The following is a 72,089-nucleotide window of genomic DNA, read 5'->3' as shown; positions in this document are numbered from 1 at the left end:
CACCTTCGGATTTCCATTTATTTAGGTCTTTACAAAATTCTCTTAAAATGGAAAAAATTTCAATTCCCTGGAAGACTGTAAAAGGCACCTGGAAAGGTTCTTTGCTCAAAAGATAAGAAGTTTTGGGAAGATGGAATTATGATGTTGCCTGAAAAATGACAGAAGGTAGTGGAACAAAATGGTGAATACATTCATTGTTCAATAAAGTTCTTGGTGAAAATGAAAAATGTGTCTTTTATTTTTACTTAAAAACTGAAGGAACCTTTTGGCCAACCCAATACTACAAGTTCCCCCAAATGTTGGGGTCTGTTTGAGCTCTCCTTGGTTAAATAAGAAAACATATGGGAAATATCTAGCACTGTACCCAACACACGAAAGAATATTCAATAAAAGTTAACAGATTATGAAGAAAACCATACAACAGGGAAAATTCCTATCTATGTTAAGAACCAAGCAACAGATAAATAAATGGAGCCCAGGGTGCAAAAAATGAGTAAGAAGGGCATAGAAAGGGACTTCACCAATGAAGTCGTTGATTTTCCAGATTTGCCTAGAGCGCCCTCTGCAGAGCAGATGGGTTGTGGAGGAATCTCAGATTTTGCTCTATTTATGCCTTTTATCCAGGAGCTGCACACAAGAGCCAGAGAAGATGAACTCAGAACCTGAGCTGAGCAAATGAATGATTTCAGAGAAGATGTGTGGGCTTCTCTTTGCTCCCTGGCTGAAAATGGGAGTCCTACTGAACCCAGCTGGCCTGAGTTTGGTTTCAGGTTCTGTCCTTCACTCTATGCAATCTTGAGCAACTTGATCTCTAGAAATCTCCATCTCTCTGTCACTAAAGTGAGGAGAATAATAGCAGCTACCTCATAGGATGTTCAGTCACTCAGCGCATACTTTTTGAGTGTTTTGTGCTGGGTAATGTTTGAGGTCCTAGAAATACAGTAAAATAGGCAGTAAAATAGACAAAATCTCTCCCCGTGTAGAACACAACATGGAATTTATGTCCTAGCTGGTGGGACAATGGCAGGGCAGCTTACACAGAAGCCTGGACCCGTTGGAGAACCCTTTCTTGTTCTGGGCCCCGCTCGATGCTAGCAGCTTTCTCGGCTGATGTAGCACACTCAAATGAGGTATATATTGCCTCCATTAATCCAAAGAGGCCCGTGATAAGTCATTTTTTGGTTGCAGGAATGGAGACTTTAACCTTAGAAGGGATACATTTGACATAGCTCAGACCAGTGCTTGCCTAGAAACTTCACTGAGGTGGAAGGCCCCTGAATTTTTGTGGGATTCATCTCCTAGCAGACAAGTGTCTTACCAAGTGGCTGGAATAGTTTCTACTTCCTCCTTACCAAGTCCAGTCAGCATAACACCATCAATATACTGAACGAGTGTGAGGTCCCGTGGAAGAGATCCAGACTGTATTGGGACAGTGGCGTGAGTATTCAGTGATACATGTGCAAACGCTCCTTAATGCAGTTCTAGGCCAGAGCAGATCCTTGGCAAATGATACCTATTGTGCTCTGCTCAAAATCGATCCTTTACATCAGGATGCTAGGCAGGAGCCAGTGGCAAGACGCCCAGGAAAGCTGCTCATAGAATAGGCTTCTTTTCTACTAACCGCTCTGGTTTTTCTTCTCCTTAATTACCATCAAATTGTTTTTCACAAAGATATGAATGAACGTTGTACGCTACACCCTGATAAATATTTTTCAAATTAAAGCACCACTTAATTGCATCTCAGCAATGCTCCCTTGTGACCGCGCCATTAGGCTTAATGAATAATTCATCGGCTTCCTGGGGTGCGTTCCGCGGATCTTAGGAACAAGATGAAATAATTCTTAGGTGTTTTTGCCTTTTCGACCCCCACTTTTTCCTCTTGGCAAATGCAGGCGCGCAGCTGCCTAGCAGGGGAGAGATGCCGTAGGCAAGCAGGCGGTGGCAGGGTTAGCCTGAGCCCAGACCCGCCTCCCAAGCCCACCTGGTCCTGGCACAGGAAGGCTGTTTGGGGGCCTCTGCCCTCCCCAGACGCTGGAACAGCAGCTGCCAGGAGTCGAGGTTTAACCCGCACCAGGCAGAGGGCAAAAGAGACCTCGGGCAGCAGGTCAGCTTCAGGCGGCAGGGACTTTGCTCAACGAACCGGAGGCAAAGGGAGGACAGCTTGGGATACACAAGCTGCAACGGCCCGGCGCCAGAGGATCCGGCGATCACAGTGGCAACCAGAAACCTCCTTTCTCCCAGTGTATCTGTGGGGGATGGAGAGGTGGGGGATGATGAAAGAACTTTCTATCTTTCCTCCATCCCAGGGCATCACCTGTTTGGCAGCAAGGCAAATTGGACGTATATGCATTTGATTTTTTTTTTTTTTTCCTTTTTTTACTATTTCCGTTAAAGGCCAAGAAATTCCTTCTGTGACTTCCTTCCCTTCCAGAAAGGACACCCTTAGAACTTGCCTATAAGACCCGAAATGTACCTAGATGGAGAAGAGGGCATGGATTCTGGCTCTTCACACCAGACCCTGCATGCTCCTTCATATAAAAATCATAATAGCTATCATTTATACAAAGTCAACTTTATGTCTACAAGGATTATTTCATCTAATACCCCTGAGGTAAATACTATTGTTATCACCATTTAACAGATGAGAACACCAAGGCTTATAGACGTGAACCAACTTGCCTAATGACATATTGTTAGAAAGCAATGAGACTGGGTTTGAAACTCAGGTAATCTGATTCCAGGACCAGAATTCTCTAATGTCTGCATTCTCCCCACCGCATCCCACCCCATCTTGACTTGTATCTTCTCTGTTCAATTCCTTTCTTTTTCTTTTAAATTTCAACCACCATTTGTGATTTGACCTGCACGAATGACAAGCCCGATGTCTTTATTTGCTCTGTTTGGTGATAAGAATAGTGAATGCATGGGAATCTGTAAGCTTAGTTCTTTTACCCTTTTAAGTTTTCCTTGTTTCTTGAAATTTTCTTGGAGCTATTTGAAATATAAGCGGCATAAAAGCCAATATGGTCTAGATTGCCAAGAAACTTCGTAAAATCATATGCAGGAGCTGGTGCCTCCAGGTGATAGACTGGAAAACTCTGGGCTTGCAGTCAGATACTTGGGTTTTAGTGCTGCCTCTGTTCCTTACCACCTGAGTGACCCCAGGTATGTCATTTAAGTCTCTGAGCTTCGTTTCCTTATCAAGACAATGGGGGAAAGGTGTCATAGCCCAGAGCATTGTTTTGAGGATTACAAAAGATATGTGCAGGTGCTCTTTGCTATCTACAGAACCTTCCTTCTGTTATCTTTTATCAGTGCTGTGTCACCAAGGGAAGGAGGAGGATGTGGCAATATGAGGGGCCAGGGGACTAAGATAAAGCTGCTGCTCAGAAGAAAAACAGAATGACTTTTCTCTCTTCTGCTGGGCCCCTTCTGGGAGGCACCCTCTCTTCCCAGGACCGGCTGGCCCTCCCTCCTCAGCTCTCCTGAAGGGCTCAGCTTTGGGGGAAGGTCACATCCTGGTTACCACAGTTTCAAAACACAGCTCTAAATCATAACCGACCTGCCTTATTTCAGTGGCACAGGCAGCCTCCAAATGAGCAACAGAAAATACCCCTTGTCAGTTCATCGGTGACATGAAAAGAAATGTGCTCCCTGATATAGCAGTAAAGCCAGATTGGAGGGTCCCCATGCATCCCGGTAGTACTCTAGTATATAATTAGAAATAAAGGCACACAATGAAATTATGCCTTCACGGGTTAGTTTGTTGTAGATTGGTTGAGAAAAGAAAGGGAAGAAAAAAAAGACAAGACTTCTGGAAATGATTATAGCCAAAGAGGATGGATGGTTTTCTTCTTGGTTTGTCTCGGGGGAACAACTTTGACCTTTGTTTCTTTTTTTTTTAATTCTGGCCCTTTAAATTTTTACTTATTTATTTATTTATGGCTGTGTTGGGTCTTCGTTTCTGTGCGAGGGCTTTCTCTATTTGCGGCAAGCGGGGGCCACTCTTCATCGCGGTGTGCGGGCCTCTCGTTATCACGGCCTCTCTTGTTGCGGAGCACAGGCTCCAGAGGCGCAGGCTCAGTAGTTGTGGCTCACGGGCCCAGTTGCTCCGCAGCATGTGGGATCTTCCCAGACCAGGGCTCGAACCCGTGTCCCCTGCATTGGCAGGCAGATTCTCAACCACTGCGCCACCAGGGAAGCCTCCTGACCTTTGTTTCTTCACTGTGCTTCTTATTCTCTGCAGAAGGGTCATTGCACTGTCCTGAAAATCACTACTGAACAGACAGCCATCTTTCCCTGTCCATCCCTCGGGCGTGAACAGCTTGTGTAGCAGCCCCTCAGATGCATCGGTCTCCCTGTCACTGTCACTCTTTTCCCTCTCTCTATATTTCATTTTTCTCGCCATTGCAAATCTCCCCCATGTTATGATTACACTGTTTTGGTCTGTCACAGTTAAGAGCTTTCAAGGCTTAGCAGTACCCACCACACCTACCATAGGATTTTTTCAGGTCCTTTCTTTTTGGGACATGGATATCTTTTTAAATGGAAGAAAGAAGAGAAAGAAGCCAGACGATTTGTGACAATAAACACAGACTGGAGCAGGACAGGGCGGGGTAGGGATGTGGGAGAGAAAGCCTAAGGCCACCTGCTTGGAATAGATTAGTGAGGTTTAAAGAAAAACATCCCCCAGTCTCCATTCAATCCCTAGAAAAATGGTGCATTTTCTCATTTCTTACTCCCACGCTTTACCCTGAGAAGGGAGAAATAACAGGAGAGAAACGTGAGAGCAGATAGGGGAAGACTGCCTCAGAGAAGGATGGGAGCCTTGATTGGGGCTCACCGGGTGGTCCACGCTCTGACGCGGAGAGTGGGAGACGAAGCAGCAGCTGCAGGAGCCTGCCTCCTTCAAAAACTGCTGATGGTTCAGAACTAGAGATTTCATTTTATGGGGGATGCCCAGCCTTCCTGAGATAGGACGTTATCTACTCTCTGAGGACAGCAGCCATAGCACAATGATAGTATGTCCTGAGTTAAAAGGCAAAACAAATAAGCTGATAAAAAAAACTTTATAAATTGGTAAATGCAGTTATATAAAGAGATTATAAAATACATCTTATGTAAATACATTTATTGAGAATTAAATGATTTCCTAAGGAGATAATAAAATTAAGACTGTTCCAGAAAAAGCTTGAACATATATATACTGTACCCATACTTGTGATCACTGCTGGTCCCTTTAAGCATGTGTCTGCCTGCACACACACACACACACACACACACACACACACACTTAGACACACACAGGCTTGCTATATGAGTGTTCTGAAACCACTTATTCTGATCACAGATGCATTCCTATCATGTTCTCCTGGAAAAAAACTCTAATTTCTAAGAAGGTCCTTATGAGTGAACTTGTAATGCCTGGCTGATGGGGGAAGGTGACCATACTCGGTTATGGTTATGCTGACATTTAGACAGACTGGCTTGGCCTTCAAATCCCACTGTGTGGACCATGACATTGGCACTCATTGTTGCCTCAAGTCTAAACTGATAAACTATTTGGAGGCAGTTTGGTGATAAACTGTCCATTCCTTTGACCCAGATATTCCACTTTTAGAATGTTTGAGGATTTTTGCAACAACACTGTTTCAGCATGAAAATTGAAAACAACCTAAATGTTTGTCAATAGGAGATTGGTTAAGTAATTTGTTATTTCTATAAAAAACCTGTTATAGATCCACATGTGTTGACGTGTAAAAATGTTCATAATATATAGTTTAAGGGGAAATGAGGGTTGCAGACAATACATACAATATGATTGGATTTTGTTTTGTATAAATATGTGTTATGTTTCTGTATATGTACGAACATACATACATCCTGGGTATGCATAGGAAAAAATCTACAACAAAATATTAACAGAGTTATATCTGAATGGTATGATTACACCTAATACTCTTTTTTTATCCAAACACTTATCTGCATTTTCCGATTATTTTTTTGCAATGAGAAAATATTATTCTATACCCAGAAAACGTAACAAAACTGTTTTAACAAAATCACACTGGGATTTACCTACTCTGTGCACAGCCAGTCCTGCCCCTAAGTACATGACACTTAGTTTCACAAAGATAGCCAGTCCTTCTTCCTGGGCCAACTGAGAACGACGTAGAGGGGATTCACACTGGAGCTGCAATCAGGCTGGCCTCTAAGATCTGTTTTAAATTGTGACTCTTCAGGGGACTTCTCTGGTGATCCAGTGGTTAGGACTCTGCGCTTCCATTGCAGGGGACGTGGGTTCGGTCCCTGGTAGGGGAACTAAGATCCCACAAGCCGCAGGGCATGGCTAAATAAATAAATAAACTGTGACTCTTCGGCATTTTGGCAATACTGCATGCCAAGCACCAAGATGGTGATCAGGTAATTAACTCCACAAATTCATCTATGACTGATTTGTAATAGTTGGGTTGGTTTTTCAACTGGAGGGTTTGGGAAACATAAAGGGTAATTCACCAAGAATTGACCTGGGATCGTTTGCTATGATATTTAGGTGTGCATGTACACACATGCATGCCTAAGTAACATGATAGCATTTGGCATATTCATGGTTGTGTTGTTTACTCTCAGCAGTTTCTGTTGTTGCATATCAGGCAACAGTTGGAGAATTCCACACATCTGTGTGGATGATGATTCAACAAAACTAAGCTGTCAATTCTTTTTTTTTTATTGAAGTATAGTTGATTTACAATATTGTGTTAGTTTCAGGTGTACAGCATACTGATTTAGTTGGTTTTTTCTGATTATATTCCATTACAGGTTATTACAGATATTGAATATAATTCCCTGTGCTATACAGTAAATTCTTATTGCTTAAAAGCAGTCAATTCTTGACTTTTGGATTTCAAAAAAAATTGACACTCATAACAGAGACGATAGTATGAAAGGGAAAAAAAAAAAAACAAGGTGCTGAAGGACTCCTGGCATATTATTTTTAGCTCTTAACAAAAAGATGTGCATGAATGATTCTAATTATAAGAGGAAATCATCCATCCCAACCTCTACCCCATCCCACTGAGAGATAACATCCTACAGAGTGAGGAAAATAAGAGAGAAGAATCAAAGAAAAAGTAAGAAGTTTTTATGCTGTTCAGTGCCTCTGAGAAAAAGCTGTGTATGAAAAAAAGCTGTGTATCTGGCCCCTCCCCTCAACCTAAGTCAGGGCAGTGAGACAACAGTATAAAAACCCTAGGTCCCTTTGGGATTCTGAGAGCAGAAGAGCACGGGCTTTGTTTCCCAGGTGAGGGGCAACCCCCAGCGCAGCATGACCACAGCAGACTTCAGGGGCTGTGAGGGAATCTAAGCAGAAGGGCCCACAGCAGCTTCATAGAGGCCCCAGTGACATGGCGAGTATCCAAGAACCACATGGATGTGGCATTGAGTTGCAATGGGCTATGGGAAACCCCGAAGCGGGGATAAGGGCACATGATAACTGTTCCCTGGTGCTTTGAGGTTACATGTGACTCCAAAATGTAAGTGCAAAATCGAGAAGAAAACAGGAAGGAAAAACGTAACATTTACTGAGTTTACTTGGAATTGACTAAGCTTAAGTTGCCACCACTTGGGAGATTTTGTTAGAAATAAGTTTAATTGTAGGAACCTGAAAAAAAAAAAAAATCAATATACAACCTAGGTTTTGCCTGAATATTTTACCTGACTCACACTGGCTAAAGCCCCCAAATGAGGGATTCTTCTCCACTCAAGGATTCCTTGGCATCAGCCTGGGCTGTCTCATTGTCAATATCTCTGGCTAATCTTGCTGACCAGCCCCTGCTATACTACACTGATCACCTGGCTGGCTACATACTTATCAGTCTAGCTTCATAGTCGAAACAGGCCTCACACTGGCCACTAAATTTTTCTGAGTCCCTCTTTTTAGTACATGTGTCTTTGGGTAGGCCCTCTAATAATTGCAAGGACTTTTCCATTTGCCCTTTATTTGAAATGAGAGGAAATGGTTTGAGAATAGAATGTCACTATTCTGAAAGACTTTTCTATTTTCCTTTTAAAAACTCTTTCCAATCCTCTTCCAAAGACACACACACACACACACACACACACACACACATTTCTTTCAACATGTGTCCCTCCAACAACTAGATGAAATCATCCTGATCTTTGCTATCCAGCTAAAACCAGGAAAGGCAAAAACCAGTCATCTCTGCATGCCAGCATAAATCTTGCAGTATTCTTAATATCCTCTAATCCTGCCATCACCTTTACATGCACACTCTAAGTAAAAAAAGGATATTCTCTAGCCCATTTCTGTGGACCATGACAAAGAGGGCTGGCAGAGGCCACACTAGTGCTCAAGTTAAAAGAGAGCATGTAGGGATGGCCAGTGATTCCTTCCTAAAAATGTTTGGCTCAAAGAGATTAGCTTCAGCTGGTCCAGTGAGAAAAGATGTGGTACAGAAAGCAGAAAGGACTACTGCATACAGTGAAAACTTCAGGTGAAATCGTAGGAAGCAGCCAATGATTTGCATATCTTTTATATTTGACTATTAGTTTCACCCTGAGACAGAGGAAACAGGCACCAAGGAGTCACATTATATGAAAGATACATCATTTTTATTCTCTTCCTTACTCCTGGAGGGGTCCCTTGATAGTCTGCTGAAGACTTACACTAATGTCCCGCTGGCTTCCAGTGTAGCTGCAGAGTTCTACAGTCACCCTAGAACAGGAGTAAAATTTCAATATTGATTCTATAGGAAATTTCCAAGCAACATGGGAATCTGGGGCTGCACATCTCATTGATGGAGCACTAGTGTTTTATTAATTTTGCAGTTATGTGCCAGATGACTTGAGCCAGGAGGGACCACTAAAGATCCTCCAGGGCTGGTCATTCTGCAGCACAAGTGCTTGTTTACTTAGCTGCCCGAACACTAGAATGTATTCTCTATTTGGCCAAGGACTCTGTTGTTTTTCTATTCTATCCTCAGCCCTCAATTGTCATTAGTATTTGAGGAATAAGTGAATGCATTTCTTAGAGTTTCTACAATCCAAGGTGATGAGAAACTGCACTCGGGGGATATAAGTGGCAAAATATAAATATTTCCCATGAGGGAACCTCCGAGAGGATCAGAATGGGATCATACTCGGGCATGATGGCTTTGTAAAAAGGTCTGTGATTCCAGTGCGCCTGGCATAGATGAGGACCAGGATCTGCCAACATTTTAGCCATCAGGTATAAAGCGAGAGAGAATTTTTTTAAAGGAAACAAGCCGTAGAATGTACAACAGCAAGAGTGAACCCCAATGTAAACTGTGGACTTTGAGTGATTGCGATGTGTCAGTGTACCTTCATTGATTGTAACAAATGGACCACTCTGGTGGGGGATGTTGATAATGGGGGAGGCTATGCATGGGGGGCGTAGGGAGTATGTGGGAACTCTGGACCTTCTGCCGAATTTTACTGTGAACCTGAAAAATAAAGTCTATTTAAGAAAAAAACAAAAGGAAAGGAAACAAGCAGGAAAAGGTAAAGAGAGGAGGGAAAACATAAGGGAGGAAGAAGAAAGAACATGGGAAGAAATGTGCAAATCAGGTCCTGTCATTCCACCTCAGTGGCCCTCAGATCACAGGCTGGCAAACCTGACCCAAAGATACATGGACTCCACCATGTACACATACAGGCGAAGAGCCCTGACCTCTGTTTCCAGTAGTGTTATAGCTCACACAGAGAGAGTGTCTGGGCACTAATGAGCATTTTCTTATGCACAGAGAAGAGGCAATTTGGAAAAATCTAGTTAATTTAGCTATTTCCATGCCTATCATGATGAGATTTTCTGGCCCAAAACTCAGGGCACGTTGTCTGATATCCATCCTAATGTAGGACAGACATTGGATACAAGAAATATTCCAGAGCTTCCCTAGTGGTGCAGTGGTATAGAATCCGCCTGCCAATGCAGGGGACACAGGTTCGAGCCCTGGTCCAGGAAGATCCCACATGCCACGGAGCAACTAAGCCCGTGTGCCACAACTACTGATCCTGTGCTCTAAAGTCCACGAGCCACAACTACTGAGCCTGTGTGCCACAACTACTGAAGCCCACGCACCTAGAGCCTGTGCTCCGCAACAAGAGAAGCCACCGCAATGAGAAGCCCGGGCACCGCAATCAGGAGTAGCCCCCGCTTGCCACAACTAGAGAAAGCCCGCGCACAGCAACAAAGACCCAACTCAGCCAATAAATAAATAAATAAACTTATAAATTTATTTTTAAAAAAGGAAATATTCAAGATTTAAATGTATGTTTAAAATCCATTTTACTGCAACTCCAGACAATAAAAGATAAAAGCCATCCTAATATTGTTCCTAACCCTCACCCTAATTCTCCAATTCAGATGCAAGGTGGTTTAGAGAACTTACAGCCAACCCTCAAATATAAACCATAATTAAAGTTCACAGATGCAAAAACTGTAAATATACATTCTATTATCTCTAAAGTTATTTTATTAAAAAGCAGCCTTTTGTGAAATTTACATATGCTGGTTTGATAACGTAAAAATAATTTTTCTCTGAATTTTAACTTAAAAAAAAAGAAATATTGAAAGAGGTGTTTTCACTTAATCAGTTCTTTCAATGCTGACTACCAGCTGCATAAACAGAAAGCCAGAGCAGAGAAGATTGTTTTTTTTCTACCTATCTCCAAGGTCGAATGAGAACTGGCTATGACGGGGGTTACCTCCTATGACAGATTAAGTAACATGTTATAATGAAAATATGCCTAGCTTATATCTTGGGACCTATATCTATATCAGGACCAAGACAAAGTCAGCACATGGAATGGAGTGATGAGAAAATACCTAAGAAATAGATTGTACTCTGAGGAGTTAATGTGTTCCAGGTATAACATTTTGTGTCAGTGGTTGTAGGTAAGGTGATGAGCATTTAATAGCAGAAAGGATTCAGAAATCCTCAGTCTACGTGTTTATGTTACATAGCATTTTCTCACTTTTGTATTAGAAAAAAGTACATACTAGGAGGAAGGTGAGATCCCTTTAACCACTAAGCACATTCTCTCTCTTTACCTCTCTCTCCCAAACCCCTCCATAAGTAACTTGTTAGGAATTTGATTTTTATCATTCCAGATCTTTCTATAATTTTCATGACTTGGTATTATTTCATTACTATATATTATTTTATCATTACTTTTGGGGTTTTTGTTTTGCTTTGTTTTACAACTGAAGTATATTTTACATGCAGTAAGGTATATAAAATCTTAAGAATTCAGCTCAGTGAATTTTTACATATGTGTAGCCACTATACCAATTAATATTTTGAAGCTTTCCACAGCCCAGGAGACTCCCTCATGTTCTTTCCAAGTCAACATCCCCTGACCCCACAGGTAGCCCCAATTCTCACTTCTATTACCACAGGTTAGTTTTGCCTCAGGTCAGATCCAACTCTTAGGCCTAAAGAACCCCCTCATCACTGCTGTTTGTGATTATGGATTTTCAAAAAATTAGAGTATAAGCAGTATAATAGACTGGTTGCAAGATGATATAGAACACTTTAGATGGTTCAGAGAACCTTTCAGTAGCTTCTTTTGCTTCAAAGTGGTGAGGAGCCTGGCATGTGTGAGGACAGCAGAGATTTCCTGTATTATTAATTCCCTCACTCTCTGACCCACAGATGGGAGGCCAGGTTGGCCTAAACCCAAAGAGAGGAAAAGCCTTTGTAGGTTTCCTGAGGATTGGAAGAGCTGGGCCCCACAGAGAAAGGCCTGGGATGGGGCAGGAGGGGGTACTGTCTAGGAGCCTTTCATCACTGTGAAAGGTGTGTATCCTGAATTGAAAAGAGGCTGCTTTGGGTTACCTGGACCGTCCTATTCGCTGTGTATTATCAGAGCCTGGGAATAGGTCTTCCCACAAACTCTAGCAGAAAGCAAAAGAGATACACCATCTGTATGATGGTGGATAATAATAGTGTCTATCTCATGAGGTTTTTCTAAAAATTTTAGAACTTTTTTATGAAGTTTAAATTATATAAAATATGTTCCACAAATCTTTAGTGCACATGTTGATGGATTTTTACATATACTTACATATGTAGGTATACGCTCACATCAGAATATTTCTAGATCTCCAAAATGCCCCCTGTCGCCTCCTAATCAATAACTTCTCAAAAGGAACCACTAGTCTGACTTCTGTCATCATAGATTAGTGTGGCCTGGTTTTGAAATTCATATAAATGGAATCATCAATACGCACACTTTGTGCTTACGTTCTTTTGCTTAATAGATCCATGAGACCGTCCGTATTTTTGCACATGGTAGTTATTTGTTCTCTGTCATTGCTATATATTTTGTTGTACAAATATACCACAATTTATTCTCTGGTCTACTACTGTTGGTGAACATTTGAGATGATTCCCATTTGGAGCTTTTAAAGCATTATAAATGTTCTTGTTCTATAAGATCCCATTTGTGTTCTACTCATACAACCAAGAGTGGAACCACTGGGTCATAAGTGCACATATGTTTAATTTTATGGATTCTGCCAAAAGAGTTTCCAAAGTGTCATACCAATTTGCAATTCCACTAGCAATGTATGAGAGTTTCAGTTAATTTACTTTCTTGCTAACGTTAAGAGAGTGAATAGTCAAGTCATATAACGGGAGAAGTTTCTGTAATTACATATCATTGACAAAAGACTTTCTGGAGAAAGAATTATGAATAAATCCTACAATCAAAAACTTCTACAAAAGAAATAGACAACCCAATTCAAAATAAGCAAATGACCTGATCGGCTTTTCAAAAAGATGTTCAAGTGACCTATAAGCAGGTGTTCATCATCGTTAGTTATCAGAGAAATGCAAATTCAACCACAGTGTGGCAACATCACCTCTAAGAATGCTAAAATCAAAAGGATTGACAATGCCAAGTGTTTTGTTTTTAATAAATGGCATCTACTGTACTCTACTCATCATTCAGCAACTTGGGTCATTCACTTAACAAATGAGCTTAGAGATCTGAACATGTTGCTACAAATATAACTAACTCATCCCTTTTAACTTCTTAGAATTCCATAGTATGAAAATACTACAGTTCAACTTTTTTTGTTTTTTGTTTTTTTTGGCTGTGTTGGGTCTTCATTGCTGCAGGCGGGCTTTCTCTAGTTGTGGCGAGCGGGGGCTACTCTTTGTTGTGGTGTGCGGGCTTCTCATTGCGGTGGCTTCTCTTGTTGCGGAGCAAGGGCTCTAGGCGCGCGGGCTTCAGTAGTTGTGGTACGCGGGCTCAGTAGTTGTGGCTCGCGGTCTCTAGAGCACAGGCTCAGTATTTGTGGTGCACAGGCTTAGTTGCTCTGTGGCATGTGGGATCTTCCCGGAACAGGGCTTGAACCCGTGTCCCCTGCACTGGCAGGCGGATTCTTAACCACTCTGCCACCAGGGAAGCCCCTCAACTTTTTTAATTAAATAGAAATTTAGATTTTTTTTTCTGATGTTTTCACTATTACAAACAACACAATAGTGAACATTCTTATATGCTCCTCTTTCTGTACATTTGCAAATGTTTCTCCAGGGTAGAAAACAGGGGGTGATATTAGGGTGTCATGGGGAATGTGCTTGTTTAGCTTTGATAAGTGTCAATAAATCACCTTTCTTATCAGCTGTGATAATTATCACTCCAAACAATAGTGTATGAGAATATGTCAAACTACTGCCTTACAAGTATTGGACATCATCAATTTTTTTCAATTTCTCCAAATTGATTTTTTAAATGACACATTATCTTAATTTTTACCTCTTGATTACTAGTGAGATCAGACATCTATTCATGACTTTATTGGCATTTGTATGTCTACTTCTATGAATTGTCTTTTCATAGCTTCTCCCATCCCCTTTTCTGTCACTTATTTTTCTTACAAGCATATATTTCTAATATGAACCCTCAGTCTGTTATATGTGTTGCAAATATTTTCTTCCAATCTATTAGTTATTTTCTAACTTTTTATTGAACTTTGTGGTACAGGGGTTTATAGGTTATTATTAATGAAATTTATAAGTATTTTCCTTTATGGTTTTTGCTTTTATGAATGTTTTCCCTACACTTAAGAATTTTCTTTTGTTACATAGTTTAAGTACTTATGTCTTTAATCCAACTGAGTTTATCTTGTGAGACAGACGTCTGATCATTTTTTTCCAAATGGAGAGCTGATTTATTGAATAACCTACCCTTTCAACTCTGACCTAAACACCAGAGCCATAATGTACCAAATTTGTATATAATATATGTTTCTAACCTCTATTCTGTTTCATTGACTTATCTATTCCTGCACCAGCAACACACCGTTTCAATGAATACAACTTTATTTTATTTTCTAACAGGTGCTATTGGCAAGCCCTTGTTCTGTAATTCCTTTTCAAAATTGCCTTAGTTATTCTTGCACATTTTCCCTCATAAAACTTTTAGAATCATCCTGTTAAATTTCATTTTTAAATCCTTCTTGTATTTTGATTAGGTTTACATTGAATTTGTAGATTATTTGGAGGAGAATTGACATTTAAAAACACCGAGTTTTCCTCAATCCTTCAATGGTCAAATCTACTATTTAGTTGGGCCTTTTTTTATATCTTTCAGTAAAGGTTTGCAGTTTTCTCCACAAAAGTCTTATGGAGACTTTTTATGTTATTTTAATTTTTGAATGAGATTTTTTTTTCTATTATATTTTCTAATGGAATATTACTGGTGTATAGGTAAGTTCCTTTTTTAACATAGTATTTTCTAATAAATATCTTAGTATACTTTTTCTATTTTCTTGATATTGCCAATATTGGTGAGAAAGAGGAAGGGAATATACCAATTAATAATATTCCACAAAATTAACTACCTGTGGAGAATTCATGAAAACATCTTAAAATATGTGTTACATAACGAAGGCAGTATAAAACAAGTCTCTATTAAACCCTGCTTAGGAAGTTTGGTTCCCTGATGTAGATGATAATGTAGATGTCATCACCTATAAAATTATCCAACACCACATTCCATCCGCAGCACCACTGCCAGCTCCTCTAAGTTCCTAAAACAAGGTGTTACTATCAATGTTTCCCTACTCTTTCCTAGTCAGCTTCCCTTCCCCCCAAAAGTCTTATCTTTCATTCCTACCTCTTGTCTGTCCCTTCTATTCATCAACTCTTCTCTCCTGGATCAGTGATCCCATTAATCCAGTAAGAAACTGTCATTTTTTCAGATGGGCAAAACAAGACAGAAAGGTTACCTTGGCCTTTCCCATCTTAAAAATGTCGAAGTCCTAACTGCATCTTGAGTAGAATTTTTAAAAGAGAGAAGAGAGCCAGAGATATGATGAAGTTTAAAGATTCTTTCCTCCCTGATTTCCTCTGTTTTCATCTTCAGAATAATAAAAACCAACCATAATAACTGGCGCGTACTGAGCACTTAGTGTTGGGTCCTGTGCAAAGCATTTAGTATGCATCGTGTTTAAGGCCACCAAAAAGCCTGTAAGATCGGGACTATTATTATCCCCACTGTGCAGAAAATGAAACACCAGCTCCTTGTAGGATAAATAACTTTCCAAGTTGCATCACTAGTAAGTTTGGCTAGGAATTAACCCCAGCCCCTGTTCTTAACCCCTACTCTAACCCAGTAACAGTGTGGGAAGAAAGTTTGGAGCAAAATAATAGCAGCGATCATTCTATCTGACACATATGTATCTTCATGTATGACACTAAAGCTTAAAAGGTTTACAAAATTTCACTACTCAGCATAGTCATCATTATTTTAGCCATGAAGTATGCACGTATTTTAGGCTAACTGCAGGACACAAAATAGAGCCTCTTAGCTACATGGAAGCACAAATTTGGAGTTATCATCAAAAATGCCCCTGGCTCCTGGCATGACTGCTGAGAAAGAAGAGCGCAAATGGGATTACATTTTACCACATCCGTCTTTTGAAGGATTCTATGAACTGTATGATCTTGGCCATGTCATTTAACTTCTCTGTATTTCAATTACCTCAAAGGTAAAATATTGATAATAATAGGACTTATAGGGTTGCTGAAAGGATTAAATGAACACATATATGTTGCTCAGGGGAGTGGCTGGCACATTTTTAATCACCATATGAGGGTTCCCATCATCCTTAGTTCTTTCATAATTCAGGGTAATTAGCTCAAATCTACTTTTATCCCAGCATCTCAAACTGGTTTCCAGTTGGGGGCATGGCATAGAAATCCAAATATTTGGGTTTTTCAAAAGAAAAGTTTTGGCCCTTTTTTTTCAGACCTATGTACTTTTCAAAGACAGTGCGATGTATATGTTTCTGATTCACTGGAAAGGATATTTGTTTCACTTCATCCCCCTTCCCCCCACTGAAAGCCACTTACTATTCATTTACTATGCACCTTTTTGAAAAATAAACACTTTTTAAAGGTGCTTCATTTGAAGTGAAATGACGATGTTTTGGCCAAATACAAATCTTCCACAGTATATGCATGCTTCCGAGGCTGGTGTCCCGTGTGGCTGAAGGGGTTTTGCTACCGTATCCTGTCTCTCTGTAATTGACTCACCAGAGCTGGGCTAACCCTCCTCCTAGCCCGCCTCATTTCAGCCAGTGAACTGTAGCTCCTTCTCACCTGTGCAGTCTAGACCAGCCCTGCTGTGACAGAGTCCCACCAAACCATTGTTGAAGAAAGCCTCAGAAGTAGGAACAGGAAACCCATTCAGGGATTGAGTTTCCCTGATACAGATCGGTCCTTCTGCGTTGCCCTGCCTGATCCCTCACCCACCTTTTATTCTCTCACTCCCTGTGGCCTTATCTGACTCTTTGACTTTGGGTGCCCTTGAACTGATCCTCTCTCACGGCAGTAGATTTCTCTTCTCCACTGCCCAGCCTGTTCTGTGACTAACCCCAGCCTGCCCTACTGCCTGCCACCTGAGCTTGCCTTTGGATTTGGACAGTTGTCCTTGGCTCCAAACCCTAACTAGTGACTTCAGCCGCCCTGCCCCAGGGCTGACATATCCCAACCTTTTCCCTTTACGTCCCTGTGAAATGCCTTGGCATCCTAGTTGAGGAAGCTCACTGAACAAGGAGACTCAGAAGGATTGTTTGTTTTACTCTACCAGGATGTGAGTGATATGTTTTGGCATTGCAAAGCCAGAGAAAACACATTCAGAGAGTGCTGTTTATTCTTTTTCTGCATAATGTTGATATGTTGGAGTTTCTAAAACCAAAGTATGCAATTTTCTAATATTATTTTGAGGAAAAGACCTTAAATATTCTGTGCCCATTACGGATGATTTCATCTCGCTTCAGGACCACCATATATGTAATAAAAGGACTAAAAACCATACATAATCAGAGACTGGAGTTCATGTCGTTCTTGTAGCACAAGTTGTGTGACTTTGGCAAGTCCTTTAGTTCCAAACTTCAATTTCTATTTATGTAAATCTGGAACCCAAAAATCCACTAAACTTTATGCTTTGAGATTATAAAACGTGTGTTATCTTTATGAGACTCCTCTCCCACAACTAACCCGAAGAATGTGCTCCAAAATATCGATTTCATAAGGCTGATAAAAGATTCAAATAAATTAAGATACACAGTCACTTTGAAAATCGCAAAGCACAAAGTAAATGCGTTTTTGTAATTGTGAATGAGCTGTATGCCAAAAGTTCTTACGGAATTCAGAACACATTTTCCCCAAATCCATGCTTCAATCCTCCTCATCCTTCAGGGCTCAAATCAGATGGGACTTAAATCCCTTTGCTTCCCCTCCTTTGTGTCTTCATCAGGCTTGTCCTGCTTCCATTCTAGTATCTTCTTGTCTCAACGTCCCACTAGACTGTGAACTCCTTAAGGACAGAATCATGTGGTCCATGCCTGGGTCTTTATCTGTACTAATAATGTATAAACCACTTAGTATAATCCAGGCTTCATCCTAAATGCTTTACATATATTAACTCATTTAATTCTCACAAAATCCTATGAGATAGAAATTACTATTGCATCCACTTTATAATATGGAAACTGAAGCGTGGAGAGCTTGTGACCTTCCCAAGCACACAGAGCCAGTGAATGACAGAGCTGGGGTTTGAACCCAGATAGACTAATTATCTGGGTCCATGCTGTTCACTACTACATTATATTGCCTTGGTTAGTTGGATAGATGGGTGGGTGGATGGATAGGTTTTTACATTTATTATTGTCCTTTATTATCTCGAGTCACAGGCAATAATATAAAAAGCATGAAGATCATAATTAAATATTCATGAGGTATCAGAATAGAGTTCTGTAATATACAAATGTTTTCAGTGGGATTCAAACCTGGATGATTATCTAACCAACACTTTTTTCCCACTGCAATCAACAGAAAATATTTAATTTTCTATATCTAAACAACAATTATTGGCTACATTTAAATATACTTTTCCTTCCTGCTTTTAAATAAAGTGGTAAATTTGCTATGGAAAATGTGGGTTTTTGTTGTTGTTGTTTTTGTTTTTGTTTTTTTCTTGGGCCCCGCAGCAAGGCATGCAGGATCTTAGTCCGCCGAGCAGGGATCGCCCCATGCCCCCTGCAGTGGAAGCACAGAGTCTTAACCACTAGACCGCTAGGGAAGTCCCTGGAAAATGTATTGTATTGTATTGTATTGCACTGAACTGTATTGTATTGTATTTTTATTTATTTATTTTTTTGACCTAACCACATGGCTTGCAGGATCTCAGTTCCCCAACCAGGGATGGAACCCGGAGCCCTGGCAGTGAGAGCACCAAGTCCTAACCACTAGACTGCCAGGGAATTCCCTGGAAAATGTATTTTAAAGATATGCAAACACTTATGTGATACATACAGTGATGGGGAAGGGGAATAGGAAAGGATTATATTTCCCTTCCCCCAACTTATCTGAGAACTAACTGTGCCCGAGGTCTGGTTCCTTTAAGGATGAGTTTTTGAACCCCACCCTAAATAAGCTACCCAAGGGATTCTGGTGAGCTTAGAAACTACACCTTTAAAGCAAAAATGGCTTCTGCCAACAAAGACACATTCACCCATCCTCCCTGTCCAATTACACAGCCTCCATCTTCACCCCTTCTCCTCGTACACAAGTAACTATGCTCTGCTCTGGATACACCATCATTCTGGTCTAGCTGGTTTGCTGTGTACTTCTCCCCGGGGTATCTCATTTACTCCTATGTTTCAATATCCTTTAAAAAACATCAACTCTCATACTTTTTGTCCAGTTCCGATCTATAGCTTGAACTTCTTGCTCATCAGACATCTTTATGTGGATGTTTTATAGGCAGCTCAATGTCAACATATCCAAGCCAGAACACATGAACTTCCCCTTCAGCGTGCTCCTTCTAAGAGTAAGTGGCACCACCACAGCCAAGTACTCTGAGCAGACAACTGGAAATTGCATTAATCAGCCTCATCTTCACATCTTATACCTACTTGATTCACAAAATCTAAGTCTATCTGTTAAGTGTCTTAAAGCTCCATTCCCACTCCCTCCCACCTCTGTAATTCAAGCCACTCTATCTCATCTAGACAACCCTAGAAGCCTCCTAACAGATATCCCTCTTCCATTCTTACATTTCTCCAATCTATTCTAACCCAGCAGATTCAAGAGGAAAATCTGACTATATTATTTCCCAGCTTAAATCCTTTCAAAGTCTACCAGGTGCTTTTGGGAGAAAGGAAAAAATCCTTCCTGTGGCCCGTAAGATCCCAGATGGTTCTGCTCCCACCCACTTCTGCAACTTTATCTCATGACCCTTTTCTCCCTGGCTTTCATGGGCTTTTCTTATGGGCTTTTCATGACTTCCTTGAATGTGCCAGGTTCTTTCCAGCAGCTTCTAGGCCTCTGCACATGCTATTCCCTCTGTCTGTAACTCTCTCTTCCCCATTTACTATGTAGTCAATCCCGCATTCATCTTTTGGACCTGAGCTTAAATGTCACTTCAGTGGAGAAGCCATGCCTGGCCAGTTCAGGTCCCTCCACTATACACTTTCATGGCACAATGTCCTTTTCCTTCACTGCACATTTTGCTCAGTGCATTTTCCTTTGCTGTGCTTATTACAGTTTATTATTTTTACAATTATTTGTTTTGTTCTATCTCTTCTGATAGACTATAAGCTCCATGAGATCAAAGACCAGTCTTGTTCATTGTTCTGTTTACAGTGACTAGCACACATCCTTGAATGAATGAATGAATGGGCTAATGCTATTCTGGTAGTTTGGAGGATAATAATAATAGACAGTTGAGGCATACTTTTATTTTATCCCCATAACAACTCTGTGAGAATATATTATTATCACCCTTTCACAGGTGAAGAAGCTAAAATTCGTAGATGTAAGGTGACTTGTCCAGGTTGCACAGGGCAGTTCTTCCATGAAAGGGGACCATGGGGATCATTCTGTATTTTAAAAAATAAGTAATTGTTTAACTAATAATTTCTCCAGCTTCTTTGTCCTTTGTAAATGCTAAGTAGTATTAACATCTCTTTGGCATTTCCAGGGAGTTCTTTAGGGTGAACAAAGCCAGTTACCGCCACCTCCCATTTAGGGCAAAACCCACTAAAACCTCTAGGGAAAGTCCTGATAAATGAAGAAACATCTTACATTCACTGAAGTGGAAAACACACAGAGAACGGAGCTGGGTGGGTTAAAGCAAATTAGGTAGAAAAAAGAAGTTGGTGTGATAAAGGCAGGAACAAAGAAAATGGATGAGATAAAGGAAGAAAGAGAAGGAGAGATAAGTACAAGGACACAGGGAAACAAAGAAAGAAAAACAGACCTCTTAAGTCCTTGGGAGAGTCCAGAAGAGCACAGCAAAGAAGATACTGTCGGTGCTTCTAACAATGTCTGAATACCTAAGTGTTTAGAAGTAAATAGACAGAGCATCTGATGACTACCTGGAATGTTCATGCCAAAATTTTAGAGTTTTTTTACTGAATCAAGATGGAAATAACATTTTACATTTGTTCCTAATATATTTGTTTGAATATGGGTGAGAGTGAGAGGAAGTTAGAGGAAAAGCATTTCCTCCTCTATCCTGGCCCAAAACATATACTGTGTTCCCATCTCCTATGCTCTGTTCCCCCTCTGGCACCACCCTGAGGTTTGCCCTGACTCCTGTTAAATTAAGCAAGGAGGTCAATAGACTGAGGTGGCTCTAATGCCATGGTAGGTTATGTAAGCAAACCAAAATCCAAGCCTGCAAATGCCTCAAGGTTATGAAATCAAAATGCTAAGGACAACCAATCAGAAACATCCAACCAGGCTTTAAGCTGTAGCCGATCAAATAATTTCCTTTCTTGCTTCTGCATGTGGTCTATAAAAGACTTTCCCCTGGTTCCTCTAGGCAGAGCACTCCTAACCACTGGTAGGCTGGTGCTGCCAGGCTGGAATCAATTTTTGTTCAAATAAATTTCACATTTTTAATATACCTCAGTTTCCTTTGCTGTGCAGAAGCTTTTGAGCTTAATTAGGTCTCATTTGTTTATTTTTATTTCCATTACTCTAGGAGGTGGGACAAAAAAGATCTTGCTGGGATTTATATCAAGAGTGTTTTTCTTATGCTTTCCTCTGAGTTTTATAGCGTCCTGTCTTACATTTAGGTCTTTAATCCACTTTGAGTTTATTTTTGTGTATGGTGTTAAGGAGTGTTCTAATTTCATTCTTTTACATGTAGCTGTCCAGTTTTCCCAGCACCACTTACTGAAGAGACTGTCTTTTCTCTATTGTATATTCTTGCCTCCTTCATCATAGATTAGGTGACCAAAGCTTCTACACAGCAAAGGAAACTGTAAACATGACACAAAGACAACCCTCAGATTTGGAGAAATTATTTGCAGACGAAGCAACTGACAAGGGATTAATCTCCAAAATATACAAACAGCTCATGCAACTCGATATAAAAACAACAAACAAACAATCAAAAAATGGGTGGAAGACCTAAATAGACATTTCTCCAAAGAAGACATACAGATAGCCAAGAGGCACAGGAAAAGATGCTCAACATCACTAATTATTAGAGAAATGCAAATCAAAACTACAATGAGGTATCACCTCACACCAGTCAGAATGGCCATCCTCAAAAAATCTACAAACAAAAAATGCTGGAGAGGGTGTGGAGAAAAGGGAACCCTCTTGCACTGTTGGTGGGAATGTAAATCGATACAGCCACTACGGAGAACAATATGGAGGTTTCTTAAAAAACTAAAAATAGAACTACCATATGACCCAGCAATCCCACTACTGGGCATATACCCTGAGAAAACCATAATTCAAAAAGACACATGCACCCCAATGTTCATTGCAGCACTATTTACAACAGCCAGGACATGGAAGCAACCTAAATGTCCATCGAAAGAGGAATGGATAAAGAAGATGTGGTACAGATATACAATGGAATATTACTCAGCCATAAAAAGGAATGAAATTGGGTTCTTTTGCAGAAATGTGGATGGACCTAGAGTCTGTCATACAGAGTAAAGTAAGTCAGAAAGAGAAAAACAAATATCTTATATTAACATATATGTGGAATCTAGAAAAATGGTACAGTTGAACCTATTTGCAGAGCAGGAATAGAGATGGAGATGTAGAGAATGGATGTGTGGACACCGGGCTGGGGGGAAGGGGGGATGGGATGAATTGGGAAATTGGGATTGACATAAATACACTACCATGTGTAAAATAGATAGCTAGTGGGAACCTGCCATAGAGCACAGGGAGCTCAGTTTGGTGCTCTGTGATGACCCAGCTGGGTGGGATAGGGGGTTGTCTCAACAACAAAGTACAAGAGGGAAGTACAAGAGGGAGGGGATATATGTATACATATAGCTGATGTACTTCATTGTACAGCAGAAACTAATACAATATTGTAAAGCAATTATACTCCAATAAAAAAATATATACCTCAGTTTATCTTTTAACATCCCCAACTGGGTTCTTCCATGGACCAGCCATGGGAAAACCATTTTACTCTTCTGAATTTGTTTCCTTATCTGTAAAGTAGAGATAATCATTCCCGGCTGGTTTTTCTCAGTGGTTTTTGGCTCATAGAATCTCAGCAGTGGCAAGGACTTGAAGGATAACTTCTAGTATAAACTCAGACTGGATGTGTGAATCTCCACTGCATTGTCTCACCCCCCCAAATTTTATTTGTTCTCTTGCCCTTCCCTCAACTTCCAACACTTTAAATTTTAGACTTTTAGTATCACTTAATCTATTGAAATAGTTTTTCTGGAATTATGTTCGTATATATGGAAAAATTTTGTGGTCTTTAAAAACTAAGGTGATACAGTTTCTGTTTTATGCATTATATACAAGGAAAAATAAATTGAGGGTAAGTGAAAATGATAACATCAGGTATGGAAAATATGTTTAAAGGAAATCTAGATTTCTAATGTTGTTTTGGAGCCCAAAGCGGGGGCAGTGGGCAGGAGTAGGTCTTAAAGGTGCATCTTTGAGGATGTCATTCCTCTATAGCAGTAGTTCCCAAGGTGAGATCCTGGACCGGAAGCAGCAGCATCCCCTGGGTATTTGTTAGAAATTCAGTATCTCTGGTCCCTTCCCAGACGTACTGAGAGTCTCTGAGGTTGGAGACAGGCAATCTGTTTTCTACCAAGCCCTGTCCTTTGAAGTTTGAGAACAATTGCTTTCTTGCTATGAAGTGGGAAGCTTGGATGGGGGGCTGGAGGGAGGAGATAGGGAACAGAACAGGTGTGTGTTGGTGTGTTTTTATGATTAAAAATAAGGATGATAATAGATTGAAGCATGTGAAATTGCCAATAGTCAACCATTTTGACCTATATAAAAGGCAAAATATGATTCAATCTAAAAATGTGTATTTTTAGGTATTATTATGAGGATAAGATAATTAATGGGAAAAAATCTTGCACAGAGCCTGGATATGAAAGTTTCATAGACATTAGTTTCTCTTCCTTTTCCCTAATGCTCTAAAACATACTGATCAGGGCCTCTATTCTCAGAAACAAGCTCTAAAGTAATTGTCAGATATGCTTTCCAGTGCCCAACGAAGATCAGTGGTGGGCAGCTCACCCCTATACTCCCACCAGCTCACATTCCTTCTAAGAAAATAGGTAGCTACTACTCTCCAATAATTAAAACAATCAGAGCAATACAATGTCTAGATGTTGCCTACATATACCTCCGGGCCAAAATAGCAACTAGATTTACTCTCATCTCCTGCTTCTTTCAGGTATATATATACGTCTAACCCTTCCAAAATGTTCTTTCCTTGCAGCTACTTATTTGCAGTTACATTCTTGTAAAATAACTGGCTTCTAGGAAGAGATGGAAATGAGCACAGGGCTCAAAAACAATTCTGAAGCAAGCCATAAACACAAAATTCAGACTCTTGGTTGATTTCTTTTGTCATGCTGGGTTTGTCAGTAAATGTGGTGCAGTAGACTGTGTTATCAGAAATGGCGTAGAAAGAAAAAGAGAACACCTTCTAATCAATCTATGTTAACTAGATGAGTAATGTTGAACTGGATGATTAAGCTAAATGCACCTTACAATCTTTGATAGCTTCAAAGGAAAAAGGTGGAGCTGAAGTTGGAGGAGGAGGAGGAGGAAAAAAGGAGAGGAATGGGAAAGAGACCAAAATGCTTTGCTTGGGTGTATATGCCCTTTCCCCAGGTTAAAGTTAAAATGCTTAAAGGATCAGAATTCTGTCATATCCATCTTTAAATAATGCTCCCTCCCATGGGGGAAGGATAGACAGTCACTAAGTAGTCAATACTTATGAATGGCTGCAGAGACAGAGAAGAGAAAGGGATCTGTAGATTTCCATTTAGTAGATGGTTGACAGGATAGACACTTTATCAGTTGCCCCAGTTAGTGAAGACTTTCTATGGACTGAATGTTTGTGTCCACGCCCCCCCCCCCAATTCATATGTTGAAACCCTAAACTCTAATGTGATGGCATTTACAGATGAGGCCTTTGGGAAGCAATGAGGTCATAAAGATGGAGCCCTCATAAATGGAATTAGTGTCCTTAGAGTGAGAGACCAGAGCTCTTCCTCCTCTCTGCCATATGAGGATACAATGGGAAGATGGCTGTCTGTAAATCAGGAAGAGGGTCTTCATGAGAACCTGATCATACTGCACCTTGATCTTGGACTTCCAGTCTCTAAAACTGTGAGAAATAGTTTGTTATTTAAGCCACCCAGCCCAAACTAAGATAAGACTCTTTAGCCATTCAGATTTTAAAATAATAATACCCATTCTTACCATCTGCCCCTTACTTCAAATAGATGTATTATTATCAACGCACCTGTCCATGTTGGAAATAATCCAGATGCTCAAGAGATCACATTCTATGTGGAATGTTAATACCCTGCCTCTCTATTGGCTCTCACTGACTTGTTTGAGAAAACAAATCTGTCCTTTTCAGTTCATTCCCCAAGCACACAGTCAGATGTATAATAACCTTCCAGCTCAAATGTGAGGTTACAGTACACCTGCAGAGTTTGTAGTTATGTATTTTCTTCCTAATGACAATCTCTACCTTGCCTCCTAGTCGAAGCCATTTGACCTCAATCTTTCAGATCCACCACCTGATAGATGAGGGCAGGGCCACTTTGCAACCAAATTGGGGTGCGGTATGAGTACTATGACTTATAAAGAGCCTGGCAATCTTGAGATAATTGGATCTAGGTAAAGGCAATATATTATGTATTCTGTTCTTTCTCAAGTTTTCTTGCACATCCTCTATTGCACAGGTAATTTTGTTCTGAATATACATGTGGATCTGATCATAAGAGGGAAAAAAGAGCTAGTTGTCATTTACTATGAACTGAAGACACCTTCATCTGCTCAGGTGTCTCTGTCACCTAAGTGTGAAGTTTATATTCTACTCTTAATAAGACAAAAATATTTCTTTCTGTTAACTATAAAAGCTGAAAGTATTTAAATTTTTTCCCTTTCAACCAGGCCTTTCTGACCTACTCAAATACAATGTTAAAAAGGATGAAATGTACTTAACTTACAGTAATATAATGTTAGCATAATACTTACACACACACACACACACACACACACACACGAGTCTTTATTTCTCCCGAGAGGACTCAGTGGCATCTTTCTTTCACTTTACCTCACTCTTCACTCCCTTGTAGTGGCCCCTACAGAATTGCCAGGCCAAAACACAGCATAAGAAGATCTTCTCAGAGAGGATCTTCTCTCTGCCAGCTCTCACAAGCACACACTTCATTCTCTCTGCTTATATAAAATTCATTCACACATAAGTACCCTCAGCTCTTCCCTAGTCCTCCCCCGTGTTAGTCTGCTAAGGCTACCATAAAAATGTATCTCAGACTGGGTGGCTCAAATAACAGTAGTTTTTTTCCTCACAGTTTTAAGTTTTGGAGCGTGGAAGTCCAAGATCGAGGGTCAGCATGATTGGTGTCGTTTCTTCTCAGGGTCTCTCTCCTTACCTGTCTTCACATGGTCTTCCTCTCTGTGTGTCTGTGCTCATCTTGAAAGGACACCAGTCATACTGGATTAGAGCCCATCCTAATACCTCATTTAAACATAATTACTTCTTTAAAGACTGATCTCCAAATACAGTCACTTTCTGAGGTACTGGGTGGGGGTTAGGACCGCAAGCTATGAAATTTGGGGGGACACAAATCAGCTCATAGCACCCCCTTATGGAAATGAAGAGGGTAACCGGCAAGGTGGAGAACACCTAACTGATCTTCTTCAGTAAAGCAGAGTGGGAACAGAGAAAGGGATCCTCCTATTTGTGTCCACAGAGGACCCAAAAAAAAGGGATAATTAAGTTTCAAGAAATGATTTGCTTTTATTTGCAATGATGTGGAGGTGGTCTAATGAAGAAGGTGAATAGACAGGTTGTGTTGGCAATGAAGCAATAATAAAACTACTGGCTCCTGGGCATCTCCACTTAGATATTCAATCAACACCTTGAACTCAACATTTCAAGGCTGAACTCAACTCTAAATTTTCTCAACTCTACCCAGTTGTATTCCTTATTTTTATTTCCCTACCCACCACCCCACCTGGTAATCAAATGGCATCCCCTCCCTCTTTTCCACTACCTATATTTAATTAAGTAAAAAGTCCACTTCCTCAATATCTCTTGAATCCATCTCTTTATCTCCATTGCTTCTTAATTCAGTCCTCAGCATGTCTCATTCATAGCGACTGAATGAACTGGTTATTTTGCCTCTCCTCTTACTTATCATTTCATCTTCCACACTGTCATTTATTATCTTTCTAAAACACAGATCTAATAAGGACATTGTCTTGGGTAAAACAATGTTTCTTCATTATTGTAATGGTTCCTCATTACTTGTAGGATAAGAATTTTAGTTTTCAGCAGGATATAAAAGGTCAAGTTTTATTTTTCATCTACACGTGCACCCAGCACTCCAGTCATGCCATCCTTTTGCTGTTCTCCAAACACACCATGCTTTCTCTTGCCTCTGTACTTTTTGGTCACGGTGTTTCTACCAGGTAAGCCCTTTACCCTTTTGAGTCATCAGTGAAAATCCTTCATCTTTCAAATCTCAGCTTCAATGTCATCTCTGTAGAAAAATTTTTACTCTAAGTCCATGTTAATTACTTTTCTGTTTTCCATAGCATCTTGTACTCATTTTTTAATAGTTCTTACTATATTATTTCATAAGTAACAATTTCCATACCCCTACGCCATGAAACCTGTAAGTTCATTAAGCAGACAAAACATTACCTTGTGCATCTTTGTATCTTACCTGTGTCTGTCACATAAAATACAGTCAATAAATATATATTAAAGTAATTAATGAATGAATTAGAATTAGTATTTTTTAAGCTTGCACAAACTTTACACTTGCTCAAGAGTTTGATCTATACAGTGATCATTTATAATAGAAGAGAGAAGGAACAAACAATTCTTGTTGGATCATTAGATAAAACATGGAAGGGCCAGATCTCAACAAGCTTAGGACATCCAAAAAAAAAAAAAAAATCAGTCCTTTTGAAAAGAAATGAGAGAGAAATAAATATAGGTGATGAATGAATGGATGGATGGATGGATATAGTACCAGATAACTTAAGCTATAAATAAATGATTCTGCTCAAAAAAAGATAACTTCTCTACCTGAGACTTGCCTAGGAAGGTAAGCCATGGGAAATATGTAGCAGCCCTTCCAACCACAAAGATTCACAGAAAAGAAAAGTGGTCAATAACTTAGAAATGACCAGTACCAATAACCTGCTCATCGACACTCTGTCAAAAAACAGCCAGTTCCTTTCATAACAAAGTGACTGTAGAATTTAACAATTCTGGCTAACAATGGAACCACTAAAAAATGTACAGAATTTACCAGAGCTTAAGTATTAGATTTTCAGATAAATGCCTTATTTTTATCTCATGAAATGGGACCAGTTTTTGTTGTAGCTACTTTTCGTGCTACATGCTTATGCAAGGTAACATTTTTAAAGTTGTAGACCGAGAAGAGTGTGGATAGAGTCCCTCAGCTCCCTTCCTGTTATCCAAAAGGAGAAGAAGTGAGCAGTCATAAATACCAAGGTTTAGTAACATGGAAAGAAAGTTTTTGAAGATCTGAGCAGAGAGTCATAGCCACTCAAGCCAGAGGGTCAAACAGAGAACTGCACCTCCATGTGTTTCTCATTGCAACACTGATGGAAGGGACCAAATTGGCATATAAGAGACATTTTGCTTTTAATTTTCTATTTTTTAATTTTCTTTCCCTCCTTTTCCTTTACACATCTTTCTTTTCTCATTTTTTCCTCTTCATCTCTTCCTTTGTTATTCTTTTCTTCCTCCTTTCTCTTTCCTCTTTCTTTAAAGTGTCACCAGCAATTTTCTTTACTCACCTGTCATTTCTGCCTTTAAAAGGGGCACTCCTATCTCCATGTGATGTGGAAATTCAAAAAATTATAAGTGTGCCAAATAATGGGGAAAAATCTGACAAGTCCTGATTCCACAAGTGGTAAAGAGTGCAACTTTCTCTGGGAAAAGAGGCACTTAAATCTTCCCCAAGTCATCATTACCTGTGATGACCTTCAATCAGTGGCAACACTATCTTATTACATTGGTGACTGGCTTCTCAAAGAATATCTAAGTGAATTAGGAGGAACAATCTTGGGTTGAGTTTCCCCCCTACCTCTCAAAATAATGTGTAATTAACAATTATTGCTTTCCATTAACTGAATGGAAAATTTCATGTCTGAAGATGTTCAAGCAAAAACAGACAACCACTAATGAAAGATGTTCTAAAGGGGATCTTACTTTAGAGATTGAGATAAAGTACCCCTTAAGGCTCTTCCAAATCTGGGCCTGAATCACCTCATGTAACCTACACCATAATGGGAGTAGAGAAGGCAAAGCAAACCCCACTTAAACTGAAACATAAAGAGGGTATTTGTATACTGACTTATGGGGCTACATTCCAGATCTCCAAATGTCTTGTCATATGTTCTTTCTATTGCAAAAGAATAATACCTTCATACAATATTTTCCAATTACTTCAGAAGATATAAAATAATAATGGCAAAGAAAACGTGAACCAGAAGTGCAAATAGAAATCAAAGCTTTCCAGTTCAGTGGAGCCAAAGAATTTTACTGCAGGACCTAGTGATCATTTACCCCAGTCAGGAGGAAAACTGTTGGACTGAAACAAGTGAAAGAGATTGTGAAATCCTCTGTTGAAATTGATGACATTTCATCCTATCCAAAGATTAACTCAGTTAATGGTGTAACTGAAAGGATGTGATTTGGAGACATGCCTTGCAAATACTGAAGCTCAGTGTTTTTCAAAGAGATTAATCCTAATAGCATAAGGGTAAAACATGCTTCTGATTAACAGGAAAAAAGCTAATCTGGGAGATCCTTTTGATTAGATAGCCCATTGCCACAATGGCAATCAGAAAAGGCATCCCTGAAATGCACTATGAAGAAGGACTTTAAAAACAAAATGGTTTACCTGCAGAGAATAGGGAACAATTCAACCTAGTCCTTGTGTAAAAAGGCTCAGCCAGAGGAAATGATGCAGTGTCTTTGAGGGGTTCCAGAAAATTGAACAAAGAATAAGAAACAGACTATATTGCTGCTTCATTCAATTTCCATCACCTAAATGGCTACTCATCCCTCTTCCTATTCCTCACAGTCATGAACAATCCGGAACCAATGACAGAAGAGGAAACAGAGTCATCGCCCCAAAGACTGCACCAGTCAAGTGCCTGATCTGGTGTTAATTTGAGATAAATAGGCATGTAATGGGAGGAAGTGGATATATTTCCATAACATATAAAAATTAGTAGTCATCACTTAAAATAGAAATTATTTTATCAGTAAAATTAGAAAGTACTTAATGTACATCAATGGGGGTGGGTATGAGGTCAGACAAAGACCAATGAAAAGGAAAATAATAAAAATTTAAAAACCTGATAACAAAAATATTAATAGTATATTATATTAAAATTCAAAGAAATCTTTTGTTTGTATTAGAAATATGAATGATGACTATAAAGGATATTTGATCAAATGGAAAGATATAAAGGATGATAAAAATGTATATTCTTCTCTGCATTGGAACAACAGGCAGTTTCCAGATTAAAAGTGGATGAGGTTCCAAAGGTAATTTGAAAGACACTTATTTGGAGTTCAGAGTATATGTTCCTATAGAAACATTGTTGAAAAGTGTGCATTAGGTTCCTAGGTTACCTGTGAATTCTATTTAAACCAAATATGTAGAAAAATAATATTAATTTATATTTTGAATCAGTAGAAAATAAAACCGTTATGTTGGAATAAGAATTAGTTATAAGAAGATGAAAAAATGAGGAAATAATTGCAGAAGCTCATTACTTAGGCTCACTTTCACCTCTTCTCTAAGCTGCAACCTCTCCCTAGTGATCACAGGTAGTTTGTGGTTTTAAATATCACCTATATACTGAGATTTCACAAATTTCAAACTCCAGCTCAGACCTCTCTGCTAAACTCCAGTCAGATAACCCAATGCCTTCTTGTATGATAGGCATCTCAAACTTAACATCCCTCAAACTGGATTTCTGATCTCCCCACCTCCCACCAAGCCCGATCCACCCTCCCTCTTCCCCATCTCAATTAATGGCAATTCTATTCTTCCATTTCTGACTCCTCTTTCCTCTCATACCCTAAATCCAATCCTTTAGTATATCCTGTCAGCTCTACCTTTAACATGCATCCCGAATCCTACTTCCATTTCTCATTTTCTCTGATCCAAAACACCAATACCTCTTAGCTATATCATTGCTGTTTCCTCCTAACTGATCTCCCTGACTTACTCTTGCCCCCCAAAATCTATTCTGAGCACAGCAGCTAGAAAGATCCTGTGAAATCATACGTTAGATCATGTCTCTCCTCCACTCAAAACCCTCTGACAACCTCCAGCTCACTCAGAGTAAAGCCAAAATGCTTCCACTGCTGTGTACCCCTTCCCCAACTTCTCTGAGCTCATCTCCTACCCCTTTGCCCCTTGCATCTGCAACTCCAGCCTTACTGACCTCTTTGCCCTTCCTTGAGCACTCCAGTGCTGAAGTTCTCTTGGAGTCTGTGATCCTGCTGTTCCCACTGCCTGAAATGGTCTCTATATAATCACACAATCAACTCTCCATCTCACCTCTACTGGGTCTTTGCTGAAATTTCACCTTCTTAGGCCTTCAGTGACCATGATAACCTTTTAAAAAATTCCAGCCTCCCCACCCTTTGCATGCTCCATCTCTCCTTTTCTTTTCAGTCAATATCACCATCTAACATACTGTACATTTAACTTATTTGTTTCCTGTCTGTCTCCTCCATTCTAGAATACAAGCTCCCCGAGGTCAATAGCTTTTGTCCCCAATACCTAGAAAAATGCCAGACATACAGTAGGTATCAAATATTTGTTGAATAAATTGAGTAAATAAATGAATAGCTGAATGAATAAATAACTTTCTTTCACAAGTGCTCTGTTGGCACTATTCTTACTTACCCTTACCATCCATCATAGAGATAACATTTTTTTAATTAAAAATGGAGAGAAAAGAAAAAGTCACTAGCATCATATTTGGTCTCTCCATCTCCATTCTTGCTGTTCTTCAATTAATTGTCCACCCAGCAGCCACAATAATCTCCCCAAAACTCAAACCTGCTGAAACTGCACCTATGGAACTTTATGACTTTGAAGATAAACTCCATCCTTTTAACCTGGTTTGTAAGCCCTCTCATTGTCTACCTCTTGCCTATCTTTCCAGTTTCATGTGAGTTACTCAAGTTTCTGATAGGGAAGAATTGAAGCAGTAAAGAGATTTTGAATCAGAGAATGGCTATTGATGCTGGGTCAGGGCATTGGTGACTGTTAAGAATATTTTATGAGTTGGCCCCTGGCCATTCTTACATATGAGGCAATCCCCAGGTCACTATGCAACACTCACAGAGTCCCTACACCTTTTAAGGTTATAGTGAAGTTGGTTTATCTACTTGTTTCCTTGACTTAAATGTTACATAAAATCCCAGCATAATAAAATATATTTCAAATGAAGCTGTTCTACTGAAGATAATGAGAATTTGAGGGGGTAGAAGTCAAGCCCTGACCATTCAGCTCCCATACATCTGACATGGCCCCTGAAGCCCTTTTGAACAACCACAGCTGAGAGGCTGCAAGTCATAAGAGTGTCAGGCAGCCTCAGGATGCAGTGACACAGAAGAAGAAAGCCTTTCAAAACAGCCATGTCTATTGGTTATTTACAAAAAGTGTCCAAGTAACTGAAATGCACTTTGCTGTCCTCTCCTCCTCTGCTCAGTGTGTGACAAATAGCAACCTCTCCAAATGGCAGGAAACAACAAAACAAGAAATATATCAGCATCTGCATCGTTCAGGAGATAGAACATTATGCAGGTTTTCGCCTAATGATTGGCTCCGGAGGGAGTAATTAGGATTTGGTGCACTGCTAACTGAAGCTACCTCAGCTTCTCTGCCAGAGGATTCTGAGAAAAGGTTTGCTGTTTCAGTTTCAAAATTATATTTTAGACCGACTCTTCGAATAGAGTGCATGTAGGGACAAATGGCACGAATGTTTAGCAAGCGGTGTTTGTCTTCACATTCTGTCTCTGCGCCTCAGATCCATGACAGCTTTATTTTTCAGAAGCCTAATAAAAAAAATGATCTTAAGAAATGGAAATTGGAGTTTTTAACTGCCAGAGGTAGGATTTTTATTTTTAGATATTAAGATGAGGGAGCTTAAAAGGAGGCTGTCGGGAGTTCCTTGCTATGCCACTTGCGGGCGGACAAGTTTATTTCCAGGTTGGGAAATATGACCCTAGCCAATTTTGAAGGCCCAATTTGAGCCAAACAAAATCAACTTCGAAGCATCAGTCCACTTGGAAGAAGGGCTATTGCCAATGCAAATCTAATGCTGTCTCCGACTTGCAATGAAACACATATACAAATCAATGAGTAACTCTGTGAATTTTTTTTAACACTTCTAAAGTGGCCTCCCCTCTCCCCACTTCCTTCCAACATAAACCAGCTCCAGAGGATGGGTGGAGTGAGGGTGTGGGGGAAGGAGGCCTACTGGTCAGACCTTCCTGCCCAAAACCTATCATGACTTTGGAAGAGCCAAGAAAAAGGAGCTTTTATTTCTTGGCTATGACCTTACTTAACTTATTTCAAGACAGAATCCATTGCAACAATGGTTTTGAATAGCCCTTCAGTGAACTTGGGACAACTAAAGTATAAAAGGCTACCTGTGGCTCTACTACATACTCCCTCTCTCACAAACGCACACACACATACAGCTACAATGTGTGCATGCCACCACACACATACACATACATCATACACTCAATGCACACACCACACACACCACATACAAACATACCACACATACACATACACACCAAGAGACACCACATATGTATGCAAACACCCACATATATTCCACACACATCATATACACATACCCCCTCACACACACACACGGCACATGCATACACAGGCTACATATAAATACATTATACACACACGTACTATATACAAATGCATACACATATACATTATACACACCATCCTTTCCACACACCTGTTCACATAATAAACATGAACATACAACACCTGCAAACACACACCACACACCACAGACATATACACACACTGCATATAAATTCACCACACGCATATACACACCACCTCAAATGCAAATGCACACCCCAAATGCAAATGTAAACACATAACACACATAAGCATACCCACAGTGCACATAGACATACCTCGCACACCCCTTACAAGTACACAACCCCCCACCTACACCACACACCACAAGCATACGTACACCACATACAAATTGACCACACATGCACACATACACACCACACACAGCCACACAACACACACACATGCACAAACCCCACATACAAATATATATATATACACATCACAAGCATATACATACTGTGCACAAATATTAATACATCACACACACACACACACACAGTCATGTGTCCCATGTACAAATACACAAACACCAGACATACAATGCATGCAAATATACTATACAAACACACACCACATACACACACAACAAACATACATATACATATGACACACATAACCACACACCACATACAAATATATACAGCATGGCACACATTCACACACACAACACACATATATACACCCCAAACCACTTACAAATGCATATACATACCACATCACACACAGCATACATGCACACATCACATACAAATTCATCGTCATCTTCCAACAGAGATTCTGGGGGAAATCCAGGAGAGAAAATTCAGAAAAGAGAATTAAGACTATGGGGCACAGTGTGGAAGTGGGATTCAGCTTTAATTTCAGCAATCTGACATAAGAACCATATTAAACTGCTGCCTACAAATCATCGCTGTTTCTTTCCCCCATGTAGGTAATAGTTCAGAAATCAGATCTTTTAGCATTTTCTATGTTATCATAGAACATAGAAACTAGTACAGCAACTGGTAGTCTCATACTTCTTGATTTATCAGCTCATATAATATATGCATTAGCAGAGAAAATTTAGAAAAGGGATTTACCTCCTTGGGAGACATTTTAATTTTTCTTATAAATACTAAATCTTGCAGTTCAAAAAAAGAAAGTAGCCCTTAGTTTCCAAACCATTTTTTCAATCTGCAATAAATAAAGTTACTTCCAAGTTGTCCATATCATCCTCTGACTTTCACAGACTTGAAAGTTACCTTGAGGCATCAACCCATGAAAAAATTTCTCCAGGTGCCTGGGTCTGGGCACCAACCAGCTTTCACATAGCAGCACCAGCGATCACGCCTTCCACCTGTGATGACTGATCCCACAACCGGCAGAAAGTGAGTCTAAGCTGAGAACAACTCCTTCAAGTACAGAGCACGTGGTCAACTCAATAGCAGACCGTGATGAAACATTAACTTCTTCACATTGATCACAACAGAGCTATTTTAATTCTTATGTCTGTGTGAAAGCTACGGCTGTCCCATTTGGCTCTCTGCTTTTAGGTACCAAAGGAAATGCTTGCCCCAAATATGCTGCAGCAGGCAGTGCGCCTGGTGGCTCAGCATGGGAGTTCTGGGATCAGCCTGCCACAGGGAAGCGGAGTCCAGCTCTCCTGTTGAGCTGCTTCCCAGCTGGGTATCCTCAAGCAACTTATTTAACCGCCCAAAAGTCACAGCTTTTTACCAGTCACTTGAAAGTATAGCTAGCTCATGGGATTGCTATGAGAATTAAATTAGACAAAATGCTCAGAACAGTGGGGCAAAAAGCAAGCCTTTAATAAGTAGCAGATGCAATTAATACGAAAAAAGGTGACAAGAGAATTAAGAGGGAGAACTGAGGTGTTCACATTGATTAGGCATCTTCTCAAGGCAGGGTTTGGGCCTTTAACAATCCTATGATATTAGTTATCGTTGCCTCGATTTTTCAGATAAGGAAATCAATGCTCAGAGAAGTTACAGTAACCTTCCCAGTGTCACAGCAAGTGACAAACTTGAGATGTGAACCCAGGGTGGAATAATCCCAAAGCTCTCTTTCTTTCTGTCCCACTACTACATTATGCATATTCTGAAAGCCTTTCCTTCTTCCTCTACGTAATTGTCATCCTACTTACCTCCTAAATGTCAGGCTAATATCAGTCCTTTCCTGACAATATGGACCAAGTCTAGTATGGAACCATACAGTTTTAGAGTGATCTGGGAAAAGGACCCAAAGCCATCTTGATTATGGAATTTATGGTCCATTCTGGAGGAGGGAAGGCCTTGCAGACAGCTCAAGTTCCCAAGTTGCCCCACAAAAACACAGCTTCCCAAGATTGTTCTGAAATGTAGAAGGAACTCAATAAGGCAATCAAGACTTTTTCCCAGTGGCATGTGCGAGAGAAAGACAAAGAAAAATCTGTGACAAAAAGATGCACAGCAAGAGAGGAAGGAAGAAAGAGAGGGAGGGAGGCAAGGAGGAAGAGCATGAGAGAGAGGGTTCATTTCATCTCAAAAGAATTGCAAGGGAAACACAAGACCCCACCTACCTACATGGTACATTCAAAGGATATTGGGAAAGGAGGAGATAGGTCCAGGAAGCCTGGATGTGAACAAGGCCAGATACCCTGGTATCACAGTAACAAGTGTCCCATCTTTCTCCTGTACTCTTCATCCAGACCCGAGTGAAAAAGCCTCAGAAAATCAGGCCTATTAGTAGAGAAACTGAGAGGCTATTTTCTAGATGTTCTAGAAGAAAGATCTATAAAGTGCTGCCAGAGATCATGGTAGAATTTTGCCTCTTTTTCTTTGTCCAATACAAAGGTTCCACTTCTTCCACAGGCTGCAGAAGCACAGGCCTGGTAAGAGCCTTGGGAAAGGGGTAGGGGTGGATTGCTACCCTGAGGACCACTGAGGATTGCTAGGAAGGCCAGAAGATGAGCTGGGTTGACAAGGGCTCCATCTCCCAGGAGCAACGCCCTAATCAGTGGGATTCTGGGACGTGAGCACTGTCCCCAGCACTGCAAATCATCTGGCCTTTAATGCTGTTATAGCATAGAAGAATGCTTGTTTTCAGTTCCAAAAAAGCCAGTGCTATTCATATGTCCATCTTCCACGTGTAAATAAGATGAGATGGTGATGATAGTTCCATGTTCATGGAAGAGAGGCACTGCTTTTTCAGGAGCCAGGAAAAAAATACCACAGAGGAAACACTATTTACAAATGATTAAAATGGGTGCATGCACACATGCCTACAGAAGAGCAGAGAACAGACTCAACCCTGTGGTCAGGAACCATCAATGAACAAGACAGCTGAAAGCCAGGAAGGTGAACTCACCTTTGGAACTGATAAGAGTCATTGTCTGGCTTTCCTTTATTCTTTGTTTTGATCTGAGGCTACCTCTCCTATCACTTTATCCCTTGACATGGTCTTATTGTTAGCATGGAGACTGAAGAAAATTGTTTGTTCCATGTAAGAGCAATGCACTCCCCTCCTTTTGTCTTTTTCAGGAAATTAGTAGCTCCTGTTCCATTAACTGGAGTGTTTTGCCTTATCTCATTCCTGTAAGTGAAGTGGGAACTTCAAGGCCATAATTTAGAATTACTCTGTCCAATTTATCCTAAATGGATTCTGTTCTCATCGCAACATTTATCTCTAGACCTTACTAAAGATTATATTCAGGCTTACCTACAGGCCCACAATTGTCCTCTCTTTGGAGCTGAGGTCTTTAGAAATGTAATGATATGTGACAGGATTTTGAAGTGAGCTCTATCCCTTTATGGCCAAATGGATTTCTTGCCATTTTAGAAGCCAGTCTCTACATTATTTTATACTTTATTTTACAGAGGACCTGGGAAACTCTGGGTTTTTTAACCAGATGATACTTGCTCATTGTTCCAGAACAATCTTACAGAGATTTGTTACTTTTTCTGATATTTATTTGAAATTTGAGGTCTAAAAATATCATCTAGTCATTAGGTGAAAGCCTCTTTACCACATAAGTACCAAAGGTGAGGGTGAATACTAAGGATACAGACTAATGTGGCAGCTTTTTACAGTATACCATTCAGTTTCAAGAGAAAATTCATAGAGCTAAAAGCTGGGTGACGCCCTTCTAGGATACCACCAGTTCCCTCGGTCAAGTTTTTCATGACTGGCATCTGTTCTGACTGGTCAGAACCATTATGCCAATGGTTAAGTAATTTACCATCTACTTCAATTTTAGTCCTATCTTAAAAATAAGTCAGGTCTCAAAGATGTTAAATTATTTCCTCAGAGTCATATAGATAGTAGATAGCCAAGATTAGGTCCTGTCATTGAATTCTACTTCAATACCCTTTTCACCAACTTGTTTGCTCATCCAAAGATGTGTAATTATGAACTGCATTCTAACAAGACTCCACTGTTTCAATAACTGAAAGGAGGCATTACAATTCAGTATACTAGCTCAATTATTCTACAACATGTCACAGTACTCTAAAAATACATAGATTGTTATAGCTTATAATTAACACAAATATCTCTTCTCTGACCATGGCGTGATAGAAACCAAGCTCAGAAATGTCCATTCAGGAGCAATAGAAGGAAAATTAAATTTACCAGGTTCTCTAGATTCTAGTCTTGTCACCAATAATTCTGTGACTTTGGATAAATCCTTAGTTTTCACACGTAATATTGGGTAAGTCTAAAAGAGAGGTGCTTCCGTTGAGATTCTCAAGTGAGTGGTTGGACTGCGTGGTGATTGAGATCCCTTTCAACACTGAGATTCTATTATTTCTTGATCTGTTTACCAGGAAATCAGTTTAATACACTCCCCTTATTGACCCTTTCAAGGAATTTCACTTCCAGCACAGATGGCCACAGTCGAGTCCACCCCCATACGCAGAAAACCAACCCACAATTTCAAGTAGGCCATTGCAGCAAAGACTGCTAGACACCCACCAATTCCATTTGCTGCTTCTTTCTGGTATTAAAATTCCCCACCCAGATTTTCAATGGGTTCAAGACCTTCCAACTATAGATGACAATTTCTGACCTCCATTGCAACTAGGCGTGGCTCTGTGCCTAAGTTCTGACGAACGACATGTGAGCCATGAGTGGTATGTATAACTTCTAGGTTTTATTCTTAACTAGAAGGGATATGCCTTTCATTTCCTCTTTTCCCCTTCCTACTGTCTGGGAGAGAGCTGTTATAGCCAACATGGACACAGAAATGGAAGCTGTATGTTAAATATAGCAGAGTGAATATACCAGCTTTGCAGTGCCTACTTCTAGACAGGCACATAAGAGAAAAATAACATCTCACTGCGTTGTGAGTCTTTGTTTTAGCAGCTTAAATGGTTTATCCAGTGGTACAGCCATCAATGAATGTTGCCATGGAATAAAATGAGGAATCCAAGCAGGATGCTTCAGCCTTGGATTCTATTTAGTAGTGACCTAGCCCACAGCATTAAGGTTCCATTTACAGAGAAACAGTTTTAATTATAAGCTAAGACATCTCTAGTTTCATAGTTCATAAAACCTGCTGATTACTAAGGCCAATAATGTTTTTAATCTAACATATCCTGTAAAATAACGGTAGAATGAATCCTTATCCTTAACATATTATAGCCAGTGTGCTTTTCAAAAATGTCAATTTCAATAAATACGCTCACACGACAGAAACCTAGTATAAACTATAAACACAGTGTAAAATATAAGCCAAAAAATTAGTCAGTATTGGGTTGTAACAGCCACCAGATTGTCTTTAGAAAGGTGTTTCTTCAAATAAAAGGTCTTTGTGAATTCTGAAATCCCAGGAACCCAAGGACCAGAAATCCCTAAACTTTCTGCCAGCATACCAGCAGAATTATTTACAAAAATTTCACTTTACTTGTCAGTTCCCTACAATCTCTCCTTTAATATTAGGCTAAGTCATAAATCATTATGTGAGTATGTAAAACCAAGACCTGATATTTTATCAGCGTCTAGCTTGAGAGTAAAGTTTGGTCATAGTAATTGTAGCAGATGCTGCAGTGTGGTTCACCCAACAACCATCCTGATCTCCTTCTAACATGCCTTCCTGTGGAGTAAAACTGGAAAGCTAAACCCCACATTCCCCTGAGGGTTCTGCCTGGGATCCAGGTTCTCCTCAGCCAACTCACATTCTGTAAGCTACCTGATACCTTACATTAAATCTCTTTCTGTTTACACTGGCTAACCTCAAGTCTATTTCTGTGACTAAGAATCCTGAGTGCTACAGTGGTATTTTAATTCTCTCCCTCTTTAAGGATTGAAGACATGAGGAGGTACATAAGACATATTTTTATGGGTATCTTCTTCTCATCAGCACTTTTAACATCAATGATTTTGTTGAGGGAAAGAGAAGGAAGCACCAGTCAGGAAGCTGGATCTTGGGAGCTCTGAGTGCCAATCAGAAGTGCTAAATAGCTACCATCTTATTCCAGACTGACTCAGCTATAGGCGTCTGCGAAGACACATAGTCATTTTCACACCAGTCTTGATGTGGAAGCAAATGCTGGGAGACTAGAGAAAGCAACTGAGCTTTTGGATGGGGTGTTTTTGTTATACTTTTAGAGGCCAAAGGAGTGAGCACCAGGAGTTACAACCATTAGAAACCCTCTAACAATCCTTAGAGGAATTGTTAAGCCTGCTTCATGTTTTCCTCAAAGTGTGATTCCCAACCAGCAACAACAACATCACCTGGAAACTTCTTAGAAATGCAAATTCTCACACACATACACACACTCCAGACCTGCTGAATCAGAAACTCAGGGTTGGGCCCAGGAATCTGCTTTAACCAGGCCTCCAGGTGACTCTGATGCATGCTCAACCTTGAGGACCACTGGTGTAGATCATCCGACGCTAGCTGAGGTTAAATGGAGTTTAAGACAGGTAGTGGTAGGGCAGAAAAGAGAAAAGACAATTGAATAAATAGATCTTTGATTTAAAAGGAAGCTCATGTGAGAAATAGAATATAAATTTAATCCCTTTCCCATGTAAAATGGGAAAACCTCTAGTAGAAAGAGCATTGTGCTGGGAATTTGAATCAGTGGATTTGAATTTTGGATTTTTAGCTAACAATTAAGTAACTTTGAACTAGTCATTTAAGTTTTCTGGAATTCCATTTCCTCATTTGTAAAATGAAGGAATGGGGTGAGATGTGCTTCAACACTCGCAACTTCTGTCTTCTATCTGTTCTGGACAAAATTAACACTAATTATCCTTGATTAGCATCATATTGCTTCCTGAGCATCATGACCTTTCCAGTGTAAACCTGATGATAGAAAGTTCCCAGCATTCTATTTCTCTACTCGGGAGCAGAGGAAAATTAACAAAAGATATAAGTATCAATAGTTCTCCACCCCAAGTCAATAGTCCAGGAGTACACTCCAGCTTAATTCAGGACTGGCAAAATCCACTGGATCTCTGAAAGGCCAATGTAATATTTAAAATATATTGGAAATTACCAATATCCTAGGAATGTGTACAAATTACTTGTATGTGTCTTTTATATTATTGGTGATTTTGATCACACATGAGACTTGAATTTTGAGGACTATATTTTCACACTTCAAGATACTATGTGTGTGTGTGTGTATGTGTGTGTGTGTGTGTGTGTGTGTTTCCTGTGAAAATTAAATGCTTTAATCTACTTCCAAAATCTAAGAACTGAGACTCACTGACATTCAGCTAAGACCGAGGCAGGTAGTAATTACACTTGGGAAAACCACAAAATGACATCCCTTAACAATGTGGAAACACTGAATCACTGACAGAAGATTGTGTCCACTCAGTGAACCTGGGAACTATAGTAAAAAAAAAAGGTCATCTGTGTAACTGAAGTTTGTTTGCAAGGAGGAAAGGAGGGCTTGGCCTACCTGTGAAGCAGTAGGGACCAAGAGTTAATCAGTTAATAAATTTGCTGAAGGTGGAAACGCAAACACTTTGCAAAGCTATAAAGTAATAAATTAATAAAGAGGGTAGAAGAAGGTACAGCAAAATGTGTGTCCCTTATGTCTGAGACTGTATCTTCCTTCCCACCACCTATCTTGGCAGATAGTAGGTACTTAGTAAATATTTGAGATTAAATGAATGAATAAAGGTTGAGAAGAAGAATATTTTAACTCTTCGTATACAATAACTGAAAAACACAATATTGTAGCTGTGTGTTTCAAGCAAGAGCAAGTTACTTTTAATGAGCCTAAAATATAGTATTTTCTTTCAAATTTTTGCAATGTCAGTGGAGTGAGCATGCAAATTTCATGCAAATTTCATTGTGTTGAACCTTGTGAAATTACAAATAGTCACTGCTTATGACTTACAAAAATGGCAAATTCAAATGGTCTACATTTTTTTTTTTTTTTGTCTAGGAGACATCACCTGCATTTAAAAAACTGATTAGTGCTCTCTTTGTAAACAATGAGTCACAAAGAGTTAATCCTGGCACTAGAAGAGATGGAGCCAACACATGTTATCAAGACCCACCTCCCCCCCTTAAAACATATGACTGCCAATTATCTACAGGGGTAATTTCAGAACATAGATCTTTTAAAAACTAAATGAAACATAATGTTGTTCCAGAGATATTAGAAGAAAATGCTTAGAAGACAGTCTTAAAAATAGAAGGTTTTAAAATTAGATAGTGGTGATAGTTGCATAACTCAGCAAATAGACTAAAAACTATTGAATTGTACACTTAGAAAATGAATTTATGGTATATCTATTACATTCCAAAATTTTTTTTAAATAGAAGAGACTAGGCTACAGAGAATGGAAATACAAATGCACTATGTGGACCATTCTGCAGCTAAGAAGGAGGAGGAAGAGAGTTTCATGCCAAGCCCCAGACATCTGCCTCGTTGCAGGCCAGCCTTCACAGGATGCTCTCTGCTAAGACTGCATGTCCCAGCTCACACCTTGCCAAGTCAGGAAAATAAATACACATGCAGTATTAATAGCCTCTGGTGTTTTCAGCATGATGCTGGAATTCTGGAAAGGGATCCCCTGAACAGTCCTAAATCAAAGCATGATGAGAACTGTCATCTTTGCAGAATGCCATTTGAGTCTTTGTGGGAAGGACTTTTCTCAAATCTGCTGGTCCAGTCAAGCTCAGATGGCTGGCTCTAGGACATAGGATAAATGTAGAGTTACTTAAAAGCAGTGATTCTTAACCTGAAGGAAGAAAATGTCAGGAATCCCAGATAAAAGTCAAGAAAACTCAGAAGAATGTACGTATACACAGACCCAATTTTATATACAACATCAAGGGCCCCAAGGGCCTTAGAATCCCTTCCACAGACTCCATGTTAAGAATCCTCAGTCTATATTCTGTACAGCGTGTCCCACATTCTATTAGATTATTTTAGTGAAATTTAACATTGAAAACTAAATACTAAGATCTTAGAGAAGCTTTAAAGAGGCCACCCTTTTCTTTTACTACCACGAATACTGGGGAATTTAATTTCCTAACTAGAACCTACAGCATCTTCTGATTGGGAGCAAACGGCACTGGACAATGGGGGAAAGTCCCCGGTAGACTGAAATCATAAATATCTTATGTTTTCATTGTCTTTGGCTTCTCTCTGGTTTTGGTTTTTGTTTTATTTTTCCATTTGTCACACACAATATTATCCTTTTCTCAGTGTATTTTTGACACTGCATTTTACCCCAACACCTTTACAGGCACATACAGTTTAAAAATTATTTAGAAGCCTTATTTTAATAATAGCCATTTCCAGCAATTATCACTAACAATTACAATCTGTAGCAAAAGACTCTGAAGAGACCAAAAATTCAGTCATTTCCTACGACTTAGGTTACTTGGCCCAAACCAGGCTGAGTAAGAATCTCAAGACAAGATTTTGAGTGTATTTTTTTTTTTTTAACACCTTTATTGGAGTATAATTGCTTTACAATGGTGTGTTAGTTTCTGCTTTATAACAAAGTGAATCAGCTATACATATACATATATCCCCATATCTCCTCCCTCTTGCATCTCCCTCCTACCCTCCCTACCCCACCCTTGACTGTATTTTTAAAACATATCTTTTTTTTTAAAGGGATGGAGTCAAAAGTGGCAAGAATTTATTAAGCGCCTGTGTATTCTTAGCGTTATGTTTAAATGCCATGGAACACAAAGGAAAACTAACTGCTTCCTTCAGAGGACGCACGACCAGTTGACGAATGTTTTAGCAATGAAAGAATGGAAGGACAATTGGTTCTAAATACTCACATTCATGAACCATAAAAGGAAAAAATATTTCAAATAAAGAAAAGAAGTGTTTTATATTCCACCATCTGACTTGCATATAATAAAAACTGAGGACTTTATGAATGCTGCACTGAAATACCAAAATTCAGGGAGCAGGGGTTGGGGGGGATACGTCAACAATTACCAAAAAGCATTTATTTCCTGGCACTCTGCACAATTCCATACTACAAAATATGTACTTAAAAAATTAAGAAGTCATGGCCCTTGTACATAAGTCGCCTACAATCCAAGTTTATCTTTCCCAATTGATGAGAAAAAAAAAATTGCTTTCTTTTTTTCCTACTAGAAGCTCCAACAGGAAGTGTCAAAGGAGAAATCTGTTCTTGCAAGATTCTCAACCAGAAACAGAAACATCTCCATCAAAAATATAGCAAATAGGACTGTTCTCCTGAGATTTCTAACCTAATTAGCCAGATGAAAACATCTTTCAGATATTCCTTTGCTCAAGTGTTTGGAGATGATAAAAAAAAAATGTTCAATGTATTTTCTCCTTTGCTATCTATGGAACACAGGCTGTGTCACTTGAGGTAAAAGGAGATTGACAAAAACAAATTTGCAGGTCATTTAGAAAGACAGCAGGGCTGAAATGAAAATAAAGGAGCCCAGACCAATTCTCAGATTCCCAACCAATTCTCATTTAATTTATAATAATGCCTAATGGTTTTTATTCCTAAACCAAGTTGAGCTAAAACTAAGTGGGTAGTTACGAAAATGAATGAAGCTAGTTGAATCAAACAGGATTTTACTGAACTGTCTTTTTATGTGATAACAACCCAATCCCAGACGACAGACAATCAATGACATTACATGAAGGAGGGGCATCTTGAATCTAGTGCGCTTTTGGATCATAGCTGCCAGCCCTGAGCTGTCCCTCCGGTCAGGCCCATTTTAGCAAATTAGGCATTATACAGTCACATGCCATGGACAGTGGTTTTGGAGTATGTGGATGTGTATGTGTTTTACTTTTTATTGCAGCATATAACATTCACATAGAAAAGTACTTAAAATATACATATACTCTTTGACAATTATTTAAACAATCCAATCCAGGTCAAGAAATAGAAGAGCATCAGCACCCCAGAAAACCCCTATGTATCACTCTCCCCCAATGATAAACACTATCCTTATTGGTGTTAATCATTTTCTTTATAGAGCTACTATTTACGTATACATACCTGAACAATGGAGTTTGGTTTTGTCGGTTTTTGTTTTTGTTTTTAATTTTTATTGGAGTATAGTTGATTTACAATGTTGTGTTAGTTTCTGCTGTACGGCAAAGTGAATCTGTTATACATATAAATATATCCACTCTTTTTTAGATTCTTTTCCCATATAGGTCATTACAGAGTATTGAGTAGAGTTTCCTGTGCTATACAGTAGGTTCTTATTAGTTACCTATTTTATATATAGTAGTGTGTATATGTCAATCCCAATCTCCCAATTTATCCCTCCCTCCACCCCGGTTTTGTCCGTTTTTGAATTTTATAGGAACAGAATCATAATGTAGGCATTTTTATGCCATAAATTTTTTTGTTTAACCTTACAGTTGTAACAGCTTCCACAATCTCTAGGTGTTACCTGTAACTGTCGTTTGTTCATTTACATTACTGTTTAGTATTCCAGTTTATTTTTCCATCATGCATAGATTCTGGGGCCCATATGCAAGCATTTCTTAAAGGTATATTCCTGGAATTGCTGAGCCATATGGTATATATATTTTCAGCTTTCCTTAATAATGTCAAGCTTCCTTTCAATGTGATTTAACATCCTAATTTTAGCCAATCTGGTCAATAGGTCATCACCATTTCAATTTTTATTATTATTATTATTATTTTTTTGGCTGTGCTGGGTCTTCTTTGCAGCGTGTGGGCTCTTCATTGCGGGCTTCTCTCTAGTTTTGGTGGCGGCGTGTGAGTTTAGTTGCCCTGCGGCATGTGGAATCTTAGTTCCCCGACCAGGGATCGAACCCACGTCCCTTGCACTGGAAGGCAGATTCTTAACCACTGGACCACAAGGAAAGTCCCCAATTTTTATTTTTCTAATTGCTAATGAGGTTAAGCACCTTTTTCTATGTCCACTGGCCTCTACCATTTCTTAATTTAATAATCAACATCTTACTAACTGGGATTTTTTTTTGTTCACCGCATTCACATGCAGCAAGTAGCTTGACCATTTTCCAGTCAATCTGGAATGATTTCACCTATGTGATTATAAAAGTATCATTATCAACTCTGCTGCAATTCTTATCAGTCATTGAAACAGCCTGCAAAAGATGGAATTGTGTTAAATCTACTGCTTCATGTTATAAAGCAACATTTTAAAATCTCAGCCTATATCTAATCCTTAAGCCAATCATGGTGAGGTTGTACAGGATAAAAGATGAAACTTGAGCTCTTTCTGCCACAAAAAGAAGCCTGTTTGGTAGAGAAATTGAAGACTTAAGATCCATCAATGCAGGGCATTATGATAGTAGCTTATTGAACTGGTCTATTTTCTGAGTGGAATTACAGACATTGATATTTAGGGTAACACTAGGATTCTCTCTTCTAACTGAAAGAGCCCTAGAATTTCAGAGGATGAGTAATATGCTATTATGTTCTTATAGAGGCATTCATTAACTATATCTCTCACATACCCCAAATGGTAAAGGACAAGCTACACTCTCAGTAGTAAAGAGCATTTTCTGAAAGGGTCTCTATTTGGCAGAAAGGTGGCCACCTGCTCTGCATAATCTTGGGTGTACAGAGCAGGGAGCCTCCCTCTGCCTGGCATTAATCTTTTAATCCTCTTAGATCATTCGGTTTATTGTCCTAGTCTACCTGTTTTCATTGTCTTTCTATTACAAATCAAAAAGAAAATCTTTTCAGCAAAAGCTGGAAAATATTTTTATAAAGCACATTTTAAACTGCTAATTTTGGCAGATATAAACTTAAATGAAACTTTTCATTTTTTCTCAAATTCCATAATATAAATCCATTTTCTACTTCTTTTCTCTTCTGTGAAAAAAAAATTTCCAAGACCTAGCCACAAAATACTTTTAAAGTGTATAACTACAGAGAATATACATGAATGTAAAACTATTCAAAATGCATAATTGCACTAACAGCAAAGGAAGCATTCAAAGGCATACATCTTCCTGGGGCTCTTTGTTTATTTTGCTTTTTACTCTCCTTTTTGTAGTGATTATCAAATTTACCAGGGAGCACTAAATGCAGTATACAAAGGAAAAATAGCTTGTTTGAAATGTTATGTATAAACAGGTAACCAATTGCCAATCAGATGAAAGTAAAACCAATTGTTCAGCTGAAATGAATAACAAATTCAGGCAGTACAGTTGCTTCAACTGGCCATTGCCTTAATGTCTTCAAGAAACATATTAGAGAAGTAGAATTGCCTAAGTATGTTACCACATATACTCTTTATCAGAGGTGTGTGCATGGGGCAGTTTTCCTAAATGGGTAACTGCTCCTAGATTTCTAACAAACATTTCTGACAAACAAAGTTTTACTCAATTTTATTTCACAATATATTGAAATATTCTTTTTCTATTGAAATGCATTTTACATTTATATGCGATATTGTATTCACTATAATATCCCTAGTACTTACTAGCACAGTGGTAAGTACTTAGTCAACACCCAAATGTTTGTTGAATAAGCAACGAAACTTTTTTGTGGCCTACAATTTACTTCATTTTGAAGGTTTAATTTGAAAAGTAGGGTATACTCTTCCTTTTTAAATACTGGCATATAAAGTTTCCAGTTTAGGCAGGTTAAAACTCTGTAGTCAAATGAATCTAAAAATAAAGCAATAGAATCCCTCATACTCTTTCTCTTCAGCAGCTGGCATGAGCTTCAACAATCCAATCAGTAAATTTTAAATTATGAAAATAAAGACCAAAGATTTTTCTCTTTAGTTTGTTTGAGAGGAAAAAAAAAAAAGTCTTTATGACAACATTAGAAGAAGGCAAATATAGCACCCTTCCCCAGATCCAACATGGTATAATGGAAAGAACGTGGACATTAACTTCACTCCTAGTTGTTCAACAAATATCTTTTGAGAACCTATGTCAGGCACTGTGTCAAAAATAAGAAATAAAATAAATTTAAAAAACAAAACAAAAAGCAGCCTTTGTCAATCTTACATTTGTTTGGGGGCATGTTTCTTTCAGCCCTTTGTTCAAATCTCATTTTTACCACTTTATAAGACTTTGTACAAATTATTTAAGGTCCCAAAGCCTCACCTTTCTCACCTGTAAAAATTTGGGACTGTTTAACCCATTTCTCAATAGATTACTAGAAGGATGAAATGTGGCAGTGCACATACAGTAACTAACCAATGGCAGACTCTAACATAGGTTAGCTCCTGTCAACTACTCCCCTTTCTCCTGCAAACAATAAGTGATTCCCAGTAAGACATGAGAAAGGTCAAGACGTTTACATATTTATGATATAATTCATTCTTTTGAGATCCTGCCAAATCAGTGAACAGGTATCATAATCCACATTTTTGGGGTACTGAATTTATAATACCAGATATATTACCTATGTGTTCAGATTTCTCCTTTTATGTTTTGTTTATTAAACTACTCATAAGAACTTCTTTACCACAAACTGTCACCTTGAGAGTGAAAAAAAATGACCGCAGAGTCCTCTGGTACACAGAAAAAAAAAGAAAGAAAGAAAAAAGGTTGAGGAAGGATATCTTTGTCTGGTTTTGGTATCAGGGTGATGGTGGCCTCATAGAATGAATTCAGAAGTGTTCCTCCTTCTGCCATTTTTTGGAATAGTTTGAGAAGGATAGGTGTTAACCCTTCTCTAAATGTTTGGTATAATTCACCTGTGAAGCCATCTGGTCCTGGACTTTTGTTTTTTGGGAGTTTTATTATTACTGATTCAATTTCATTACTGGTAATTGGTCTGTTCATATTTTCTATTTCTTCCTGGTTGAGTCTTGGGAGATGGTACCTTTCTAAGAATTTGTCCATTTCTTCTAGGTTGTCCATTTTATTGGCATATTGTTGTTCATAGTAGTATCTTATGATCCTTTGTATTTCTGTGGTGTCAGTTGTAACTTCTCCTTCTTCATTTCTGATTTTATTAATTTGAGCCCTCTACCTTTTTTACTGATGAGTCTGGCTAAGTGTTTATCAGTCTTCTCAATGCCAAGAGCAGTAGTGGCATCTGAGAAAGTAACCATAGTGTAAATTGTTTCATGTCTTTGACAGATCGGTCTGAACTGAAATCCCGCTGAAGAATAGACCAACTCCCATCACCAACACCCACCCTACCTGCTCCCCACTCAACATTTCCCCCATACACACATACATAGAAATGCACACAAACAACCAAAAATTAGAAAAGCAGAACCCAAGTCCCAGACGCAGGAGTCCTTTGTGTCAGTGGGTACAGAACTATCCAGATAAAGATGGAAACATGCACACAAAGAGCCAGGGAGCCCCATATAGAGGCCTCTTCAAGAAGAGAAAAAGTGAAAGAACACTGCTTAGGGCATCCTACATCATTGTTACCTCTTGATGACAAAGTTCAGTGCCACAAAACAGGTCCCTGAAATAAATTTTTTTCATTAGGCAAAATATTACCTTACATCATTCTCAAGTTCCTAAAAGAGACATGCAAATATATTAACCCAAAGTAGATCAGACAGGTAACATTAGTGAGGTGGGCCAGATACATTCAACTGAAATTTAAATATTTAAGGATTGCCTTTGTATCTATAAGTACTATGCTGACTCCTCTTTTTTTGAAACTCACACTCTTCTCAATCTACCTGTCATTGGCCTGCTTTTGAAAAATAAAAATACAGATTTTAGAAATATTTCACTTTTATCCTAACTTTACTGTAAGAAAAACAACAGTCCAACCTTGATCATAAGTGGCAACTCACACCCAGTGTCAAAGAGGAATGAGAGCATGGTAGGGATTGTGTCAATGACCCTTGGAACTCAGCTCCAGCCTCTCGGGGCCACATGGATATTACAGGTCCAGCAATACCAAATCTCTCCACTTTTCAAGACAGCCCAGAAATTTGTATTTATGCTTTAGTGTTGAAGATAAATTTTTTAAAGTTTTAAACACTCGGCAGAGGTAAACAAAACACATCTGATGGCCAGACTTGCTCTGCATACTCCTGCTTGAACCTTTGTTAAACATCTACACTAAAACAACTTTGTGCATATCTATGTGTGGGAGTTGGCAGTTGTGGTGAGCAAATCAATGCCATAATGTCACATGGAGTGGAGAAAAAGTAGAAAAGGGAAGAATGTTAAAGTTTGTTCTACTACAGTTTGAGTTCACACTCTCCCTTGCTTCTTTTCATGAACCTCTAATTATAAATTAAATGGGATCTTTGGAACTCTTATAGTAACTTCTGTTTATGAAATCTACTCTGTGAATTCTATTAATTTATTAAGTGTTATCTAAGATGGTTTTGGTGGTTTTAAACTTCTCAAAATCACCAGGACATTCCCAGATCACTTCCATATACTCCAATTCTGGTGCCAAGCTTAACTGCTTATTTGGTAAAAGGGGCCCTGTGATGGCTAATTTTAATGTTCCTACTTGACCAGGCTGAGGGTTGCTCAGATAGCTGGTGAAATATTATTTCTTTTTTGTCTGTGAGTGTGTATCTGGAAGAGATTAGCATTTGAATCAAAAGATGGAATAAAGAAGATCACCCTCACTAATATGAGTAGGCAACCTCACGAACCAATTCCTAAAACAAACAAACAACTAAATAAACAAATCTCCTATTGGTTCTGTTTCTCTGGAAAACCCTGACTAATACAAATTTTGGTATTTTGATGAGATTAGCATTTGAATTTGGTGCACTCAGTAAAGTAAATAGCCCTCCTCAATATGAGTGGACATGATCCAATTCACTCAGGGCCTGAACAGAACAAAAGGAGGAAGAAGCAGGAATACATCCCTTTTTTTCCTGCTTCATCCATTGAGCTGGGACATGTCATCTTATCTTCTGACCTTGGACTCTCATATCTACCATTGGCTCACCTGGTTCTCAGGCCTTCTGATCCAGACTGAATTTTGTCACTAGCTTTCCTGGGTCTCCAGCTTACAGAAGGTAGATCATGGGGTTTCTCAGCCTCCATAATCACATGAGCCAATTCCTCACAATAAATAAATAAGTAAACAAATAAATATTCTGTTGGTTCAGTTTCTCTGGAGGACCCTGACTAATACACTGATACAGGTCTTTTTCTAAACTAAAGTAAAAATGTTGCTGATCAAACTAACTGTCTGGCCAACCCAGGAAGATTTCCTATCTTCCAGCTTGCCTCATGTAGTAGATATCAAAATCTCATCTTCATCAATGTTTCCCTCCCACCATACTATTTTTTTAAATCCTTAATTAATTTCTGTTTTAAAAGGACCATGTTTACAATTCTTCTTTATACAAATATATTTAAATGAAACCTGGCACTCAACCTATCTTTTTTTATATTTCAGTTGGTTCAGTAGTTACCTAAACTTGACTACTAAAAGAGTAACGCTAGCAAGAATAGCCATCCCAAATATCTGGCCAACTGTTTAAAAAAATTCAAAGTATCTCAAATCAATGATCTGTAATGAGATTCACTAACTAGGATTGCTGACAGTTTACAAAGAATAAAAAGGTTTCTTTTCTTGATAATTACACTATGTCTGTATCATGGTGAAATGGGAGGGGTTTCAATGATTCAGTTTTGTAAAACACAAAAGGAAAAAAAAGAAAGACAAGTGAGCACAAGGAAACTAAGACTTACAAACTTCCTTTATTTCAAAGAAGCAGAAGCACTGAGAAATGGAAGCTCAGGTCCATACTATCCAGAGAGGGCTTTCTCCTGACTCTGATCTTCTAAGTCAGTGTTAGCTTTTTGATACTGATGAAATCATTTAATTTCCAGTACAGCCAGCTCTCAGTCATATGCTCTGAAACAGAAAGATCGAGGTGATATGAATAAATCAAATATTAGTAAAATATTTTTTGAAGTACATGTTGGCTTTGGCAGGAACTTCGTGCTTTCATGTAGCAGCATTATATTTCCTTTCTTCATCAAGTTTGGATTAGTTGAAATCAAAATTAGTTTCTGTTTCCTGAGCCACTGAAAGTGGGGAGAGATGGATTAGAACATTCTTCTGGCTAAAATGATTGCAGCTTTACCAAGGGCAAGCCGCAAAGTGGAACCCCACACTCTGATAATCTGGAACTCAATTTAACACACATTCTGCAAAGAAATCCAACATTCATGACTAAGAGAACCCAACTCAAAAGCAGTAGCATCACTTTCCTTTATTCCCACCTAGTGAAGACAAACTGGAGAATGGCTAAGCTCCAAAACAGTGAGTTGTTAATCATCATGGTTTTCATGCCTCTTTTAGAGGAAATGAGATGTAATCCAACGCCTGCAGAGGCCTTTTCAGGAAATTGCTCATCTGTCTAATTAAGCTCTTCTTTCTTCATAGGTCTATGGATACTGTCAGCAGACATATAGCTTCCAGAAAACCTTTGTGCCCTTTTTCTGTTGCTCATTGGAAATTTCTGATGTAATGGAATCTCCTTAAAATGGAGATATTTGGAGATTAAAATCTCCATTTTAAGGTGATTCCATCACCTTGTATTAAGCACTGGCTAAACGTCATGGACACTTTATTAACAAGTGTCATTTCCTATAGGGAAGCACTTTTGAAAGAGTGCAAATTAGAAAGCCTAAGAGACTACACAGATGGTTTTATACCTGGTCACTAGCATAGAGCATCTAACTGCTCACTGGCACCAAGTTTATAAGTGCTCAGGCAAGAATGTTCCAGCTTGTTTATTTGTTTTTTTCAGTAAAATAGTCATTGTACTTTGGCCTCTGCCCCTTTCCTAATACACAACAGAGGACCTACCCTCTGTCCTACCTGCCACCAGTTAACCTTGTTTCATGCCCTGTCCTTGCAAAGCTAGTACAACCCACTTCACTTCCACCGTAACCATTTACCATGTCTATCCTTTCTAAGCCAGGTTCTCAATTTCTAACTTAATTAAAGAGCAATGTGACAGACATTTATGGAGTCCTATGTCAGCTCCTGGGCACATGAAACAAAATAAGACAGGAGTTTTGCCCTCAAGAAGTTTGCAATTTAGCAGGAAGAAAAATACAGAATTAATAAAAAATTCCACATCCAACTACAATAGGAGCAAAAAGAAAAAAAAAAAAAGTCATCTAAACAGCATGTTAAAGAAGCAAAAAGGAAGAGGCATACAAGTCATCATTACTCTCCCTACCTATGGAAAAAAATTTATCACTTTTAAGTGCTTTTATATTTTGCAAATAATACTATTCAAATATGTGGTCATACATATGTAGTTAAAGGAGGGTGGATAGCAAATGTGTTCATCCTCTCCCACTGACCTATTCTATCTAAGTACTTTAGAAAGGGAAAATTGATTCTTATTTATTAAGTTATACCAACACGGAATATAACAGATAAATGAGGTTCAAAGAAACAAAGAGTGCAGTATTGAAGTCTATTGAACTAATGAGCCTCCCCCACTCCCCTGCACCTCGAAAAGCACACTATAGCAATGATAGGACAGGCCTGGAACCTCAGTCTCATTCAGTTTTACCATCCCCTTGGCCCACCTTGAATCAAAACTACTCAAATTCTTAGATCTGTTGAAAGGCATCATAACAGAAATAATTATGGTCCTTCAAGCAGGTCTCTAGATTTGAGATTTAACATTCCAGTAGTTCTGGAATGCATTCATCTCTATTCATGCACACCAAAAGAGTTAGAAGAGGATTTAGTTCATCTCTGTGCAACCTGAGCCTGAAGGCTCCTAACATCTGCTATATTTATAGGTTGAGAGCAGATCCAGGCAAGGTCAGTTCCACTCCATTCAACAATTATTTGAGCCCAGGGAGTCCTTATTATTTAAACATGCATTATACCCCATCCCACAATTACATGGTTGCTTAGGGAAGCAAAGAAACACCATAACACAAAAATATTCGTAAAGGGGCTGATTGACCTCTTGAAATGCTAGTCACCACTTATCCCACTCTACTTAACCCCTAGCTTGTATCTCCAACCATCATATCAATACCAACTCTGATGGTGTAGATGTTATAGACATTTAATCAAATAACGCAAATGCAATGCAATAGATTGCCAAGCAAAATGACAAACATTGCAAAAGTTGTAGGATTTCATAAGATTGATGAAAGTTACGTCGGAAAATTCTTGGATCACACACACCCACACAAAAGAATTGGCAACGGTGGATCTATTAAAAATTAATGAAGAGGAAATCAACAAGGATACTGATATGATAGGCATGGTAAAAAAAAAAAAAAAAAGAACTATTTGATAAAAAGGATTAAGAGAGGACTTTAGGAAAATTGGTAAAGCCATCACTTAAGGCAAAAACTCCATTGAGATAACATTGCAAAAGGCATATATACATTACGTGAAGATTTCAATATTGCTACCATACAATTTTATTAGAAAAGTTAGGCTGAAAAGAATTATCAGTATTTCATTCATCTTCGTTTTCTTAATGTGCTAAATATAATTTAACTTAAATTTATTTAAATGTAAGTAAGAATAAACAAATTATCACCATGAGATTTAATTTCCTTTTGAAGATACAGACCCAATTCATGGTCCTTTTAATTATGAAAAAAAGAAATTTAAGTGTAAGTGGATTCATTTTCAGGAGCATTCTATATACACACACATATATATATATTCATTCCTTGGATGTCCACTCCTTGGATAATGAAGACCCAGTCACTGTTCCAGCCATGATCTTTACCCTAAAGAAGCTTCTAAAATCCCGTGAGGCTGCATCACCTGTCAAGTCACAGGTAAGCACTATAGCATCAACCTGTGCAGAGGGATTCATCTGAATGTTGCACACACATTCCCATGGTCAACTAACTTAGTGCCGATGGGAGGGCTTTGCTCCTTATTTTAACCTAAGCATTTTCTTTGATTAAAAGGAAGGACTTGGCACCCTAAATTCATTTTCCCAGGACTAATAAAAGAACATTCATCAAAGAAAAAGGTCTCCAAGTGTTCAATTCTAGGTTATTTACCTTAGGTGCCTAACGATGCTTAGTTGAAGAGGCCAGGAGCAATGCTATGAAGCACGTATAAAGATTAGAAGATCCTGTCCTGAGAGAAAATATAGCCTCCTCCACCCTAAATGCCCTGGTCCTCTGACCATGGCAAATTTGCTGGAGCTCTATTGGAAAAGCACTGCTCTCTCTCTACCATAAGCTACAAAGTCCTCAATGGGAAACAATTTCATAACATCCCTCTCCTTCTGAGGAGGTAACCTTGTACAATGTAAGAAGCCCAGATGTTTTGGAGTCAGACAAGCTGAACTTTAAATTGCACATTTGTATATACAAGCTGTATAATATGGACAAGTTTCCTATCTTTTCAAAGCCTCAGTTTCAACCTCTCTGCTATAAAAGTAATAAAATCTACTTCATGGAGTTGCCAAGAGATTACAAATGACACAATGATGCTGAAGGCCCAGTTATGCTTTATAGTAGGCACACTTTCAAAAAAATGTTGGTTCCCACCACTTCCCCCATGACAAGGAAGATCACGGGGAAGCATAACCCCGCTGGCACCTGGTGGGAAATGAGGAACTGAAAGACGATAGAGGGAGTGTAAGAGGAAATGGAGAGGGTGACACAGACCAACTTCACCAGCACCACCCCAACTCTCCCACCTCACCCCGGCCTGGTCCTAATCTCACGTGGAAATGAGGGATAAGATACCTGTGTGTCAGACAGAAAGTACAAATTCAGTGCATCTGACTCAGAAACTGCGCCAAGCTGCCCAGAGCAGATAATAAATATAATCACCCTGATCTAATTCAGAGGCCTCAGGGTTCAATCACTCCCAGCTGAGAGGTTTTCCTGTCATTGGAAGGAAACCCACTCTGGCCAACATGTGACAGTTGCTAATCATTTTCTAATCTTAGTGTCAAACATGATCTTTTCATGAATGTGGTTTTTTTGGTTTGGTTTGGTTTTTTAAGATAGCTTATGAAAGGAGGTCTCTTCTAGCCCTTGGAAAAATAGAGATAGTCAACAAAAACTGGTGCATGTTAGTCTTCATCTTCAAGGTCTGAGCACTTTCATCTATAACGAGTCAACAAATATTTATTAAGCCCTGAGAATATTTGCTGTGTCAGGCATTGTGAGTGATAGAGAAGGGGTGAAGGGTGTGGATTTCACTCTCAAGGAACTTGCAACCAGCTAAGGCACATGAGACCTACCCCCACCCCAACGCCCGTGAAATAACTGGCCAATGGGACAAAACAAAAATATCTATCCTCAAGTGACAGTATACGAGAGTGTCTCCTGCCCCAGAGAGTTGTCATGAAGCTCAAATACAGTGATGCACAAAAACTCCTAGTAGGAACATGTGTGTTTAACAGATTAATTTTTCCCTACGCCTAGAAGAAAATCTAGGAGAGAATAATGTCAAAGCCAAGGCAGCAGGGGGTCACAAGGAGGAGGTTATCAACAGCAAATGCTGCTGAGAGATTTTGACGGAAAGGAAGTCACAACTGACCTTTTAGAGAACTGTTTTTAGAGTGTGATGAAGATCAAAGTCAGTTAATTGCAAACAGTTAGGAAATGAAGGCATATCTCACAAGTGTAGCCAACAGGCATAAACTACACCTTTGAGAGGCTTGAGTGGGAAAAGGAAGAGAGAAAAACCATAGGATCTAGTGATGGGCATTCTGTTTCTTTTTTACAACACAAAGCTCTGTTTAAAAGGTTTCTCTACAAAAAGGGAAAAAATTAAAAGATTCTAGAATCTTCCCCAGCTCTAATATGAAGCCAACAAGACAACCACGTGGTCTTGTGCCTCCAAAGAACTCAAAGTAGGTAGAATCAATTTCTTTTTCTTTTTAATCAAAACATTCTAAAATAAACATAAAACAACTTTTCCAAATTTTTTCCAAAAATTAAATAATCTTGTTTGTTTCATCAGCATTCTACAAAGCAAAGCAAAAGAAGGTAAAGGTTGGGAATTCTCTGGTGGTCCAGTGGTTAGGACTCCACACTTTCACTGCCGAGGGCCCTGGTTCAAGCCCTAATCGGGGAACTAAGATCCCACAAGCTGTGTGGCCAAAAAAAAAAAAAAAAAAGATAGAGGTTAATTAGTTTTAACTGCAAGAAAGTTAAAGAACTTTTGCCTAGGATCTTGCTAATCTCTGTTAAAACGATTAAGAGTTAGTGTATACTTTAAGTCAATATACATTGACGTATTATACTGGCTTTTTGTATCCCTCATATCACTGAGTAAATGTTATAGGAAATATAAGGATGCTCATGACAAGCCTTTTGCCCTCTGGAGAGTTCAACTCAATAGAGACAACAGAAAAGGTATAAGTAACTTGTGTAAAAAGGACACTGTGACCAATTTAATAAAGGGCTAAAGATATTAGGAGGAGAAAAAGAGAAAAAGGTGAAAGTTGGACTGGGAGAGCTGAGTTTCCTTGGTAGAAAAATGAATTTAAGTTGGATTTTAAAGAAAGCATAGGAATTTGAAGGCAGATATGACAAGGACAAAGAAGGGGGAGGAGGGTGTACAGTTCCACTGGAATCCAGGCAGGAAGAAGGAATGAACAAAACCAAGGACAGTCATAAACAAAAGACCATACATAACAGCCTAAAGAGACAGGCGAAATATCCACTGTACCAGAAGGGACTCGACTAAATCCAAGCCTCTAGATGGAAGATCCATACCTCCAGGCCTTTCTGTCCAATTCATTATTGTGTTATTACTCATGGCACTATTTCCTAACTTCAATATTTCAGCTCTAGGGTCTATTTTTTTCCCATTGTATTCATACAGCAGAAAGAGGAAATAACTCATCCAGCGGTGGGGATTTCTTAGTAGGGTTTTGAAGAGAGATGCTGAGGGTGGCTGACTCTGCAAAAATGTTTCCTTTTTCTCTTGCTGTTTGTCAGATATTACTGTTGGGCAACCCTGGTGAGTGTCATCAACATGCAATCTCATCTGATTTATCTTCCTTTACTCACTCAAACCCAGCCCTTTGCCTCTTTTTTTTTTTTTTTTTCTAGCTCATTTAGAGTTTCACAACCTCTTACCTTTAATTGCTGAGTAAGTACAAAACATTTGTGTATCTGGCATCAGATATGACAATCTCCAAGAAAAACGACTCACAGTCACAGAGATGGCCGTGGCTACCTATTATGCCTTAATATTTTGCTTTGCCATTATTTCATTTTAAAAGTTCATTTCTATTTTTCTCACAGATTCACTTTCAAAACAATAAATTTTCGTGGCCGTCTTTTCCTCCAAGTCCCTCCCTTTTGAAATGTGCATGACTGAAGTAAGCCGTTTGTGCTCCACAGAACTCCTAGTGTCAGTCTCCCCAGAGACCCATCAAAATATTTCACACCAATAAACTGTTGATGTGAGTACAGGCAATGGAATATTTGGGTCTAATGGAATCGAAAACGGGCTTTCAATCACAGAGATAGAGGAAATTAAATTCATTTGTAGGTCAAAAGCTTTTACAAGTGTCCTAGAGGTAGGGTCACCATGGTTACTGGCTCCACCCAGCTAACACAGATAAGGAGTCTTTACAGTTTATCCCCAGGTCGACCTAACTTTCCTTGGATCAGCCAAGAAAACTTTGTTTCCTCCTTTCCCAATTTCTCTCCTCTGCCTCCATCTCAAGAGGAAGAAAAATAGTTTGGGTTTTGACAGAGGTTTCTGGAGCAGAATTCCAGATCTAACTGTTAAATAAATATATACAGTTTGAGCCTAATGAAAGAGATGACTGTGCTGCAATGGCTAACTAAGGCAGGTGAGAAAAAGCAGGTAGTGTGTTGATGCTTTCAACAGTCTGTAGCTTTTACAGACCCTGCCACTCCACACCTGTGCCTGGACTCATAAACTTGTGGGCAAAAAGCATTTTTAAAGCATTCAGTTAAACTAGAAAGGACTATAAATACATGAAAAAGTTTCTAGGACCTGCCTCATGTCCCTGAATACAAGCTCTACTCTACCTATTATCTTTTTATATAAATATCTTCTCCTGCCCACAAATCCTGAAAGGGTCAAATCCTGGGAAGTCACTTGTTGTCTCTGTCAACACACAAAGGAAGCACCTGCTATGTTTCCCCCGACGCAATCTTTGCTTCCAAGTTTGCTGCTATATGCACAAAGCTTTCAATAGCACCTGGAGCTTAGTAGGAATTCACTAAATATTTGCTGAATATTGAATGAATTAACAAATCAAAAGGTCTCATTGTTGGTAAAGTGTCCTCTTAACTGACTACCTTGCTACAAATCAGTCTTGCTGTAACCACCAGTCTCCATACTTTGAATCGTTGCCATCTGTTTCCTTTTAGGCTCCCGCCTATTTCCAGCCTTTGGAGTTTTAGCCTGGATTTGGCCCACAGGCATCAACCAGACCAGCAATTTTTATGGTTGTCTTGGGATTAGACCATTCATTACCATGGCTTCAACACTTCACTACCTGGCTTATCTTGGCGTTCACAGTCCTAAATTCCAGAGCTACACTGATAGAAATCCATACATAGCACAATGATTTAAAAGAGTGAAAATGTGGAGGGTTACTAAATGTAATAACCAACCTCCAAGATGTTTCCCAGTGTCCTCTGCCCTTAGAGCTTGCTTCTAACAAATTGAACACTGTAGAAGTGATATATAGCTTTCAAGATTTAGTTATAAAAGACTGCTGATTCCATCCTGTGATTCCTCTCTCTCTCTGTCTCACTCTCTCTCTCTCTCACTCTCTCTCTCTCTGTCTCTCTGTTTCTCTCTCACTGTTGGATCACCTGGGGTGATCTAGGGTAAGCCAGCTTCATGGATCAGCCCCATGAAGAAGCCCATGTGGCAAAGAACTGAAGCCTCCAAACCAACAGCCACTGAGGAACTGAAGCCTGCCAACAACCACCTTGGGCAAGCTCAGAAGTAGATTATGAAGATGACTGCAGTCCTGGCCAACAGGTTGACTGCAATCTTATGAGAGAACCTGAACTGGAATCACCCAGCTAAGGCAGCCCAGATCTCTGACCCACGGTGTATACTGTGAAATAATAAATGTTTGCTGTTTTAAGCTGCCAGAATTTGAGGTTATCTCTTACAAAGAACAGATAACTAATCCATTGAACGAGGGTCAGTAAACAGTTTCTTGAAGGGCCAGATAGAAAGCATTTGGGGATGTGCAGGTTATACAGTGTCTACTGCATTCCTCAGTACTGCCATTGTAGCCCAAAAGGAGTCAGAGACAATGTGTAAATGAATGCACAGCACTATACTCCTATAAAACTTAATTTACAAAAACAGTCAGCCAGCTTGTAGGCTATAATGTGCCAACCCCTGCAATAAACCAATGTATTTTCAGTCTTTCTGATTTCTAATGTCTCATTGTCCTGCAGCTACCCTATCAAGAGACAAGCATGGCCAATCTACAGTTTCTTCTGTGGTGTGAAGGGAATACCCTTCCCCAATATTACTTTTTAATTACTCTGAAAAAGTGAGGTTAGTGCCATTGGGAAAGGAAAGTAAGATGTAGGGAAAGTTCCTTCCAGAGTTGAGAAGAAATAAAAATCCAGACCTTTTTGTCCAAGGAGAGTTTAGAAGGAGAATAAAGAGAGGTAGTGTGAGGAGATTAGATGACCAGGTTCCACAACCCTTAGCCAAACACTGTGCACAGAGATGGGGGAAAATGCTTTCAATACATCCAGATAAGCACAAGAATCCCTAGAACTTCAGAACTGGTCGCCCAATTGCCTGGAGTGCTCAAAGCCTTTAGTAGAAACCTTGAGTCATTTGGACCAAAATGGTCCAAGACTAATAGCACAACATTGGTTAAAGGAGCCTGAAATATGGTTTATAGCCTCCCATGGATTGGGCACAGCATACAGAAGATACAAAAGTTCTCACATGGCCACCCAGAAGTTGCAGAACTGCTAAGAGGACCACTTGGTCAGCAGAGTCCAGGGCTGATGAAGGATGAGATCTCAATAACTAGAGGCAATGGCAGTGTCTGGGGTAGACAGCAAGGGAAGAGACTAGATTTTTACTTCTTTTTCCTCCCTGGAAAGGATTCTCTCTGCATTTTATTTTTCTTTTCCCCAGGTCACCATTCTCACAGGGCATGCCCAAAGCTTGGCAGGACCGCTACAACACCAGCACATTTAACAAAGGTCAACAAGCAAGGATTAGTGGAAATAGATCCATAATGAGAGGTTTCTCCTGGAGAAGCCACTTCTCCCCAATTCCCAAGAAGATACATGAGCCCCTCTCTACCCCACTGGCCTATGGGTCACCTTGGAAAGAACAGAGAAAGGGAGAGGAAATCTGGAAGAGCAAACATTTACCCAAAAGAGACTAAGTGACCTCAATATACAACTGTTTAAATCAGAAGGGGTTGAGATACTTTTACTTGATAAGTTTACATTGTTTTCCCTGTCATCCAAAGGGATGGAGGTTCATGAAAAAGTTTATCTCAGGTATTATGTGACTTTTCTATTGCTGCCATAACAAATTACATGGAGGCTTGAAACAACACAAATTTGTTATCTTGTATTTCCGTGGGTCAGAAATCCATCGTGGTTCTCACTGGGTTAAAATCAAGGTGTCAGAGGCTATTTCCTTTCTGGAGGCTCTGAGGGAGAATTTCTTTCCTTTCATTATCCAGTTTCTAGAAATGGCTTGCATTCCGTGGCTCCTGGCTCCCTTTTCCCATCTTCAAAGCCAGCAATGTAGAATCTCCTTGACCATGTGTCCATTGTCAAATCTCATCCAACCTGGAAAAGTTCTCCACTTTTAAGGATTCGTATGATTAAACTGGACCCTACCACATAAGTTAACCTATGCAAAGGTTCCGTCTAGACATCTTTGGGACAGCGGAGCAATATTCTGTCTACCACAGACATGAAAAATAAAGGTACTGCATTCCACTTCAATCAGTGCGATCAGTAAATTTGGGACCTTACTGATAAAAGTAACCAATATTTAAGTATAATTTATATTCTGCACATATTATCACTTATAGACCTTCCAAATACAACATATTTTACATGAATAGTTAATCCCTTAGACTTCTCAACTAACTTTAAATTAAAAATTCAGAAGAAAAAACACATCAACTATATCTATTGGAGGCAGCAACCTCACTCAAAAAATTCAAGAACTCTTGCAAACATTCACCGAACCAAAAGCACTTTTCCTTGTAGAATTCCAAACAGAAAGGTATGCTCCCTGTGTAACCAATAAGAGATAGACAAGACTCTTCAGTGAAAGAGTCTTAAAAGCTCCCTGAAATCCTGATTTTCTTCAATTAAAACCTAACAAACCAGTATGATTCATCATTAAATTGAGCAGCCTAATTGATTACTGAATGACACCAACCACATAAATCATGTAGGAGACTCCTACCAGAATAATACTTACTGTTAAGAATAATACTATAAATTATGTGCACTCTAAATGCACTAATAATACCATTATTATAAACATTAATATGTGCATATTTCTTGAGACTTTTGTGTTTTGTTTTGCTGGAGTACTTGTTTTTTGTTTGGGGGGAATTTTTTTTTTTAGTTTTCAAATGAAGACTATTCTCTAAATTGAAGCTATACTATAAGAATCATTATTGTTATTCTTTTTAACTATCTGTTATTACTAGAATTTTTAGAAGAGATGCTCAATAATCAATTACAATTCAAAGAAAACACATCCATGTTGTATATTATTGCCTTATCTCAAATAAGTTTTTAAATATACGGTTTACCAGAAGTTAGACCAGTTCCACAAAACAATGTTCCAGATATAGAAACAGAAATGACCATATCTGGCAGTGAATATGTCTAGGAATTCTTTTGGAGAAATTAAATGTTTGGGGTTTACGATAGTTGGGTTATCATTGATGTCATGTACATCGATAGAGTTGCACTTTTTGAGATCTTACAGCCACTGAAAACAAGCCCATCTTTTAAATTATAAAATATTTAGCATAATGCAGTTGCATGAAGGCCTCGGTTTCATGCCTTTCTGAGCACTAAAAAGAATTCTCTTCAGTCTTCTTCCAAAGCTTTCTTTCCAGGCAAGCTTTCATCCATTCTACAGAAACTACTCATTCTATAGAAACTTCCCTCAGATGGAGGGAAAGGGCTAACACATTACACTTCTTAATTCTTACCCACATTTCAGCAACTTTTCATCTTCTCTTTGTCTGGTCACCTGAAGACATACAGAAAACAACACAATCTGGTCATTTGACAAGACTAGCCACCTACAATGAATGAGTGTGTGGACTTTTATCATATATAAAATACCTTTAAGTAGCTAAACTAAGCATGGACACAATAAAAGAGGAAGATTATAAAGGAATATACAAAACGTAAAATTAAACGTTGTAGAAATGTCAAGGAAGGAGAGATGGTCCAACTGGGTAGATATAGGAAAGTTTAATGCAAGGATGTGGCACTTGACCTGAGCCATGAACAGTCAGGAGGCTGTGATGATTGAGGGGAAGGGTATACCAGTCATCAAGATCAGCAATATGAATTCTCAGTTTTGCAGAGAATCAGAAGCAACACACCTGCCCCTATTTGTAACAAAGTTAGCAGTTACCGATCTTAATGACCACGTGGAGTAATGGGACGAGCACAAGGTTTGGACATAAAAAGACAAGGGGACTGAGGAGTGAGGTCCAGTCACCACATGGTCACTTACAATTTTATTACCTTAGAGATATCACTTAACCTTCCTGAGCTTCACTTTAACATTCTATAGACATCCAGAGCAAGAAAAACAAGTTGGCAGCGTTGTTTGTATTTGTAAGCAAGAAGCATATCTCCTGAGAGAATGTTACATTTGAATTAAATGTTAATTATAAAGTTTCTCCATAGCAAAGATAACACAGACCTAAGTACTTCCTTATATGTAGATAAATTTCTTCTTCTAAGATTACTCTGCATTTAACTTCTAAATTCTCTTTCTAAAATTAACTCTGGGATCTGGAGACTAGAATAATAGAAATCTCACATGACATTTTTCCAGGAGCAAGCTACTGAAAAACTGCTAAATATAGAATATACAAAGAGGAGGAATATGGAAAATTATGGACATATAGGAAATTACAGCCATAAAATTTCAATGTCACATTGCAAAATGCCAGATGCTGGAATTTCCTATAAAGCTTAATTGTATTTGTTTCAAGGACAAATACTTTAGAAAGCTGGATTTTAGAAGTTCCTCATATTTTAGCCTACTATTTCCAATTATGCTGGAACTTCACTATCCGTCCTGGATACACTGGAGATGTATCATTATCTAAACAATCATTTCCATTTCACAGAAATCCCAGGACTGTTTTTTCTAACAATTGAGTCATAACAGTGCTGTTCCCATGGTTACCAAGAGTTCCAATTTCAGTTCCTCAATATGCATTTTATCATGTAAGATTGTACAATCCTTCAGAATAGGCCATACTTAGTTCCACATGCTCTATTATTTTCTCCAAGTTTCTCACACCCAATCCCCATTTAAGCTTCCTGTTTTGCTCATTTTTTGACTAGATAAAGTTTATGTATCCAACCTATATGGCGATCATCTTCCTAGCCAATAAATTCAAAGCAATGGAGTGAAGTTAAGGGACAGGAATTGGGAGAAGATTAGAAAAATCTGCTTCTCATCACTCTCCATGACCCTAGATTTTAGCACCATAATTATGATGGCAAGGGTAAGAGCAACATAAATCCCAAACTACGGTGTCCTCAGTGATTCTGTGATTCCATTTTATCTGTTCGAATTTCTCAACTGCAAAGGAATTTAATGCTCACAGCTCTGAAAGGTACTTTCTCTGGAGATTGGGGTCTTACACCAGAGTCCATAGAATGGGCTTCAGAGGTGCTCATCAAGTGCCTGAAATTATGGGGGCGGGGCACATGCACATATTACTTCACGTGGCTGAAGGAATTCACTTTAATGAGGAAAAGGTCCATAGCCTTTTAATCAGGTTCTCAGAAACATATGTACAGCAAAGATGTTTAAAGAACACTCCTCTTGGACAAGATCTCTGTTTTAGGAAAGAGCTCTGAAGGGACAAGTTGTTAATAAAAATAATTTTGTCAAAATAATCTTCAGTCGTTGAGAGGTTTTAAAATTTGATGTAAAATTTTTGGAAAACCAATATGGAAATGTGTACCAGGACCCATAAAGGTGTTCTTCATCTTCGATTCAGTTATTGCACTGCAAGGAATGTATTTTTTAGGAAAAAAAAATCAAGAAAGGCCAAAAAGGTAAAGAAATGTTTATTTTGATATTATGAATGACAAGAAAAAAATTAGAATCCAACATAGACTGATTGAATAAATAATGTGACATCAACAAAATGAAACATTACAAAGCCATAACTACAAATATCCTATAGGAAAATATAAAATATTTATGATAAAATATTAAATGAAATCACAAAGAAAATACAAGTATGTATAATATGAATAAAATTAGGACAAAATATATACAATTTTCAAATTAGTTGTACTAAAGTAATGGAATTTTGTGTGATTTTGCTATTTTAAAATCTTCCCAAATTTTAATATCCTATTAAGTAAATGTTGAATTAAAAATAAAACAGAGACTTCTGTTTAAACATGGCAATTTGAACATATATCTTGATCTTCATTCCTTTCTCACACTTGACAAAAATGACACTGAAGATATGAAAAAAATATATAAATCTACAAGGAAAATGAGAACAGAGAAGGAACTGACAGCATCAAAATTTTGGAATCTATAAAGCCAACATATGAGGATGTCTAACTTATTAAAAAGGGGAAAAGTTAAACATACACCAACAATGTAGTAAGATTAGGAATAAGGTTATTTACATAAAAGAACCCTGGAATGTTTCAAAATTGAAAACATCTTTTACCTCTAAAAGAGCGGAAAAGATGTGGCTAACAGATTCATATTTGAAAGCAACGCTGGGATCAAAAGCCAAAAACAATTAGATCCACTCCTTGCCCAGATTCAACTCTCCCAGCATACTCAGCCAGGGAACTTTCTCTTCCTCACCCAACAAAAAAATGCTCTTTGGAGGGATTGAAACAGGAGGATCTTATATTATGAACAGCTGAAGTCAAAGGTGATGTACTGAAAATAAAACATTGGAGTCACAATAGACATACTGAATAGTGAGATCCCTCCCTTTTTCCTGACTCAGCTCCCAGAATGCACCAGCAGCCAGGCTAGATTCCTGGGAAGGAAATTTCAAGATCACTATCCTGTGAGAAAAGATCTACAGATACTGATGGTTGTGGATCCCCAAGTGAAACATCCCAATCCAATCATGCTGGAATAAAGCCTGTTAGCGTGCCCAGACAGCCTTTTAGTGCATCAAATTTAAGTATGAGTGGACACCCAGAAGACGCAAGACATTTGAGGAAAACCTCGAACAAGAGGGACAACAATTAAACAAACAGTGAAAGAAACTGGGAGGGATAAGACAGGGTAGAAACAAAAACGTTCTTCTCCAAATAAATTAATACTCCCAGAGAGAGATAAGAGAAGATAATCCAGCTATGGAACAAAAGCCAAGAGGTTATTTTTAATGGAACATTAAGAATACAAGAAAGAGTTCTTAAAATTAAAAATGTGATATCAGAAATTTAAAATGCAATAGGAAGATGGAGAGTAAAGTGGAGATCACAATCTACAAAGTAAAACAAAAGACAAAGAGTTAAAAGACAAAAAAAAAAAACAAGCCAGAATGTCCAACATTTAACCAACAGAAGTTCTAGATAAAAAGAATAGAAAAAACAAAGAGCAAGATTTTGTCAAAGAAATAATTCAAGAAAAGTTTCCAAGAACTGAACTTGAAAGTGCCTACCAGATTCCTAATATAATCAATGAAGAAAATTACACATCAAGGTGTAAGATCATGAACTTTCAAAATACCAAGAATGGAAATATCTTAGATCTTCCCAGATCAGAAAGAAAAGTAGATCAGAAGCCAAGAATCAAAATTACATCATACTTGATTTTCCAATGGCAGTCCCAGTGGTGAAATAATGCTTTGAAAATTCTAAGGAAAATGACATCTAGTATTAAAGTCTGTATCCGGACAAATTATCCCTCAAGCATGGGAAAAGACTAAAAATATTTCGGACAGAAAAAGCCTCAAAAAATGTGCTCCCATGCTCCTTTTCTCTGGAACTAGTAGAGATGGTAAACCAAGAAAGAGGAACCAGGAGATGGGAACCAGAAAACAGAGTCTCTAACACAGGAGAGAGTTGAAGGGAATTTCCATGATGATGATGAAGGGAGATCCCAAAGAAACAACAGTGAAGTTAGACTAGAGAACATCAAGTCTACACATCCAGGAGGGATAACTCCAATACTTTTTTTTTTTAATTGAAGTATAGTTGATTTACTATATTGTGTTAGTTTCAGGTGTATAGCAAAGTGACAATTTAAGAAATTATTTGATATGTTTGAGTGCATCAGAGGAGATTCTGGCAAAAAGTTTGGAGTTGAGCTGTGATAGGTACTTAGAAAATTAAACAAAAGAAAAAGAGGGCTTCCCTGGTGGCGCAGTGGTTGAGAATCTGCCTGCCAATGCAGGGGACACGGGTTCGAACCCTGGTCTGGGAAGATCCCACATGCCGCGGAGCAACTAGGCCCGTGAGCCACAATTACTGAGCCTGCGTGTCTGGAGCCTGTGCTCCACAACAAGAGAGGCCACGATAGTGAGAGGCCCGCACACCACGATGAAGAGTGGCCCCCGCTTGCCGCAACTAGAGAAAGCCCTCGCACAGAGATGAAGACCCAACACAGCCAAAAATAAATAAATAAATAAATAATAATTAAAAAAAAAAAAAGAAAAAGAGCTAGATAAGGATACTCCAAGAAAAATAAAATTTATATAGGAAAGGATATGAAATTAGAGTATACTATATAGTTCATCTACGAATAAAGCCTATATAGTTATATATACTGAATTTTGATTAATTAAACAGAATGATAAGATTATATCTGGAAAATAGGAACACAAAAGTGTTTCAGTGAAGAGGAGGGAGAAGCACATATTACAAAATTAAATCCTTGGCTTCAGAGTAAGAAATTAATAGATAGTATGTAATATAGGAAAAAAATGTCAGTGTAAGCATGTTATTTAGAAATGTGGGAAGCAAACACTAGAAGAAACAAGTAGAAGAATTTAAAATAGAAATAAAAATTGAGGACAGAGAAGAGTTGGGAAAGTGACTGCTCTTTTTAAAAGTAAGTTTTATTAACTGTTTGCTTTTAAATCTATTTACATGTATAACTTGCACAGAATGAAAAAATAAAGGTAAACGAAGAAAACAATTGTGAAAAAGTAAATCTGAGTGCTTTCCTAGACTCAGTTTTATAAAAGTTGAATATGCTAGCTGACCTTCAAATTGCAGCTTCCATTAATACTATAAGATGAAACCAGGAAAAAAAGAGAGAGAGGATAAAATGATTTAAAAAAAAAAAAAGACTCAAAAGGAATGTTCTGGGACTAAAGAACATTGATATTTTGATTAAAAGATACTACTAAGTGCCTTGGACATGAAGAAAAAACACTCCAACTTAGACTCAGCATTATAACATTTTAGAACATAAAGAAAAATCCTAGAAGTTTCTGGATAGAGAAAAATACAAATGGGACTAGGACGGGTATCAGATTTCACATAATCAACTCTGACTTTATTTCCTTCATTCTGTTCTCCTTAGATCGGCTTTGATTTCCCTCCTAACATTGATATAAATGTTAACTTTTATTTTTCTATTTAAATAATGAAAACATTGCAAAGTTATACATATAAATCTATTAAAAAGCCAACAGTTAATGAGAGACTTTAAAAAACAGCAGTCACAATAGAAAAAAATGGCTTTAATGTTAGGGAAAACAATTTTAAGCCTATATAGTTCTATATCTAACCAAATTAGTAGTCGAATATAATGGAGAATAAATGCATTTCAGATATACAAAGACTCAGAATGTTTATTTCCTACACATCCTCTCTTAGGAACTTACTTAAGGATGTTTTCCAGGAAAACAAGGGAGGAAACAAAGAAAGGAGAACTTCAAGCGAAGAAATGGGGGATCCATGCCCCTGCCAAAAAAAAACAGTCCCTGGATGAAAACTCCAGAAGTTCAAAGGAGCAATCAGCCCAGATTAAACATAGAGAAGATACCCAGGAAAAATAAGTTGGCACTTAAAGTTGGCACTTTCCTTAGTAAGCTGAAAGACCTTAAGGATTTAATAAAGAGACACAATGTAAATTAAAAACTTAGAAGAGAGAAAAAAAAAAGCTCTATTTAAGAATGGATATTAGCATACCGTTCAATATGCTATGAATAGTTTTTAAAACTATAAAAATCTAAGTAGCATTTATTTATTTAAACACAACCTATATACAGGAAGTGCTGACCTGCAAGAAGCTGAGGGGTCAGCAGACATTTAATCCTGTCCAAAACGTCCATAAGATACTTGGTCCATAATATATTTGGTCCACAATACATTTGGTCCACACCAAAATGTCCCTGAAATTTGGTCTTGTCCAAAGCGTCCATGAGCATATTTGGTCCATGCCAAATAGTTTTGGACGAAACCAAATATCAAGGACTTTTTGGCATGGACCAAATGTCTTATGGACATTTTGAACAGGATCAAATGTCTGAAAGGGAAGCAGAGGCCTGAGGCTAAGTCAAAAACAGCCAGTTGAAGGGCCTTGCCTAAATCAGCAGAAATGGAGTTGAGTTTCCCAGCAGTAGGTCACTGAAGAAACCAGTCAAAGAGACTCACAAGAGAAATATTATTTCTAAAATACTTTTCATATAATATTTCTCTTAGCTTTTTTTATGTGCCGAGCACTGTTCTGAACATATTACATATACGCATTAATTTAATCTTCACGACAACCCAGTGGGAGAGTCTATTATCATCCCCACATTACAGATTATAAAACTAAAGCACAGAGGGGTTAAATAACTTGGCCAAGGACATACAGTTAGCAACTAGTACAGCTGTGATTTGAATCCAGGGACTGGTGCCAAGTTCTTGCCTTTTAATGATCACACTAAAGGGTCCCCTTAAAAAGTAGACAATTGTTTATCAACCATACAAAGGCCTCACTGCCAGGTTAGAACTATCCCAGCCACCAAAATTCTTGTGAAGTTCCACTTACTTTCTATACTTTTTCCATACAATGAAAACAGACCTAGAATAGCCTGCTAGAAAATGAAAGTGGTCCAGGTGCCCAATCAGCCCCAGCTAATAGCCAACCAACTGACAGAGGTGAGCACATTTAACAAAGACCAGAATAATTATCCATATTAAATGACTGGCCCATGAACTCATGAGTTAAATAAATGCTTATTGTTTCAAGCCACTGATTAGGTAACTCATAGCAATAGATAATTGATACCCTCAAGATTTCCTTCTATAGTTGCCAAGGAAGTAATCAAGGACTCAGTTAATGAGTGGGAGTGATAGTAGAGAGGAGGTGTCCAGACAGTGGCCACCAATGGTACCTAGGAGCCAGAGCTCTGCCTTCATGGTAGATATAGGATCCATAGACTGGCCAAAAAGCCACATGGGCAGGGAGGGCTGCCCCAAAGGAAGAAAGCCTCGTGCTCTACTGTGGGTTTTAGACTGGATCATCCATGAGGGTATTCAGCATGTGCTTTTATCCAGACTTAGCAGATGACCAGTTAAGTAATCAGTCTCCAATTCAGTGCTTACAGGCAAGAATTTAAATTGTATTTTAAATATCAAACAGTCTGGCAAGATATGCCTTAGATGATGCTCATGGAGGGCTAAGTAAATTGCTACAGATAGCCTATTTGGAAAAAATGTGGTGATATATCAAGAACCACAAACATAATCATAGCTGTTGACCTAGGAATCCCAATTCTGAGAATTTATTCTAGGAAATAAAATGTAAAGGCATTTTAATTTTTTTAACCATATGCATGTTCAAACCCTCAAACTACAAACATTCTCATTTCCTGTTAGCTGATAATAAACATACCTGTAGTGAGAGAACAAGGCAACTTCTAATGTCAACTTTTAATATTGTATCATCTTTCAGTCCTTAGCTTCAGTGAGTGGGAGCCCCATTTCCCACGATCTGCCTCCCTCTTTCTTGTTTTATCCTTAAACCACCCTCCAAAGTCTCCCTATACTTCCCACAATCCCTACTCCATGCTGGTCTCATTCTACGAGGTCAAGCCCATGAAGCCCTTTGCTTCAAGCTTCTTTATGGGAGAAAAATAGTGAACCTTGTGGTAGCCCTTCAAAGGAGCAGGCTTAGGACTTCAGAGTGAAGCATCTACAAGAAAACCAAACTGATTCCATGCTAATATAATCATTCCACATAACATAATGATGATGATTTATTAAAAGCTATCTTTCCCATTGTAGGTAAGAAAAAAGAAGGTTAGGAATACATATAATTGGATTTCTTTGCAATATTGTTGATATTAAAATGTTGTGAATAAATTAATTCCCCACCCATAAGGAAATTTTAAATAAATTCTAAATGATTGTTCCTCCCTGTTAGGTTTACACATGGCTGGCTCCTTCTCATCATTCTTTAGAAAGACCTTCAGAGATTACCACCCACCACTGTCCTCCAACAGTTTCTCGTAATCCCATTTCTATGTTTTATTTTTATCATAGCTCCAATCACCATT

This window comes from Eubalaena glacialis, chromosome 11, assembly GCF_028564815.1.
Source record: "Eubalaena glacialis isolate mEubGla1 chromosome 11, mEubGla1.1.hap2.+ XY, whole genome shotgun sequence".
In the NCBI taxonomy this organism is placed as follows: Eukaryota; Metazoa; Chordata; class Mammalia; order Artiodactyla; family Balaenidae; genus Eubalaena; species Eubalaena glacialis.
Note: the sequence above shows the minus strand (reverse complement) of the source record.